The sequence below is a fragment of the Populus alba genome, chromosome 16, assembly GCF_005239225.2.
Source record: "Populus alba chromosome 16, ASM523922v2, whole genome shotgun sequence".
Classification (NCBI taxonomy): Eukaryota; Viridiplantae; Streptophyta; class Magnoliopsida; order Malpighiales; family Salicaceae; genus Populus; species Populus alba.
The window spans coordinates 8,722,132-8,791,323 of NC_133299.1; the positions used below are offsets into that span (position 1 = coordinate 8,722,132).

The 69,192-nt window shown below is 31.1% G+C and overlaps 4 protein-coding genes across 5 annotated transcripts in view; 2 read left to right on the forward strand and 2 right to left on the reverse strand.

Annotated features, from left to right (window-relative positions):
• The first annotated feature begins 32,659 nt into the window (after positions 1 to 32,659).
• On the forward strand, positions 32,660 to 33,163 carry LOC118045910 (protein S40-4). The gene has a single exon (XM_035054659.2). It carries the CDS (start codon positions 32,660 to 32,662, stop codon positions 33,161 to 33,163), a length of 504 nt encoding a protein of 167 aa, XP_034910550.1.
• Positions 33,164 to 47,659: 14,496 nt separating this feature from the next.
• On the forward strand, positions 47,660 to 51,442 carry LOC118045911 (uncharacterized). The gene is made up of 4 exons (XM_035054660.2): positions 47,660 to 48,020; positions 48,711 to 48,822; positions 50,506 to 50,565; positions 50,915 to 51,442. Exons 1-4 carry the CDS (start codon positions 47,896 to 47,898, stop codon positions 51,002 to 51,004), a joined length of 387 nt encoding a protein of 128 aa, XP_034910551.1. The 5' UTR covers positions 47,660 to 47,895; the 3' UTR covers positions 51,005 to 51,442.
• Positions 51,443 to 55,720: 4,278 nt separating this feature from the next.
• Positions 55,721 to 59,430, reverse strand: LOC118045912 (CASP-like protein 5A1). 2 transcript variants are annotated; one of them, XM_035054663.2, is made up of 3 exons: positions 58,838 to 59,430; positions 58,554 to 58,686; positions 55,721 to 56,060 (listed from the first exon to the last, which is right to left on the reverse strand). In XM_035054663.2, exons 1-3 carry the CDS (start codon positions 59,053 to 59,055, stop codon positions 55,959 to 55,961), a joined length of 453 nt encoding a protein of 150 aa, XP_034910554.1. In that variant the 5' UTR covers positions 59,056 to 59,430; the 3' UTR covers positions 55,721 to 55,958. The 2 variants fall into 2 exon arrangements, with proteins under 2 accessions (XP_034910554.1, XP_034910552.1); XM_035054661.2 differs by having other exon boundaries at positions 55,721 to 56,161; positions 58,838 to 59,417.
• A 9,363-nt stretch (positions 59,431 to 68,793) lies between these two features.
• Positions 68,794 to 69,192, reverse strand: part of LOC118045913 (auxin response factor 18) — a 3,947-nt gene continuing 3,548 nt past the window's right edge. The window contains exon 4 of the mRNA XM_035054664.2: positions 68,794 to 69,192. This exon is cut by the window's right edge and continues 15 nt beyond it. Within this exon, the coding sequence (XP_034910555.1) occupies positions 69,135 to 69,192 (58 nt within the window). The 3' untranslated portion in view covers positions 68,794 to 69,134.

Here is a 69,192-nt window from a genome sequence, read left to right on the forward strand (position 1 = left end):
AGGATAAAAGAAAGGTTAGATTTTTCACATTTCCTTGCCCTTTATTTTTTATTCTTTCTAATTATTAATAAAAAAAAATTATGTTCTCTCATTATCTAAATTGTTTGCACTACCAAATTATTAGTCCCTCATTTGTAAATTCATTATCTTCAATTTCTTGTATCTTCTATGTTTACATATGAAAATCAAACAATTCTTTTTTTTTTTTTTTAAGAGACAACGGCCCATAGCAAAAATGATAACCAAAGAGGGTAATTATGGATGTCCATTGATGGATAAACATTTTTTGGTATCATGAAAAATAAATTTTGATCTCAAACCCTTGTTTAGAAGGTCCAAAGATACGATGATAACCCATTTACAAATGGAAAGGACTTGCATCCATACTAAACATTCTTAAGTTAAATAGAACACCAGACCTGAATGATATGAGTTTAGCTTGTTTCCTGCCCCAACACCCTTGGGCGTGACTACAAGCCCTAGCACTCTTAGGCTTCGGCCTACATCGACCTTGGGCTTGACTGTTTGTCAAGCCTAATTGGATATGAGTTTGGCTTGCTACTAGACCCAACGCCCTTGGACTCGACTATATATCAAGATTAAGCGGAAATGGGCTTGGCAAGTTACCAGACCCACCGCCCTTGGGTTTGACACTATGCCAAGCCTAATTGAGAATGTGTTTGACATACTGCCAGACCCAACGCCTTTGGACCATGTTATGAGTCGAGCCCAAGCATTTATATGCTTGGCAAGTTGCTAGACCCAACGCCTTTGGACCATGTTATGGGTCGAGCCCAAGCATTTATAGGCATGGACCTGGCGTGCTACCAGACTCGACATCTTTGGACTTAGCTTTATACCGAGCTTAAGCGGACATGAGCCTAACGAACTGCCATGCCCACTGCCATTAGGCTTGGCATTGTGCCTAGCCAAAGAGGTTATAGGTTGGGTGAGCTACCAAACCCGACACCCTTGGGCTTGGCTGCGCACAGAGCCTAATTAGGCATGAATCTAGGGAACTACTAGATCCATAGTCCTTAGGCTTGGCTGTGCATAAAGTTCAATTAGGCATGGGTCTTGCGACCTTCTCGACCTATTGACTTAGGGCTTGGCTGCGTGTCAAGCTGAATTAGGTATAAGTCTAATGTATTGCTAGACCTATTGACGGTGGGCTTGACAGTATGCCTAACACAAAGGGATAAAAGCTTTGAGATTATTATAGGCCACATGTTGGGCCATAAGGCTCCATTTATTTATTCTTATGACTTATAACATTAAATGTTAATATCATGAATATTTATCTCCCTACACTGATAGATGTATAAAAAATATTTCAAGGGCCTACCATATTTTCATCTAATTAATATTGTGTGATTTATCACTTATTAATATTATCAAGATGGAATTACTTTCTAGGCCCTCTACTCTAGTAAAACAACAAGGATCAAGGGCTATAAATACCCTTGAACCACCCGGGTAAAGGGTTCATAATTTTTATTCTCTAGACATTAATGCTTTGAAATCCCCAAGCATTTATCATACAAAAAAAAAAAACACTCTTGTTCTTGAAATCTAAGGCTCATTCTCTCATTTATTGCCATCCCTTTCTTCAACATTATTGACTTTATTGTCTAAGGGTCCTTAAACCCCACTAAAAAGTATTGTTTTACAGGTGTTAGGCTTTCTATCTCCAATCATCCACTTCTTAAGCTCTAGAGAATTGAGTATTTATATGAACATATAATTACTCATTGTCTAGACACCAAAAAACCTTTTTACTAAGCATACTAGGTTTTGGAAAATCATCATTTGGTGCCTTTTGTGAGAATTGATAAAAAAAACTATCAAATTTTTTTTAGGTTTGGTTCATAACCTTCCTAAGCTAATCTGTGGTAGACAATCAAGATACATTTAGGATAAGACGTGTCACAGACCTCCCTATAATTGTTGGCAAATTTGATACATCAAAGCTTTAACAACTATTAATCAGGTCTAACTTCTTACTAAGACAGTATTGGCCACTCAAGGCCAAAATCAAACAACTTTGCAAGTCTTCACACACAAGGTAGCACCATTAGTCCTAACTTCTCAACTACTAGTTGCCTTTTTAGATACGAGACAATTACATTATTTAGAGGAGGTTATAGCAATATGAAATCTTTACAACTTTTTAAGCCTTGATTTTAGGGAAAATATGGTATTTTTTTTCCTTAATAATACCTTTCATATAAAATTTAAGTTCATTCCATTACATTTTATACATTTGAAATTCTAATGAAATTTAAGCAGAGTCTCCTTTGTTTGGGTTTCTTAATGGTTCTTCATTTTTTTTAGAATTACTATTCATTAAGCCAAAGGGATTATAGATTTCACAACACATCATCTCATACTCATTATTCATCTAAGTGGTAGGCTTAAATTATTAGCTACTAGATAGTATAAAAAAAACCTGCAACATACAATGTTTCTAAGAAATTTTCCATAAAAACATCCAATATAAATCAAAGCATAACCACTACAAGCAATATTAATTGACTTTCACTGTCATACATCAAACCATACATATTTTATTTATATACATACCAACATTCTCTTCTCAATTTCATGCTTAAATATCTCATCAATCTTTATAACCATTACTCTAGTCATTATCATTTTCTTTCTTTAATATAAATACTTTACATTGTTTGTCATTTCTATTATTGCGTTATTATCAACATCTTATCCATGAATGTGAACTACTATCAACAAACATGTCACATGTTCAATTTTTTTTGGCATTTGAAATATATTCCTCATACTTGAAAACACAATATGTACACATGGTCATCATAGACACATTCCTTTAAGCTTTCACAACAAACTATGGTATTTACTAGTTGTAGCTCCAACCCTTTTCCTTTTACTACCTTCTACATATATAGGATTTACCATACCATAATATACTCAATAATTTGGTTATTTATTACCTTACATGCATGCCTTTTCACCATATTGAAATCTATGCCCTGTCTTAATAGGATAATCACTGTAACCCTTCTTTTCTTAGCATTCAGGGTTGTCTTAAAGACCCATTATCATCCATTTTTGAACTACGATAGTTATTCCTTATTTTGATGTACTTGAACTATCATAATAGTCTATAATTCATAATGTATATCCTTGCCTTAACTGACCTAAACTCATACTTATTTTGTTATCATAATAGTCTTGGAATTCCTTCTATACAACTGCCTGAACAATTGTAATCAACCTATTTCCTACATAGTTATTTAGTACAGTATTTGTTTGTCCCACATCCTAATTAGACCTTCTGTATAATCTATATTTGTCTTTTCTTTAAATTTATTGTCAAAACTCGCCAACAATTACGTCATATTGGGTTGTTCAACTGCTCATATTAACAACCTGTTGGTTCATTAAAAAGCCACCCAACTTATTCTAAGTGGGCTATCATATATTCATCAATCATCATGAAAATGGCTTGTCAAAACTACCACCAAGTCCATTATAAATGAACCATCTAATAATCATTTATCACATCACATTAGGGCCATCAAATTAGCCACCATATATTTCCCCATTTTGTATCTAAACACTCTTTCAAACAACCCCAAGTTCAAGTCTGAATATGTTGCTGCAACATAATTCATTTAAGCCATAATTACCATTCACTCTTCATTTCAGACTATACTCAACCGCCATTTACACTCCATTTCAGCCTATACATGGCTACCTTTTACTTTTCCATTTTGCTTAATTTTGAAAGTTCACGCTTTTATGACTAGCTAATCATATAAATTCTCGATTTTGGTATCACAGATACCATTAGTCTCCACCTCTTATCAGAGTAATCATTATGCTAGTCAAAAGTAACCACTAGACTATTTAATTATATTGGTCATCAGTGACCACTAATATCAATAGTCCTTACCTCATGGCAGACTAATCAATTATGTCGGTCAATAATAACCACCAATGCCATCAATTCCCATCCCGTGGTAGACTAATAAATTATACCGATCATCAGTAACCGCTGATGCCATTAGTTCTAACCTCATGATAGACAAATAAATTGTACCAATATATCCCCAACATCACTTTTTTTCCCCTTTCCTGCTTGTTTTTTGGTTTTCCAATGAAAACAAACCATTGCCTTCCTAACCATCTAATTTGAATACCAATAAACCTTGCAACTTCAAATATCCTTTTTGACTACTAAGTGTAATATTGCACTTCAACTTTTTATTTCATTCTTCTCTTCATAACATATATCAATTTCACAATAATATGACAATAAGTAAATTAATTACTCTAGCTTAAAACACAACACATAAGATAATATAAAGCAAGCAAAGGGTCAATCCCATGAGGAAGGTCTAGTTTAGATTTTTATGTTATATGATATGCAATTTAGGGGGGGGTTTGGAAGTTATCTAGTCTAAAGAAAAAGAAAACAAAAAACTATCAAGCGAAGGTAAATAAAATTAAAAAATTATCGAGAGAGCAAACCTTGGTTTCAAGTAAACATTCACTTACGAAAATCAAAACTAATCATGGAAACGAAACGTCAATTTATACTCTGAATATTTATCTTTTGTTACATTGATTAGTTAACAGATCCGTTGTATAACTAATCATAACCATCAAATAACCACAATGTCCATACTAGTAATTTAATTCAATGACAGCCTTAAGAACTAGATGAGTTGAGTAATTTAGACAACATAATTGTTCGCAGTTCATGTTTGATTTGATCAATTGAATGTTCTCCCTAAGATTATTAATCTGGACCCGCCATAATTATTAATCTCAGTTGCTTCACAAGTTTATATACCATAACTCCAATTTTGATAGCAAACTTACAATAGATTGTTCACAATAATAATTTAGAGTCTGCTATAGCAATTAAAAGAAACAATCATAGAAAATAAGCATATGAGAACAAATATATTCATTCATCATATAAACTAAAAATAAAAGATGAAATAAATCTCACAGTTCTTGAAATCCAAAGGTTTCTGTGTCCTTGCAACCAAGAAAAAGAGTTTTGCTTTGCATGTCCAGTGAACAATTAATAAAAAAGAAGGAAGAAAACATGATTCTGATGGAGGGATGTGCGTTTTTCTTCTCTTTACTGGCCGTCCTCTCTTTTACTTTCTCTTTTTTCATTTTATATCCTAGGAAACCCTAATTCCTTTTCTACAAAATAATCATTTTCTAAGTAGACAATTTACATTTAAGCCTTTTAATTACTATTTTCCTAAAAAAAAAAGAGGAGAAATAGCCTTACATAAAATCTTTAAGCTTTGAATTTTGACTTAGAGGAGTTAAATTGCCAAAATAAAGACTTGGATGATGGTTTGGATGTTTTGAGAAGTACTTTGTACTTGTTTCTTCACAAAACTTGTTTGCTAGCAAAATTCATATGTCATCTTAGAAAAATAATATCTCTCTCATATGAGATCTTTTTTTTACTAAAATTTGGTTGGATGATAGGTCTTCGAGTAAGGAATCCAACAAAATTGAGTTTGTATAAATGGATTTCTGTAGCTCAATATATTCAAATCTGAATGGCCAAATGTCAACACTAGCAGAATGCGAGATTTGACTTTGAAGGCTGTGATTTTCATACTTTTTCTATTTTTATTTTTCTTGCCTTATATGTATAGAAAGGTATGGATGTTAGCTTTCTCATGCCACTAGAATCATTTCGTTTCAACATCTAGAGCTCAAGCTCTGCACAAAACATCGACTAGAGGTTAAATCTGCCAATTATCTTCAATTTACTTCTTTTTGAATCTTTCATCTAAAATTGCCTTCAAAACATAAAACAAAGAATATCAAGGCATTTTATGTATAAAACATAGCAAAAACACTAGTAAAATATGGGTAAAACTATCAAATACTATGGTTGCATCATAGCTCCTACCTTGAGCCCATGTATATGTTACTGCTACTCATTGTAGTTGTCCTATCCTTGCAACCTCCTCTATACGACCAGGGAATTATTATCAACAATGCAACCAATATCATAATTTCAGTTAAGTTCTTATTCAACTATTATTTTTAAACCAATAGCAATGAAAATACTTAAACTTCATTACACATACATATTTTGCATGTACATATTGTTATCAATTCAAATGTTAAAACCCTTAATCAAAAACAATTCCAAGCAATGATTAGAAATTGACTAATCCTGGTTGGTTTAGTCCACCTAACCCTGAACACTGTTTGATATTTTAATCATAAATAAAGTTTTAGAACTCAAGTTTTGGCGTGATTTGTCTATATGGAAATCTAATACATAAATATACAACCTTTATGAATAAAGCAAAATCTAAATTTTCCATTTATAAGCCCAAAACCATCCACTACAGTGACATACAAAATATATCTAATACGATGTCTGTTTAGATCTTTCCTTGGTCTTTAGCTCATATCTGAAGTTATATGATTCCAAATTAATCAAGACTAGTTTCATTACAAATCTAATATCAATATCTAAAAATCTCATGAAGAAAGCTACTCTAAATTCCATCATTTTCAAGTTCTAACTTCAACTAAAAGTTGGCTAATAAAACCATCAAAATATTAGCTACATGAAAGATAAGTTTGACAAACAAACTAGATGTTTGCATGCATCACAACATTATTCAAAGCTATCTTCTAACATGTTTTTTTCAAATAGTTTTTTAAGGCTTTCCTAACAATGAAGGTTGGTTACTCGGATAAAATTAACGAATTGTGTGACCTTTTTGAAGGTTTTGTAATGTCAAGGGTATGATTTGTGTATGTTTTTTGTTGCTCCCTTGGGCATCTTATTCAAGCTTAACTGGAGCACAATTCTACTCATGCTCATTAAAGTTTAACAAAGTTTAAGCTTGGATCGAAGTTTCTATTGCATCTACTCTTGACACAAAAATGTATAATATGCATTGATATGTGTTTGCAATATGGTCTCTAAAGGAGAAAAGTTTGGTTGAGAAATTATTGGACAAGGTCTTATAAATTGATTAGCATGCTTTTATGTCACCTTCTCCATTAAGTGGTCCAATTGTTCATTTTCCTTTTATTCTTGGATACCCGCCACGTGCCAAACATATCATTATAGAAACTATTGCCATTGGAACCATCCATCATGCATGTCATTGGTTAAAGGAGCATGAAGAAATAGAAATATTAAAATGAGATCGTATTAAATGGCTATTAATGTTTAAAATTTTCATTGGAGGTCACTTGCTCTTCTGCTTGATGTTGTTTAGAATTTGAGGCTAATGTTCTGCAAAGCAAATACCTGCATCTTGATGAATTGCCTATTGAAAATATTATCTGGGTGGATGAAGTTAATGATTTATGTGCTGCAACTAGCCATATCGAGGGATATAAAATTGTCGGCCTTGATTATGAATTAAACCTAATTAAGTAAAAGGCAGCAAACCAAACAAGGTAGTCACAGATTTGCACTTTGAAGAAAAAAAGGATTTTCAAAATTTATATATGTGATTTGCATGTTGGTTATTTTCTGATGGTTAGTTAATATTCACTTCTTAAAAACACCTCACTGTTGCTATGTAAAAATATTCCAGAGTATTTATTTTATAATGAAACAAGGTTTTTATGTTTTAGGTTTCTAGCGTGCAAATTTCTAGACCTACTAATGGGATTGTTAGTGTGATAAATTCCTAGAGATAATCGGTTCATATTTTAAGACTTTATTTATTTATTTTTATAATTTTTAATACAAAATATTAATATTATAGATCTTCATGTTTTTATAACCCTAAATTTATAAAAAAATATCTCAATAACCTAGTATAATTTTTATCTTATTAATATTATATAAAGAATATTTGTTTTTTATTAATATTCTGTAAGGGATATTAATCCCTCATTGATTCTATTAGGAGAAACTAACTCTTTAACCCCTTAAATCCAACAAAACAACAAGGCTTAGAGGTTATAGGTACCTCATTAACTACCTAGGTAAATGGTTAAGAATTTTTATTCTCTAGACACTAATACTTATAAGTCCGAGAGCATTTATCATATCAAAACAAGAACATTCTTATTCTTGGGGTTTAGATTCATGAAATATCCAACTATGAATTGAGTGTTTATACAGTAATGACAGTCACACCGTACCCTAACCATTCATTGTAAACCCCTATATTGCCTTCACTCAAAGTGGTCATTAGGCAGTTTATATATCTTTTTTAGACCAGGTAGAACTAGAACCTACCTTTAGGGTACGAAGTCCCTAGTAATTCATTTTGCATCGAGATAGATCTTATCAATAATCTTGAACTCTGCAGAACTTTTTGAGCTAAAACAACGAATTTCTTAAAAAGAGCCTCATATGATCAAACTATAGGTTTTTTTTTCCATCCATACCTGATGTGCATATACACATATTTACATCCACACTCATACGCCAATTCATTATAAATGACATACATACACACAACAGGTTAAAATATAGGTCTCTAAAGAGTCTACGACACTCAACTTCGAGTAAGAAACATGGAAGATGAAGAACGTGTTCACTATGATGCTTATTTTTAAGACGAGTTGGAGTCTCTAAAAGTTAGCATGACTCACCTTACTAGCTTACTCGAGCAAGAACTTAGAAATGCCTCTGGTGAAGGTATTTCCAACCAACCTGACATCTTTGTTTAGACCCCGACAACAACTCAGCCTAAAGAAAGAATAGATAAACATGGTTAAGAGCCCCAACAAAATCCAGCATATTAGTATGACTAGCCAATAAGAATAGAATGCAACAAAGGATCAAGTATGACTGTAGATAAGAACATGAATTTTGGTCTCATACACATCTTTAAAGACAAGTTGTAAGATATTAGTATGACTAGCCAACAAGAATAGGATGCAACAAAGGACCTAAATGGATTAAACCCATCAGTACACAAATTAAGATGTACATTCTATGGTTCTATTAAAAACTAAGGATGCATCCTATTAAACTGTTTCCTAACTTAACTACCGAAAGGGTGTAACATGACTCCATCCACCACATCATGTGAATGATGCCATGTCATATGCTCACTTGTCTTTATAGACATAAATAACCTTTGCAGCCTAAAAGTGAGTGGGAAGTATTTTAGTATTTTGTATGCAACTAGTGCTCTTCCTCTACTAGTATTGGGTTTATATCGAGCATGTCCATAGGTTTTACACTTGATTAAATTTACATCTTCATCATAGTATAACATACAAAAGTTTGGGCACATATCAATTATTTTATATCCTAAGCCAAAGGGTTTCATCATTAGTTTTATAGCATAAAAGTTTTCTTTTAGCCTATTCCTTTTAAGTAAAATGTTTTTTTGCATATTCAATGATGCTATCATAATTGGCCTCACTTAACCTATAATCTGACTTGATGGTAAATACTCATAAAATAATAGATAATTTATGTGATTTATACACCCATCCTATAATGGTTCATAAAAATATTTTAAATTTTTTTTTAAAAAAAACTAGTTGCCTTTATATTTGGCTCTTCATTGAAACATAAACCTTTACTTGAATAACCATGATTCATTTTCATTGTATTAATTACCATACTCTTATAATAATTGCTATTATCATTTATAACTTTATATATGTTGTTAGAACTAGATGCTGAGCCAATAATCTTTTTTAACATGGTCTTATAAGAAACAAAGGGTTTACTGTGTACAAACTAATACAATTATTTCTCTACAAACTTGTTTTTTAGAAGATGCATCATAACAACATCTAATTAGTGGAACTTTTTTTATTTTTACACATCACATATGAACATCTAATTTCATCTCCACTAATATTCTTCAAATTTAAAAATATAAAATTAATAAAATCATCAACCCCTTTACAATAGCCTTCCTTATACAACCTTTGTGGTGAGTTTCGACACATCTAAGAACAACCATTCATTGTTTAGGAAACCTATATAAAATATTAATAACAAAATTTATTAATAATGTAACCTTCAATTCAAAATTCAAATTTGGTAATTAAAAATGAATTCACAATCTAATAATTAATAATTATTTGTACAAAAATTCAATGTTGCATCAAAATATGAACTAAATAAATTAAATTAACAAGAAGTAATCTATAACCAACTAATTATCTATTGAATATTCAATTCAAACTTATTCAATCTAAAGTAATACAATTTAATTGTTATCAATTCCATTAAAAATTCCAAAATTTTCAACTTAATAATAAAATTGACAAGATACGATTGGTACCCATTAAATAACCTATCAATTCTTCCATTATAACAACCTCAGTTATAAAATCAAAATAAATTTCATCAAATTACGAACACATTTAATTTTTTTCAAATCATAAACAAACCCTACCATATAAATCATAGTTCAGTACAGTAAAGTTCTTTATGAAAAGGTTGTAAAACATTTAAATATACAAGAAAACTATAAATACAACACAAAAATATCAATAAATTCACCTTAAATATAAATGGGTAGGTTCACTTACTTGGTATAGGGAATATTTAGCAAAAAAATCAAATCATGGTAATGATGCTTACACTATTATGTGTTGGGGTGGCTAAAATTATGAGGATTTGGCCTAGTTTTGTGGAAAAGGAAGGGGAGGATGCTATTTTTATATGCAGTTAAAGAAAAAATAGAGGAAGAAGAAGGGGGAGTAGGGATGATATCAGTTATAATATTTTTAGATTTGTTGACAAAATCACCGACGAGAATTGGCAATGAAATATTTCCCTCAGTAAATCCATCAACAAATAATGACATGTCATGTTATCGATGAAATCACTGATAAAATATGTATTGGTTTTTAAATATTTTTTGTTAGAAATTCTATTAGTAATTACCAACAAATATTTTCTATTGTTTTTTTTATTGAACATTACTGGCATAATATTTTTTGTTGGTAATTCTGTTACTATTTATCAATTTTCTAATGGTGATACCTAGGTACCATTTAAACCATTGAATTCAATGAATTTGTCTTGGTTCCTTGCTTCTTCTTCAACACTTGGATGGGTAATAAGAGCTTTAATTAAGAGCCTCTTTTATTTATGCCTCAAACATTTGAAAAAGTCTTTCCAAGATTCGCAATTTGTTAATGATGTCTGCAACTTGCATTTGCTCCTCTACTTGGACGACTTTGTTACGCTTCTTATAAGCAATCATTTCAAGTTCATTGGATTGATCAACCATGAGCTTTTCTTCATTCATTTTGAACTTGAAAAATCATCCACAAGCATACTTTTTGGAACCAACCTCTTCGGTATTATATTTTTGATAGAGCACCTTCCAAATCTTCTTGTAAAAAGTAAACCCTAATGAAGATCATCAAAAAGATAATTTAGTTAATAATTACAACAATTATTATTATCCTTCTCCCACTTCTTAACTTTTATCTCATGTTAAGCTTACTCTTCTTCGTTCTTCGTTCTTCTTTTTGTTAGGGTTTTTCTAGTTAAGACATAGCTCGCATTCAATATAGTAAGATAAATTAAGGTCTTTTACCTCCATCTTTTGAACTTTTCTCCATTGACACGAAATGACTTATTAAGGTCACCCACTCCATCAAAGCTTTGCCCATTGATAACATTAGTATTCTTCATAGTGTTATCGTCTTAAATTGCTGGAGATTAGAAGGATATTGCCTGATGATATGGATAGAAAACACTAAGAAATAGCATAAACAAAATTATTTAGGTGATTGACTTGAGATATAACCAGGTTGCTTTCCTGAAATTATACTTGTTTTTTGCAAAAAAAAAAAAAAAAAAAAAAAAGCTCAAAAGAGTATTGCATGTCATTTTAGGGATACAACAAGCTTAATCACCTTGAAACTCTACAAAGAATATCACCACTCTTGCTTAAATGGAACAACAAAATAAAATTGTGTGATAAGACTTTAGTTTAGTACTTGAAGAAAACATATAAAGAAGCCGGAAACAACTTTTTTGTTGGAGGATGAAAATTTCACAGCTAGTAAGGCTCTGTTTGTTTGCTGGAAAATAGTTTCCTTTTAGAAAGTGAATTCCGGAGAAAGTGAATTCTCGGAAAGTGAATTCCGAGAAAGTATTTTCCGATGTTTGGTAGTGTAATGGAAAATGAGTTGGAAAACACTTTCCAGTGTTTGGTTATGTCATGGAAAATGAGCTGGAAAATAACTTATTAATATTTTATTTTTCTCAAGTTTATTAAAATAATGAAGAACAAATCTTACAAATTAAAAAGTTGAATGAGAATGAAATTGAAAAAAAAATATAATTTCATAAATTATCTCAAATAAAATAAATAATAATCAAAATAATAGAGATCAAATTTAAAAAATTAAAAAAAAAATGAAAGATGAAGAAATTAAAATAATAATAATCAACATTTCATAAATTATTTCAAATAAAATAAGTAACAATCAAAAGAATGAGGACCAAATTTGATAGATAAAAAATTTCAATAAAAATATGATAAGAAAAAAACAAATAGCAATTATAAAAATAAAGACCAAAGTTAATATAAAAATAAAATTTTAAGAGATGAAATTGAAAAATAAATATTCAAGACAAAATATATATAGCAATCAAAAGTTTGAGGATCAAATTTGATATAATCAACAAATAATGACATTTCTAAATTTTTCACAACTTCCGGAAAGTGTTTTCCCCCCAAATTTTTCAGGAAAACACTTTCCTGAAAACCAAGCCAAATTTTTCTTTTACTGGAAAATGTTTTCCATTGACCAACTTTTCTACTGGCAAACAAACATAAGAAAGTTTGAAAAGTGATTTCCCGGAAACCACTTTCCGGAAAACAAACACAGCTAAAGGGAAAACACTTTCCTGAAAACCAAGTCAAATTTTTCTTTGACTGAAATTGACTGGAAAGTATTTTCCGTTAATCGGAAAGTGTTTTCCGTTGACCAACTTTCCTAATGACAAACAAACACAAGAAAGTTTGGAAAATGGTTTCTCGAAAACTATTTTTCGGGAAACAAATACGGCCTAGATTTTATAATAGTTGTTGATGTTGCAGGTAGATGAGATACTTAAGTTTTAAACCATTACAAATTTAAAAACCATTTTAAAAGTTAAAGACTTTCTTTTTTAAAAAAAAAAAAATAAGGAAAGAAAACTGCTTATTATGCCTATAATTAATGTTTTGTAACTGTTAAAAGGCAATTAAAAAAAGTATATAGAGTTTAGTAATTGCATGCAATTAAAAATTTAATAATTACTTGCAATTAAAAAGAACCAATAGCTCATCACATCACTCAACTGCTATAAAGTTTTTTGGATTTTTATAAAGTTGTACTAACTGCTACCTTGTTTTCGATCCAACTAGCTAATTGACACAACCCTCAGCTGTCGAATTGTTGAGTCTAATCTCAAGGGATACTTTTTTCTTGTCCCAATCCTTCAAAAAATGCATTTTCGTGTGCATATCAATGGAATCAACAGCACAATTGCTCATCACATCGCTCGACTGGCTATTTCCTGAAGAGAGGATGTGTATAAAGGGAAGATGGCATCTTGTCTTTTGCTTTAACTGATGTAATCAGCAAAGTTATAATTTTTTATAAAATTATAAAGCATGCCTGCTATGACATTTCGAAAATTATGTAAAGACAAAAAATACGTGTGACTTTCATCGTTTGCTTATAATTTCACATCTAGTCTCGTCACACTTCATCATCAAAATAAACGAGCAATGGGTACCAATGGATATCCATATTTTTTTATATTTATATTTTATTTATTATGTATTAGATAAAAATATTTACATATCCATTGTCTTACTATTATTTATGATTCAATAAAAATAAAATAATTAATATATATATATATATATATATGTTGTGAAATATGTATTTATTATATTATATTAAAAAAATTAAATGCTTTATAAATATATTTATATAATATAAATATATATTTCAAGTTAGGTTTAACCAGGTTATAAATCAGATTTAAGAAAATTCATATCATATTCATTACCTTGTCTAAAAAAAACTCGTGTTTTTAATTCAAATCACGTAGGTATCAGTAAGTCCAAATTAAATTATTATTCCTGGATCAAATGTACTACGCAACTCACCTTATCACAAAAAAAAAAAAAAAAAAAAGGTAGAGTAGTCCCTTTGGGTCTAAAGCTTTTTCTTTCTTTTCTATTTCTCATTATGAGTCCTAACTCTTTCACAACCAAGGACATTTACTTTGAAGGAGTCAGTAAATATATCAAGGACATTTACACCAAGGATTGTAGCTAAACGGTGGTAAGAAGTTTTCTTATCTTTGTATTCTGGATTCAAGTCTCAGTATATATGCCTGTCACACCCGCGGTGCCTTACATGCTCACTGAGTTTGCAGGATGTTCAGTAAGCCGTGAGATTAATCGTGGTACGCGTAAACTGGCCTGGACACCAACGTAAAAAAAAAAAAAAAACAAACAATTAATCACACATATCTGAATGAGATTTAAAAGTTATATATTAAGAAATAAGCTGTAATTTTTTATTTTAAGATAATTATGCATAAAAAAGTTCAGCTTTTTTTAAAAAAACATAACTAAATTTTAATGAATTGTTTTTTTAAAAAAAAAAAAAAAATTAGGAGGGCCGAGATCCCTGTCATTTCCACCAATGTTCGCAACATAATTAAAATAAATAAATAAATTCAATCTGACTAATATCATGCATGAAATCTAACAGGTATATAAAATTAAAATGCATTTATGGTTCTAAGTTAGAAGAAAACTGGTAATGTTATTAGTAAAAGAATATTTTAGCTTTGGATCTGTGAGCCGTGACGGGGAGAGTCCCACCTAATTAATTGCATCCACTGCACATTTGTCAGATATTACATCTTTGTTAAATACAATAATGAAGAACAAGAAAGCCATTATGAGGCTATGTCACTTAATTTAACATTGCATGAGTGTCGTTGTCAACGTTAAGTGTTTTAGGTTGACCATACAAAAGAATAAGAAATTAAAGAGGAAAGAAGATTGATTCTACCAGTGCGGTTAGGCGCGAACGTGCGGCTGAGGAGGATTACAGGGAGCCTTCTTTAATTTAATGTGACAATTAAAAATATTCATAATTTAGTGATTGTTTTAATGGACAAAATATGAATATAGAAATAACGGTCATTCTCATATAAATCTTCTTTTTTATTAGTAGTTTCTTTATCATTATCAGGTGTCAAGGATAGAATATATTATAAATCAATATTTCTTAACATTATAATATCACATTTCAACTATATAAATGCACCCATTTATATTCAATATATTATATAAATAAAATTTAAGTTTGGATGTTAGGTGTGAATCTCACGCTCTAATTATTTAGGCTCCTTCCTAAAAAAGATGCCTATTTTGCCAGTTGGATTTATTATTTATGACTTACGATTTCGCAAATGCCAAGTCCTACAAGATTCACATATTAAATTTGCAACACACAAGCTGCAAATGTTATCCATGATTTGATTAAGAGACATATCTAAGAGAAATTTCTTCAACCATTAACTCCTTATAAAAAAAAAAATCTATAATTCAAATAACCAATTTTCCGGTCTCAAAACACAATTTACGTAAGCAGAATATAACATCTACATAATTCTCATAACATATAATAACATTTAACTATTTCTAATAATCACCATAGCTCATGGAAGGGTCTAAAGCGCTCGTTGACGAGACTAGAGCACCACCCAACTCGTTAACTTGAGGATGAGTTTGTAACATTCGTGTATGGGTGAGGAGGAACAATATCACCCTAGCTCATGGATGAACATGGAACACTTGTGGACGAGCCTAGGACACTCGTGGACAAACCACCATCAACAGACCACCATCACCAACACTTCTACAATAAGCAATCTCATCTTCCACCAATGTCACTTCAAGACGCTTAACCTCCCTAACCTCTTAAAGCCCACCATGACATAAACTGAATGTGGCAGTGGTCATAATATGTCTCATCTCATCAACGCTTCATAGATAGTCATTGTTGTTTTCTAAGCCTCATGTACCAAGTAATAAATCTATATAATAACATTAAAAATATTTAAAAATGTTGTATGTAAACTAATATTGCATATCAATTGATTTTGTCTCGTATATTGGAGAGTATAATGCATCAGATTACATGGATGCCATAGGAAACATAATAAGGTAGGTGTAATAAAATGACATGTAATGGTTCGATATCATCTTATATAGGAATCTGCATTAATCATCAGATGTTACTCCTAAAAAACACAATCTCTCCTAGCATCCCAAAGATCTAGGTAAGATGCATGAATCATTAGCCAACTCCCCTTATACTTACCCTAACAACTAATACTATACAAATCATCATCGATATCAATATAATCTGGCATATGCTGAGATAGTCCAGACAGTCCGCATTACCCTATTTAGGCAATGCATCTCAACAATGTCGAAGCAATGTAATGAGACATAAGCTAAACAAAGAGCAGATCCCTCATGGTATATAGGCAAAGTTGAAAGTATCAAGTCCTTTATATATGACATCCATATACCCTATCAGAACATTTAAAGGACTTATGTTAGATAACAAGTTGAAACTAAATAATTTGCATTCAAATAACAAAAAATACAATACATTTGTAACTCATACTTTATGTGCTTTTTATGGGTCTAACTCATCCTAGTAGAACTTATGGATATGAGTGGGATTTACTGTGAAATGTCTAACCCCACACCATCTTACATGACAAGCCACAAAGTTAGTACATTTTTTACATTCATTTTATATAAATAACATGTTGACTAGAATCAATTTTATTTTATTATTACCTAAAATCAATGGATACTGGCCTCTGAATGACAATGTCAATCATATTATTACCCCCAACTCTCTAGACATTCAATATGAATATGCTTCCATGAGCACAACTATATTAATTAACATTGACAGTTTTAAGTTAGTATTTAAAATGCCATTAATTTTAATAATAAAATTTTTTAAATAATTATACCTGGAGAAATAATAGACACTTCATAATTTATCTTCTCATTTTTAAACATACTTTATATAGTTGTTGATAAAGATATGCAAGCATAGCCCCCCAACTATAATTACAAATGGCTCATGAATCCTTGAGTAGTGTTAGAAAGAATAATGGTATTACATTATCAACAATACTTGTGAAAATAAGACGTCCAAACATATGTAATATGTATGGCCGAGTATACATAACTAATTGGTCCCCTATAGCATCTGTTATGAGAGTCTTAAAATTTAAATTCAACCATGTCAATTTGATGCAATTGCCCCCAAAAGCATTAGTTGGAGGCACCCATCTTAATATCTGATTACGTAAAACATCTATGTCAACCGACCCTCCGCATCCTATCATAAGGGCTCCATCTATTGGAAGACTAGTTAACATGGCAACATCCTGCAATGTGGGTGTCATCTCACCATTACATAATTGTATGATATGTGTGTCTTACATCCCCATCGTTCAACCAAAGCTACAATCAATATGTGATCAAGATATATGCCACACAATTGACTGACCTAGAAAAAAATAGTCTCAATACCATATAGGCAGACATACCCATGCAACTTTATCAATGTATGTTAACGAGGTGTTACATTATCACCGTTTTAAAAATGAAGCAATTTAGTTATTTAAACAATTAAAGTAGTTAAATTTTAACTATTTAAATTACATAATTAAAATAGTTATTAATATAGAGATTGACCTCTCTACTCTACATATCATTGAAACGATGTTGGTTCTGCATATATAAAATCAACTTATGATCAGGATATGCCTTAACAACTAGATGGCCATGTCTATAAACACTATTAGAAGTGGTAGAAACTCCTCTAGTCCGAACAATGCCTCTATCAAGGTCATATATAAACAAATTATTAGTCTTTGCAATACAATTAAACATCTATATAGTTGAATTAAAAATAATAAGTGAAGTTTACATAATTTGGAACAGATATAAACAATTAACATGCATTGTTTAGTTTTATTAATTTTTTTGTTATGACCTCTTTAACCGCATATGCCATATTTATTCAATGAGTGCCCCTCTCTAGCATTTATCTTATTTATGTAAATGAATGGTTTTCCTTCAAACCTTATCCATTTGTCATCTAGTTGGATATATATACATACACCAGTATTTACAAGCTAGAATAACTTATCAAATAAGGGTTGAAAATGAGGACTATATATATTTTTGTACAATAAGTTTGAGTAGAAATAAAAAAAAAATCACATATAGTTCACATTTTATAAAGTGCAACAAGCAATTGGATGTGAACATGGTCGATGATACATTTGTTATTTTCCTCAAATGAAAAGTTGCTTTATTGATATTAATCGTTTCCTACACTTGTCTTGAAACACCAACTGTTGGAGGTGTCTTAGAATGAAATAACATCATTCCAAGATCAAATAGACATACCACAATGTTAATCATTTGCCGCACTTCTCTAAAAAATTTATTACACCTAAAAAAAAATTATTTGCATTATAGCTAATACAAATAAGCCATAAATATTTTTTTAAAATATTATTAACAACCTCAAACAAATTTGTGGTTGTATTGCCATATAATTACCATTGTAATCATATGACATTGCCTATTTTTATTTTTATTTTAGATTCAACTTTAAGCCATGCTCTGATTGGGTAAAGTAGAATTGTTGAGAAAACTTGAAGAAAAAATCATGAGTTTCCTTGATGGGGGTTCAATTAAAATAGGTTCATTGATGGGGGAAGATTTGATTTAATTCATGCATGTGAGTTTCTAAATTGATGTTTGAGTATGTGTAGTTGAGTGAAATCATAAAGAAAACAAAAAAGGAACCCTAGGGTGATGATGGGATAGGTTCGGCCAAGTTTGATTGTAAGGGGTTTTTAACCAAATAGGAATGGTGGAAGGCTGAATTGTTTTGTGATGAATTTGCATGTTGTTAAAGTGTATATTAATGTATTAATATTAGTAAATTAGAAAGAAATTGGAAGGAAATCCAAGGATTGGAAAACTTGACAAGGTTCGATCATAAAGGGATGAAAGTAGGGAAATTGGTTTTCATATCATTTGTTGTTTCAAGTTATGTTAAAACTTTAATTCAAACCCATTAAAGCAATTTTAAAATGATGAAATTGGAATGAACGTGTTTAAAACATAAATCTTAATTAACAATCTCATTTTTGTTTCATGTATGCTATGAAGCAATCTACTAACATTTGGTTTACACTTATTAGTAAAAAAAAATATATAAGTGTAGAAAACTTAAATGAATAGGTTGGAAGAACTTTTCAAAAATTTAAAAAACCTTTCAGGGGCAACCAAACCCATGATAGATAACTTTTACTAGTTTGGAAGATTACAAGATGAGTATATTTAACTACAAATCCTTTGTACATATATTACCTTACTTATTAAGGTTTTGTTGTATACTACAATAGCCTACCATAACACCTTATGATCTTTAAACTATTATCATCCTAATTAGAACATCTAGTTGCTAACAGTTAGTATAAGAACTCTCCTTTAAGAGTTTGCAGACTCTACAACTCTTCAGTTAACAATTATTCTTAAGAATTTTGTTCACAATCCACTTGCGTGTCAATAATATATTTTCTAAAACTTTGTGTAACGCCTTAGTTGATTAAACACTCTTGCTCTACTACAAGTGCTTCTCTCATTCCTTTTATACATATCCATGTGATAAGAATAAGAACCTTTGATAAACAATATCTTCAAGTTTCCTAGTTTGTTATGTTTTTAACATATTGCTATCATGTTTCAAAAAAACATTTCTCTAACAATTATCTTTGGATAACTTGTAATTATCTTCTTTTTTATAAAACTTATTTGAACTTCCTATATAATTTATCCAAAAAAACTAGATAATTACAAAAATAATCACTTGACCAATTATTTATCTAATTTGGATAAACTAACAATCTAAACAAGTTCATCTTCATCAATACAAATAATTCTTATCTAATCAAAGCCAATCATTTCAACATTTACAATCACCTTTGGCAAATTTGTGATAAAACATAATAGCGATGAATTAACATGCAAGTAGTTCAAATAATTCAATCATAAACAGATACTTCACTAAAATATACCTGTAAATACAATGGAAACAATGTTATATAACATGAGAACAATTAATAATATTTATGTAACAATATCCTAATAGTCCCTAACATGTTGCATACTAATTATTCACAACATATTTAAAGAATACTTCATGTAATATGTTTCATACTAACAATTCATAATATGTTAAAAAACTATCAAGCATTAAATATTGTTATGCAACTACATGCATCAAGTTTAAAGTGCATCAAGTATTCAACATTGAGGTTCCTCTACTAAAACAAATGTCATAGTTATTACTTACTTGAACACTTAATACTCAATATTCAATATTCATTACTGATAAAAAAAAATAAGTAAAATCCTAGAACATAAAAGAATTTTGATGGCTAGCTGGCTAGCTTCCTCTCCCCTGCATGTATATTTGTCACCTTCTTGGTTTGTCACCAATCATATTCCTTATCTTCACCAACAACATACTGATGCACTTGTTCAACATCTGAGTCCAATGCAACAAGTTTGTCATTAACCTACATAGTATTTTATTACATATCTCTTTGTAATTTATCAGCCACATCAATCTTTTATCCTTACTTACTAGTAAAACTATTAAACTTGTTTGATAGTACTTACAATTGTTCTATTATAAAAAGGAGTAAGAGGATCGTTTGAGGGGTTTCAAGCTGAAAAGAGGTAAACTCTTTATAATATAACCTACTTTTACTGACCATGGCTTTAGATTTGATAATAGTTACAACTAAGATTTTTCCTTAAATATTGATTGTTAGCTCACGATCACGCAAGAGTAATTTTGCTATGATTGCTACCCTAGATATCAACCCATCAAAAGGTAGACTCATTTCCTTCTTAGTTGTAGCTTTTTGTATTGCATCAATAAAATGAGTGGCTAGGTCGATTGAAATATCAGTAGCAAAAGCATATATGAACTGAGCTTTCTCAACTATTAGCTTTATATGTGTTGTAATAGGATAAATGTTTGTTGGCACATCTTTTGCTAATAATCGATATGAAGATAACATAATTTTCATAAGCAATCTATGTGCTTTAGCAGACCATCTTGGCCCTTTAAGGCTAACAAATAGATCACTCGTCTAAGTTTTGAAATGACTTTTATTCTTTTACAAGGGAAACTAGGATATATGATTTCAAGTAGTTTATATAACTTGCTAATGATATTAGGAGACAACTTAAGGGTTTGACCTCTAATAGTAGAAGTAATAAAGTGATCATCAAGATGGAAAAGCTCACAGTTGGCATAGAACTCCTTAACTACTTTAACATATGGAGTAGGTGATCCTTCAATTAGTTTATCTCATTGTTTTTTTCTTAAAGATGTTTTTTATGAATGCAAATATAGGGTTAGAAACAAGAACTTCTCTTTCACCTATCACGCTCTTCTTAGAGAAATTGTTTTTGTAAACCATCTTTACACTAGAAAAATAAAGCGATTAGTTTTTCCAGACTATGTTGTATATCTAAGGAACTAGCCATTACTTTTCCCTTTTCGTCTGTCTTTTGAATCATAGAGAGCTAGATTGGAATCTTTTTAGGGGAAGAGGTTTTTTGTTCTTCCTTATTGGAAACAGTTGAAATAGGGGTTTCGGGATTCTTCTTAGCTTTACTTTATAACATCTTTTCAACAAGAAAATGCATTAGTTAATTTCATAACCAATAAATCAAAATAAATGTGTTCTATAAATATAGTGCACAAATGATTATAAGACACATTCTTTCTATAATCTTTTTCAAGAAATTTCATATCAATATAGGATATCCTTACTATTTTTACAAAAAAGTAGATGTTTTGTCTCATAAATTTCCTTTTTTATCAGAAGTTATCAAGTAAAGATGAAGAGATTTCTTGAAAAATAATGGGAGATGAGTGCTTTAAAACAAGAAATCAAGAGGGAGGGGGAGAATGAAAATGATGATTACATATTTTGATATTTAAAACCATTAATTTAACTCTGAAAAAAATGTTTTTTTCGCATGTTTTGGCTCATATTAAGCATCATAATATACACCTATAGTTTCTCTAATGATGACATAGTGTTATTAAGAAGATTGACATCTTAGACTAACCATTCCTTTTTTTATTTCACAATTCAATTATGCCACATCATTTTCACATGTTCTTCTCACTAATTTATCTAATTATACACATTGGCAGGGATATGGACCTACATAAACTAACTCAATTTTCTAGCCTAAAAATACTTATAATTCATAGTTTTGAAAGAGATACTTACCTCATTAATCAATCATTATTCATGAACACATATCTTTTTAGTTAATCAGAACAAGATGTGAGTGTGTGAGTGAAAAAGACAATAATTCTACTTTTCTTTATCTTTTTTTATTTGATCTAAGATATGCTAACAAGGTATAAGCATACATTGAAAGTCAAACTTTATGTTAAGGTCTAGACACAGAAGATTTTCACTCTTAACAAAAAATTTGATGAACTCTATCAATTTTTTTTTTAATCAAATGTAAGAAATATATAGATAAAAAATAGATCTAGAGAACCAGTAGGGTACAAAATATTTACAAAAAAACACAAGAAAGTGAATAGGTTCCCTTGAACAACCATAAATCTGAAAAGGGTATGTGTAAGAGAATAGGTTCCCATGCACAACCATACATCCAAAAAGATTCTAATAACAACAGATCTTACTTAACAATCACAGGGAATGGCCTCCCTGGAGAAATGTAGGCGAGCATATCTAACTAGAAAAAATGTAGATCGAAGTCGTGGAAGCAAAAACCTTAGGCCAAAGAACAATCTTCCAAAAAAAAGTAAGCCCTTAATGAAACAGGGACATCCAGCAACCATCATCATCAACAAGCTAAGCATAGCACCAAAAGAAAAACTAAATAGCAACAACCAACCGAACCCTTACTGAGAAGCAAAGGCATTAGCAACAACAACAAACTGAGCACCAAACCAAAAGAAAAACCCAAATAGCAGCAATCAACTAAACCAAAGCAAAAAATAGCAAACCATAAATGAATCAAACCAAATAGGCAGTGTATCTGCACCAATCAAAAGAATCTAGGGGGTGGCCCAATCATCTATAGATTTTATGGTTTTTTTCCAGCAGATGTACTAAGAGTAGCATCAGACAAGATAGGGGAAAATTCCTATAACATTAACCCTGTACGTTTAGGTGGAGAATGATCCTTGCTCTTACCAAAGGGAGAACCGAGCTACCTATTTCCAGAGAAATCAGACCCGGAGGAATCTGTAAGATTACAGGGTAAAACTGGTAGGTCAGATATGGAATCTTCATAAAGTTTTGCCTTTTTCCTCCTTTTATTAGCTTCCCAAGTTCCAGTTGCAACCCAGTGTAGAAGCCACCTGGGGGAGGGCATAGGACATGTTTCATATCAGCTATGGTCTCTGAAGGGCCAACAGAAGATACATGTGCTCATTTGGCTGGCGTAGGAGTAGGCAAGTCTTTAGTTCTAGCACTAAGGTTCAAGCAGGTAGAGCCAGAATGTTTAGGCTTGTAGCATTGTGGGTAGAGCTTTGGAAGGGATTCATAGACAACCCTATGGTTAATTGTTATGCCATTTGGCATGGAAATGTTAACAGAGGGTGGTAAATCTGCATATAAATCAACCTTTATCAAAACTCTAACAAACAAAACCCAAGACATGGAATTTGTTGGAGCATCACTATGGATGGGTTTGCTAATGATACTGCTAATCTTTGACAAGTAAACTTGTGACCAACATTCCAAATGAAGACTGGGAAATCGCACCTAGATCGATGTAGATGACAGGTTTGGTTTACAAAAAAAAAAAAAGGAGTCATAGGTTTTAAAACCAACAACTGACCTTAGACAGTGTATAGACCTCTGTTCAAGACATGCAACATATCCTCTTCTGTTGAAAATCAAAAGATTAACCAGCCCAAATCATAAAGATGCAAAGTGACATTAGATTTCCATACATGAGCCATAAATTTCCCAATCATGGTATATCTAGGAGGTTTACCAAAATAGTAACCAATCAAACATTGTTTCCAGATGTCCGTAAGTTCACCAAAATCCTCGGATAACAAAGAACAGGAGTAAAGGCTACTAGAGGATGGAACGTAATTAAGGTCAGGGCCTTTAGCTACAGGTAGCATAGAAACCTTAGAGTGATCATCATCAATAATGGACAAAGAGATACCTAGTAGGGGGAGGTCAGTGTCGTTGTCATAAGCAAAACGCTTTCAAAGCCACCAAAAGCCATCCCAGTAAAGGGAGGCGTGGCCGCCGTTGTGGCCCTTGACGACCCAGCACTTGTCAAATCCTCTGGGTTTCCATCAACCATGATATCTTGACATCTACCTAGTCCAACACAGGTGGCTAACACGACAATGGTTGTTGCTGGGGAGATTTGGATTTTAGGCAGCAAGGTCGTCGCTGTAGAATCTGGTGTCAATGAAGCAGAAGACGAAGAGTCAGGATAAACCAACCCAACAATTAGGACGTCTTGGGAAGATGGGGGGAATCACGTTGAAGAGATTGAGAGCAATGGTGTCTAGCAGAAGAGACTCGTGGTGTGAGGCGGGGACCTTCAAATTGGGCATTGCGAAGCATCATTAATTTCTTTTTAGGTTTCCCCATGATCCAGTCAAGAGAAACCCTCAATAATCAGACAATAGTTAAAGAAGAAGATGTTGCATAGTGGGAAAGGAACAATTAAACACTAGCAAACGCTAGTGAGCTTTCTTTCACTACAACCGGGAGTCTATCTCTCTAACCAACTGGACTAACTCTGTCATTTCTATTATATAATTGTTCGTCTATTTCCATAGTGAGCATTTGACTTTTTCTTTAAAGAATTAGAGAGTAGAATGGATCTATACTGAAGTATTTGTCTATTTCTATAATGATGTAAACACTTGACTTTTTCTTAAGAATATGTCAGGAGGAGTATCTTATCAGTTTGTGTACTAGGTTTAACTAGCTTTAGTCAATTCAAGGTTACTCCCTTTTAATTGTTAGCGTACTTATAATTAATTCAATTTAACTTTTCTAACAGTTAGTAAAACAACTAGAATTCCTTATAGTGCTTAAAATAATACATTTATTTAGTCTTATAAGAGAATAGCATTTTAAAAGTAAAGACCATATCAAAAAAGATTTTTCTTGATCCCAACAAAATGAAATTTGTGAGATTTAAACGTGTAGATTAGGTATAATTATAACATTTGCTTTCATGCTTCAGTATTAACAACCTATCACCTATGTAAAAAAAAAAAAACATATAAAAACATAAACAAAACTTTATACACATATTTTTTTTATTTATAGATTTTATGTCTTTTAAAAATTAGAGCATGTTACATATACTAGTAACTTTCCTAAGAAATTCAAATTTTAGACCATCTAAAGGTTTCATGAATAAGTCAGCCAATTAATGCTTGGTGTTCACATGTTCTAATAAAACAATCTTTGATTCAACCAAGTCTCTAATTAAGTGATGTCTTATATCTATATTATTGGTTCTTAAATGCTGCATAGGATTTTTGAAGATAATAGCATTGGAATTATCATAATAAATAATTATGGTATCTTGAAAGAACCATAATCCTCTAGCATCTTTTTCATCCAAAGAAGTTAAGTGTAGTGATTACTTGTTGCAATATACTTGGCTTCTGCAATGGATAATGAGATTGAATTTTGTTTCTTACTCATCCATGCTGCTAACTTGCCACCAATATAAAAACACCCTCCAATAGTGCTTTTTCTATCGTCAACATTAACTGCCTAGTTAGCTTATAAATAGCCAATTAAACTCAAGTTTTAATCTTTTGAATACCAAACAACATAGTTAGTTATAGATTTGTCTCTAGTCTAATCGTTAAAAGGAGTTTCAAGTTTGGTCCATCCATGCTCAACTAAGTTCCATACTTTTTCAGCTAATGATTTGAGGAAAGCTTTCATTCTTACCATCAAGTAGGTATACTTTTAACCATTGAATTGTGGTGGTGAAGTTAGTGTTGACATGTTCAATAGGAAAATATATATATCTCACTCTATAATAAGTGAACCCATCATTATACTACTTGACAATTCTATTTTTGTTCCTTGTATGTTAAGAAGCAATCTACTAACACTTGGCAAACATTGATCAGTAATCAAATAAATATAAGTGCGGAAAACTTAAATGAACAAGTTATTTGGTTATGAAGGGAAAATCTTCTGAATAACTTTTTAAAAGATTAAAAAAAAACTTATTGGGGTAGCCAAACCCCAGGTAGATAAATTTCACTAGTTTGGAAGATTGCATGAGGAGTATATTTGACCACAAATTCTGTATGCCTATACTACCTTGTGTAACTTCTTAGCTGGTTGGGCACTTTTGCTTTGTTGCAAGTACTGCTCTCATTCCTTTTATACATATCCATATGATAAGAATAATAATCTTTGATAAACAATATCTTTGAGTTTCCTAGTGTGTTATGTTTTTAATATATTGTTATCGTATTTCACAAAAACATTTATGTAATAGTTAATTTTGGATAACTTATCCAAACAAACTAGATAATTACAAAAATAATCATTTGATTGATTCTTTATCTAATTTAGATAAATTAACAATCTAAACAAATTTATCTTCATCAACTCAAATAATCATTCATTAATCAAAGCTAATCACTTCAATATTTACATTTATTTTTTTCCAATACTTCATAAAAAGAAAAAGAATGATGGGAATCATTGTACTAAGTGAAAGTATGCTTATAACCAAGGTTATATAATTATATAACTTGGGTAAAAAAGGTTGCATTAATGAAGTTATATATCTAATGAAAAACATGTATGTTAAGTATGGAAATTGGTTAGATTTGGTTACATCAATGAGAGATGATGTGGTTGAATGCTTTGTAATACATTATTGTGTGAATGAATGAATGCATCATAAGTAAATGGTAGATTTGAAACCTTTATAATGGTTATGACATTTGAAAAGTAATGGTGAACATTACATCTTATGAGTTGCTTTGTTATTAATTTATAAACATGAGTTAAATAGGATTGAAAAAAAGATCCCTAAATCATATTGATATGGTTATGATAGATTATAATCTTGTTGATACAGGGGAAGCTGCTAGAGTTGGATAACAAATTGGAGCTTTGGGACATACCCAGGCTCTAGAAAGATGTTCAACACCTTGACTCTCAGAAATTTTAAATATTATTTGAGTAGTTATTATTTTTTGTAGTATTGTTTTTAAATAATGAAATAATTATGTTGTGAAACGAACAAATTAATGAATATTAGGAAATGTAAAGTATGCATTAGTTGTGATACAAGATATTGGAAGGTAATAATTGTATGGGTGTTTATTGTGAAAAGTTAGAACATGATGATGAAGGTTGTAATTGAAGTGGTATAAATAAGCTATCTTAGTGGAAGTGGAAAAGGTATCGATTTATAGAATCAAAATGTATGCATACATGATGACTTGAAATTCTGCATTCCCAATATGGACAACATTAGATTTGGGGAGTGAAACTTCATATTTGGTAGTAAAAAATTATGCATTTCAATGTAGTATTGCATTTGGTTGTAAAAGTAGGTATATATAAAAAAGAATGGTTACGTAGAGTATTCAAAATAGATAATAAAAATATGCAATATCATGATTTATGTCTGGATTCAAGACGTGATAATTATATAAGTGTAAATACAATAAGATATTAGGTAAAGAATAGGGTGGGTAAGATGGGTTTCAGGTTAGGGTCACCCAAAGAATATGTAAGGTGTTATGATGAAGAGGATTTTGGTTGATTTGGAATAATATGTTGAGTATGTTACCAAAAACATGTAGTGAACTTAGTATAGGAGTTTTAAAAGTAAAGTTTGATTAGTATTTGTATGAGAACTAATGGCATCGGTGGTTACTAATGATTGACATTGTTTGAATAGTTTGTTACTGTATGGAGACAAATGGCATTAGTGATAATTGGTGACTATCATTATTTGATCTAATTAACCATAGAAGAAGAGGCTAAGGTTATCAAAACCCCTAATATATGGATGAACGGTGGATAGTAAAAGTGGAAATTGGCTAATAGATGATTGGTTAACCCAAAGGTAATGTGATGAAAGTCATTATGGGTAGTATACATGGAAGAAAAAACTATATAGTGACAACAACACATGATCTAAAAGCTAAGCAGATTTTTAAGAAAATAATACATGGAAAATTAAGGGCCATTATGATAGCTTAAGTATATTAAGGTAGGAAATTAATATGAAGGCCAAAAGTTAAAGGTATTGGACTATTGAGAGATTCTGGATGCATGAAAGTGAAAGGCTATATGTTAGGTTATGTTCTTAAGCAAAGTCACATGTTGCATGGAAATAGATGAGCATGATTAGAGTATGTGTAAGGTTTAGACCTTGTAGAATGTTAGTTAATTATATGAATCTATTTTAATTTGGTTGACAACATGAAACCAAGTAAGAATCTAAATAGAATCCTGATAATGAATTATTAAGTTATAATAGTCGTGGCCTATTAATGCGAGAGGTTGTATAAGTGGGGGAGCAATAGTTAATAGTAACAAGGGAAATTTCAGGTTCCAAAAAGGTGCTCTGCATTTTATACTGTAATAAGAATTTCATGAATTTTATGACTACAAATTGTATTTTGAATATTAATAGTATATAGCGCAAGAAAAGATGAGTTAGATGGATTTATAGGAATCCGAGATGGATGGATAAACTTGTTGATGTTTGTGACAAATAGATGAATCTATAGGCAATTAAATAGGGCAGTCAAGTTCATTAATATTCTTTGGAAGGGACAGTTAGAGTAAGAATATCGAGGATGGATCAATCAAGATTGAGTTGACTTTTAAGATATTGACTACATGATTAATTGTTAACTTTAAGATTCAATCAAGAAAAAAAAAAGGAATTACTTTGATTGAATATTATATGCCTTTTAATGTTATATTTACAAATATATACATTTTAACGTTTATTATTTGACTTCAAGTTCATTGCAAACTTGTCAAGAGTAGTAGCTTAGGGTTGTATTAATATTGTTTAGCCTTAAGTAATGGATTTTTTACATTGTACGATTGGTTATGTCAAATAATTTAGATTGTATGTAATCTAACTTGTTATTTTATGATATGTATCCTAAATAGTTCAATTTTGAATGTGTGTACTTAATTCGTGTGAAAACTTTTAATATGTATTATTATACATAAAATCTTTATAGCTTTATATAATATTGTTTTGGATTATCGGGAGGATTGACTGTCATAAGCTGATGATGATGACAACCATGTGGTTATCATGTTATGGTAAGAGAAAAGATCTATAATGATCGTATTAAGAATTGATAAATTGTTTTAGAAGTGTATAGGTGATTGTCGATAACTTGGGATGTCTAAGATGTATAGGGGACTATGCCTAAATTTTAATAGGAATTTTGGTGAAGGACCAATTGATTTTAAACATAAATATTATTTTTATAAGGGATATGGTTATATATATATATATATATATATATATATCACCCTACTTTTCAATGAACCATGACATGTTATGAAGTATTAACCTTATCTAAAAATAAGGGACGTTGCATATACACATCCTATGTAGTATATATTTCAAGGCAACAATTTTGAACATAGTGTTAAAGTTATCTATAAAGTGTTGTGAACAATATTGATGATATCCAATAGGTTTAAGGAAAATCCATACTATGGAATTCTTAATCCTCTCATGTCTATCTTATATAATACACAACCCATTGCGACCACCAATTATTTATCGATAAAGCAAATTTAAAAACTAACTCCAATTACTATTTGTCTCTTCTTTAATAATAGCAAAACACAGCAAATAAACTATATTATTCACATAATAAGGAACTCCAACCAATAACTTTGTCTTGTACTTACCATAAAGATAAGTGTCATCAATACTAATTAAAGGACAATAATATTGAAACATATCAATTGAATCACCAAATGCCTAAAATACTCTCCTAAATGTTGCTTTATTGCCATCAACGACTTTATAATCCCAAGTGATAATTGTTCATAGATTTAAATCTCTGATGGCTTATAGCATTCTAGGTAGGTTTTAAAAGGGCTCTTCATATGTAATAAAAAACCACTCTAATATTTTCAACTTAGCCACCCATGCCTTCTAATATGAGATATCATGCTCATAATCTCTTTTTATAATTGTCAACATTACCTCAATAATGAGATCCACGTCAATTTAACGATGGTGTTGCAAAAAAAAAAAAAAAGGTTCTGACATGTGTGTGGCCTTTTTTATTTTGAGATTCCTTATGAATTATACCTTTTGTGATATCTGTCATGTAAATACTATCTACAAACTAGTTCTTAAACACATTGCAATTGAACATAAGTTTTAGTTTAACAATAAACCTTATACTATCAATGATTAACTATAATAATACATTCAAACTTGTTCTAATTTTTTTTTCAACTTCCAATTCATCAACTGATAAGCTCGAATGCTTATGAATATTAGTCTAATCATTGCATCCATAATGGTCATCCTCAATTACAACCTCAAATTCAAGAGCAGAAAAAGCCATGTATTGATTAACAGGCTAAATTAGCTTAGCATCCCCATCTTCCTTATCTTCTACATCTTCATCATTAACCTCAACTCTATAAATATGATAGTCATCTTCATCTTCACTTGTTTCATATTCTTTATAGTAATATGAAGCATATATCATCAACTAAGGTTTGATATTAACAATTTCCAGTATTGACATTTGTCTTATTACATTCCACCAAACCTAAATGGACTAACTACTTGTGATATTCGTGTGGTTCTATAAGAGTTACTTGGAACCCATGTCAACTCCATATTATAAGAGTTTTCTCGTCTAAGTCTACTATTCAAATAGAGCTCTAGCATATTAGTCTTATTATTCCTCACAAACATAAACATTGAATTAATATTTCCATCATTATAAATGGTACACCGACATAACAAGCTTGATTAACCCTAGTTTGCAACATCCTTTAAATAATTTCAATTTTTATTTCAAATATATTTCAACCAAGTCGATCACATAATATTCTAGGTAACTTATTAAAAAAAAAAATCTATTGTTATCTTTAGGAACTCGTGGCTTCCTCTATTATAAGTAATATCATTATTGGTATTGACAATGATACCACCATAGAAACATAGTATTCCTAAATTACTAGATATTTTGTCAAAGAACACAAATCTATCTTTTTAATATCCCATGGTATCTATATCTAATTACCCAAAAACATTGATTATTTTATAAAATAACCAAATTATCAACTCCAACTATATCTAATTAACCTAATTACAAAAAAACCCTAACATTGTATGAAATCAAATTTATATACATTAGCATAAATTATATCAAATTAATAGAAAAAAATATATTAAATATATCTCTAAGTGTAGAACGTGAATGGTGATAGTGATCGAGGTGGTTGTTTTGACTAGAAATAGATTGACCCGTGATGGAGAGAGAATGGGCCATCTATCTCGTGTTGGAGTGAAGGGTGTTTTGATGATGTTTTAGGTTTGTTTTGTGGTGGAGAGAAAGGGAACGCTAAATACAGGGAGAGAAGAGAGGCAGGTAGGTATAAGAAAAGAAAATGAAAAATAAAAAAAGAAAATAAAATGAAAGAACTCTAGATTTTAATTTTATATAAAGTTATAGATGAAAAATTTATAATTTACGTGTGACATATATCATCTATAACTTGTTAAACTTTGCTATATCCCAAATATTTTTATTATTATGCTACTTTACCAAATTATTTTCCACTGCGATAAAAAAAACCCAAAAAACTTCAATTTCCGCTTTATTAAGACTATGATGGAAGTTGACCCCACAGAAACAGAAACCAAAGAAAAAAACCGTACATAACGTGTCAAGATAAGGACATTTTGATCTTTATTAAGACTGTGATGGGAAGTTTAACCCCACAGCTTGACTTCGCCAGAGACCGCCCGGAACCACCAATGAATTCAGATCAAGAGACCAGAGTGAGCTCATTGGCCCACGTGTCCTATTGGAAGGATATATTCTACCAGCATTAAAAAAATTATCCTACTTGTCATTTCGTGTAAATAGACAATAAAGGATTTAATTCATTAAAAAAACTTTCCAGCGTGCCACTCTCCTCCGTGTGGCTGTCCGTCCAATCGCTCTAAACACGCTTCCCAAACCGGACCAATTATTGTTTTTCAGTGACATTGTAGCCATTTCACGTACCAAAGAAACGAGCAGCTCATGGTAAGCACGTGAGGATGCTCTCATTCAAGCGTTTCTCACATGGCATCTTATGGTAACTTACATACATAAAGAGAGCTTATCCATTATAATTATAAAACTTACGACAACACTATCCAGAAATTGCAGGACGGTGTTGACGAAGAGAAAACTCATCTTCTCCAATCTAAGCCATTTCATTTCGAGCCCTTCTTTCTCTGGTTTATTATCAAACATGGCATCAAATAAGTTTTTCAATGCAAGAGCTAACTACATCTACCCTACTCTGGGGAGTGGTAATAATACAATCACAGCTCATGACACAGTTTTTGAGTTCGATGAGGATGATGTTTATAATTCTAACGTTGTTTCATCTTTGGAGAGCAAGAAAACGATACCAAGTTCACGTTCATCGAAGAAAGCTCCAAGGAAGATCGAAATGGCCAAGGACCGGGCCCCGGTGATATGTGCATCTTTGCCCGTGAACATACCCGATTGGTCCAAGATTTATAGCGATCATCAAAGGAAAGAGAATGAAAGTAGTATTTATCAGCTTGATGATGATTCTGACCATGATGATGATGATGATCAGGATGGTAGAGTGCCTCCACATGAATATTTAGCCAGGAGGAGAGGAGCCTCCTTTTCTGTTCATGAAGGGATCGGAAGGACCTTGAAAGGGAGGGACTTGCGCCAGGTGAGAAATGCAGTTTGGAAGAGAGTTGGATTTGAAGATTAGCAAAGACGATTCACTACAAGTACGAGTAAGAACAGTAGAATTAATTTCTGGGAATTTAGATATATGACATGGAGTAGTTGATGACTTTTTTTGTTCAAGTGGAACATTGTCCTTTGGTTATAAGTGTTTTGAGTGTAGTCAGAGGATAACTTTTTGCTTGTAGTTTCTTAGATTTTAGACTGCAAGAGAAAATCAGAAACCCTCTGGTTGTTCTGGTTCTAGACTCCCATCGTTTGTCTTTTTTTCCCATTAATTCTATCTGTACTCTCGTTTGCTGATAATAATGGTGTTATGGAAATTGAAGAAATTACAGGTGATATGGACTCCTAATTGGTTGGTGGGTGGGTGGTTGGCAGGAAAGCTACATCCTAGCTAAGACAATTCTTGAATTAAAATTCATCTTTTGATTAGAAATCCAGCATTAATTTCACTTGTTTTCAGTCTTGTTTATATCTTTTGCTTTGCGGAACGAAACAATTTGGTTTACCTTTCCTAAAATGTAAAGATCGTTGGATTACCTTTATTTGCGTGGGGCTCATGTAAAATTATACACGAATTTGAAGCACGACACTTGTATTCTCACGGCCCCTCCTGTATGACCTTTTCTTTTGCCTTTTTTCGGTCCTGTTTTGCTTGTTTGGCTTTGATGACATCCCCAACTTTCTTTCCAGCATATTATAGTGTTCATAAACAATGTCCTCAAAATCTCCAGAAAAAAGGAGATTGCGTGGATACTTTGGTATTGATTTTTACCTTAATCACTACCAATAAATTAATAAATACAAACAGAAACACTAATAAAAAAAATTACATTTGTATATTGCAATGATCTTTACCGACATAATTTTTCATCCCTATACCCATCAATAATTACCGACAAAAACATTTCGTCGATATATACTTAGGGAATAACAAAGGGTATTACATTAGAATTCAAAAAGGTAAATCATACGTTGATATGATATTTTTAATGATAGAATGATCGATAAAATTACTGACATAATAATTTCATTGATAATGTCGTCGGTGATATTTAATTTATGACTTAGCGATTGACCTTCCTCCCCCCTCCCCCATTTGTCCTTCTTCCCTGTGCATTTTTTTAATGCAACAAAACAACCCCTCCTAATCTCAACATGATTCATCCTCTCACAACAAATCTAGCTACCACAATGTTCAGTGTGTTAGCATCCGTATTCTGATTTAAATTTGGGATTTATGTTCGTTGGTATATTCCAAAAACTATGAGAATTGTATCCCTTCACCCTGACACTGTTTATGATGTTTATTACATACGAGTATATCGACACAATGTGTCTGTCAGTTTATTCCAAAGACTATGGGAACTGTTTACTGCTTAATGGCACTGTACACAGTGTTCATTACATGTAGGTATATGATAGAATGTGTCAATCAATATGTTTCAAAGACCATGGAAACGATGCCTTTTCACTCTAACACTATTCACGATGTTCATTATATACCAGTATACAGATGAAATGTGTCTATTAGTATATTTCAGAAACTATGGGAACTATTCACTTCTAATGACACTATTCATGATGTTCATTACATGAGGGTACACCAATGAAATGTGTCCACCAGTATATTCTAGAGATCATGAGAAATGTTCACTTCTTAATGTGGTGATAATTAATGATTGTTTAACTATTCACTTTTTTCCCAATGAAATCATTAACAAAATGAAAAGTCAATAGTAATATTTGAAAGGGCTTTTTTAAAATTTTTGTGCAAGTTGAAAATTTTCATTTGACTTTATAAACAAAATCATTGATTGAAATATTAAAAATATCAATAATCCTATCAGTAAAAACTAAAATAAAAGATCGAAATCATGACACTTCATCTACTTCTCTTTTCTTCTCTCACAAACACATTTCTCTCTCTCTTTCTCACCCGTGATCAAGCATTATCTTCTCTTCTTATCCTAAGGTATGTTGTCTTTCTTCATTTTTCTTCTTAATTTTTTTTGGGTTTATTAACAATGTCTTTTGTTTTTTTTTTTTTCTTTTTTTTTAATTAAGAGCCGAAATAAAGCATGCCATTAATGTAAGAATTTTTCATTTCTTTTTCTTCTTTTTCTGGTATTATTTTTGTTTTTTTTATCATTATTTTTGTTGAATTTTATGTCTTTAATAATTTTATGAATTAATAAATGACATGAATTTTATTTTTATTCAAATATTTTTTGCATTATTTTGTTGAATTTTAGTTACTTGTTTTTCAAATTTGTTGTTCAATTTCAATTAAATATGTATGATTAATATTAATTATTATTTTGTATTTATCCCATTTAGAATATTTTTTTGTAAATTTAGGATTAAAACTATTGTCACTTAGAAATAAATGTATTGAGTTTTAGTTGTTATTGTAATAATTTTTGCATTATTTTGTTGAATTTTAGTTGTTGTTTGTTTTTCAATTTTGTTATTCAAATTCAATTAAATGTGTAAGATTAATTTTAATTATTATTTTTAATTTTTGTAATTTAGAATAATTTGTTGTAAATTTATAATTAAAAATATTAGCATGTAGAAAATTAAAATTTTCTGCAAAATCGAATTATGCTAAATCGTAGACGAAATTGAATGAAATCAACTAGTTTATGACATATATGATGTGTATTTACAGGTTTAAAAATTTTAGTAGTCTCTCATGTAGGGGAGGTACTGCCAAATGTTTTTAAAAAATAGGAATCTTTTAAAAAATTTTATCCGTTAATTGTGTTGATGCATGGGGAAGAGTTTATTGCACATTGCAAGGACATGATATTGTTAGTTCTTCTAGTAGCAATGCTGATGATTATGAGTCATTTGGTGTCGACCAAGAACAAGCACCTGAGGCACAAGCATCGACTCACGACGCGAGCTCGTCAAGTGCGATGCCATAACATTGATGAGGTCCCTTTATAGCAGGATCTATATTCCTCAAGTACAAGATCCAGTGAAAGGATGACCTTTCAATATAAGTTTGTTTTACTCTCACAATGATTTGTTTAATAATTTTTTAAAAAATATTATAATTTAACAAATATAATTTCAGGTTTACAAACATTGAGGTTGTGAGAACAATAATATCGACCTTTAAATCATCGATAAAAATTTTATTATTTCAATAGAGCTAGGTTTACAAATATCCTAAATGAAAACTACAAGTTGATACATGGTTTTCAAGGTTCAAGGTTACTATTAGCTTAAACATTTATTTATGTTAATTTGGACCATTTATTGAAATTACTAAAATTTTCCTTTTATAAATTTTTACTTCAATGGAAAATTTGAATGAGAGAGAGCTCATAATAATGCTGCGATGAGGGTTGGAAGAATCACACTATAATGAGATAAGATTAAATTCAAGATAATTTTTTATTTCAAATATTAAAATTTTATTTTTCATTTACTAATAGATAATTAATTTGTACCATATAGGTTGTGTGATTTTTGGTACAAGGCGTAACACAAAGCCAAAACATATGTGAAAGAAAGAGAGCTTCTAGGTTGGAATGGCATGGCAGTTTGGAAGGATTTTAGATTGTCAGACATTTTAGAGGTTGTATGGGCAGGATACATTCAGCATGTGATATCCACATATTTCACTCGACAATTACAGTCTGGTACGGATAACCATAACTAGCATGTTCACTATTCTATTACCTCACACACCGGTTACTCTAATTTGTTTGTTTCGCATGTGAAGTGGATGGTAAGATTTTTTTTATTAGTTGTTTTATAAATATATTTTACTGATAATATTTTTTTTATTGCAGGCTATGGTTCTTGGACCCAAGCCAAGCCTGATAGAGATTTTTTTTGAAACGCATGTGTTGAGTGATGACTGCCAAAAAAGAGTGTAGAAGTTCGTTGATAGCTGAGCTCAGCACTTTGTGGTTTGTTGGTTTTCAATTATTATTTTTTCTTAAGTTATTATTTCCTTGAATTTGATGAATTTATTTTTTCTTTTCAGGATAAATATAATAGTTAGTTGCAGAAGAGATACGGGGACGATCCTTCGACCCATCCGAATATCGATCCAAATTTGTGGTTAAAGGTAGGATCATCCGGTGGACCCAATAGAAATCGGGTGTATGGACTCTTTAACACTATAGCTGAGAAATTATAGATGACCCATACCCATAGTACTTCGACCGTTAGATGCTCGTAATCGATTCTAAGCACTCGAACTCGGGAGGTCACGATGATATTAGACCAATGAGCACAAGATTGGATGATCCATCTTAATGATAAATATGAACCACTCATTGTTGATTATGAAGAACTCCATTGATTGGTAATAGAGTTGAGATCACTGATGGGTGGTTTATATGCACCCTCTAATTGACTCTATGGTCTTGGCGACGACCAACCTCTTCTAGCGCTGCCTCTATTTTAGATTTATTATATTTGAATGTATGAATGTTTAAATTTGTAATAAATATTTGATTTTTATACTAATTTATTTTATTTTAATTAATTTTCTACTTCTATTCAATATATTATTTTTTAAAAATATTTTTAAAATATTATTGACAGGGTTATCAACTTCAAAACTTCATTGGTTTATTTCCAGATAGTTGAAAAAACATTGCTGCAAATACTACTATTACTGATGAGGTTATCGACGGAACTAGACTGTCGATATATTCCAAAGAGTTGAAAAAAAAATTACTGCAAATACCATTATTATTGTTAACTCACAAACAAAATTACAAATGATATTTTGTTGGCGATATGTTATAATAAAACAAGTAAAAAAAAAATTTTGTTGATGCTTTTTGTTCGTCTATAAATTAATCGGTATATTTATTATTGACAAACTCACCGACAATTCATAAAGTACTGATGAGAGTTTTTTGGAATGACTCACCGACATTTCATAAATTATTGATGAGAGTTTTTTCGATGGACTGTTTTTATTCGTGAATCCACTGGTAACATAACCACTAACAAAATGCTAATGCAAATATTGATTGAAATTTTTATCATAAAAACTATTAAATATGATAGTAAATCACTTGTAAAGAAACATAGTATTTTTATTTGTTTTAGAGCTTTGAAAAAAAAAGGATTGACTTTTACTAGAAAGCTTGAAGTTTTGAGCGAAGCTCGTAAGGATTATGATACAAGGGTAAATTCTCATAGCCAATTACAACTTGTTTTACTGCGAGCAATGGTTAGTTTTGACTTCCTAAATTACCACATTTTTGTCATGGCAAAAACAGTGCTCTAAGCGAAGTCGGTCAATTCACCTATAATTATAAACTCTTCAAATTTAGAACATAAAATATGGCCATAAACTCAAAAATATGTAGGAATAAAAGAGAAAAGTAAAGGAGAGCGAAGAAGAGGTGAGGGCACCCTACCCAAACAATGAACCTAGTTGACATGCACAAGACAAGAGAGAAAGGGGTATCATTCAATAATATAATAATATTAGCATTTTTTCATGAGAAATATAATAATAATAATAATAAATAATAATAATAATACTCATAGTTAACCAAATACAGTGCGATTTGATCTTCCAGTGTTTAACATAAAATCATAAAACAAGCGGCGCTAATTGATTTCTGTGCCCTTTGTGGTTGCGTGTGGGAACATTATTGAACATTGTCTGCTAAGCTGAAATTATGGAGATTTTCTTCCAATGCTAAACACAAAATTAAAGTCCCATCACGTTTTAAGTACATGAACTTCGATTCATGATGATAATTACCATCCAACTTCTAGAATCCATATGCAAGTGGGCAACAGTAAATAAAATGTTCACGGGTTGAAATTCCTGTTATTATAGTAATATTATAATAACTGATTTAAAATATTTTTTATTTAGAAATATATTAAAATAAAATTTTTTTATTTTTAAAAAATTATTGTTGATATTAATACATTAAAATAATTTGAAAATAAAAAAACATATTTTAAAAAACACAATTTACATGGCCTTAATAAAGACACGATAGGCATATTCTTCCCATACACACCAGAATATTTATTATAAGGTGTGGTCACGTCACCTATAAGTTGGAAATTAAAAAAATATGCTTCCATCATTGATCGATCATTCATGGGGACTCTCAATTCCAAACAAGCCGTTATGTACAATAAAATAAACTAAAGGAAAATCATATTCCCCTGTTATTTTATTATGGCGCTAGTTCAATGCCGCCATGGATGTAAATACTGCTTTTGTTTTTCTCCCTGAAAAAAAAAAAATTCAGTCCCTATAGTTTTAAGTGTTTCCTTTTTAGTCCCTCTTTTTTGTTGGTTTCACATTTCAATACTACACTTAATTTTTTTTATGTTTCAATCCCTAAACTTTGAAAGGGGAAAGAGAGCCACTTGAAAATGAGACAGGAAAAATTCAAGTTTGTCACATTTCGACTATAAAAAAGATCGATCTTGGTGTCACTGAATTCCTCTCAATAAGAGAAATACCAATAAAGTGTTTTTGAGCTTCCATGTTGCTAGAAAAAAAATAGATCAAAGTTAGGAGAGAATTTATATTTTTTATTTGATTTTGTGCTTTCTGATTGAATTTAATGTCTTTTGAGATCACGAATTTAACCAAAAAAAACCCTACCTAACTTTCCATCCACCTCTCCGGTCGTCAAAAATTGGACCAACAAATGAAATATCATGTTGTAGTCTAAGTTTTTTTTTTCTTAAAAAAAATAAAAGAACTAATGAAGTGTCATCCACTCTTAAGTATAAAAAATATTGAAGTTAGGCAAGCGGACCTAGCAAGTTCATGCACATTAAACCTTCTTTTATTGGCCTAGGTGCATGAGCCCAATCTTTTTGACCTAGGCACCTGAGCTCTTTCTATGGTTTTGTTTTTTTAATTTTTTAAAAAGTTTTTGGTAGAATTACATTACAAAAATACTTAACATCATATTTTAATTATCATTTAATTTTTCCATATCTCTTAAATAATATTGTAGGTTTTTTTACGTGAATGTTATATACCTGATTTTCATAAACAAATACGGGATTCTCATGAATATATCTTCATTGTTTTTTTTAATAATTATTTAACATGATTTTATTACTTTAATTTATTTTTTCATGCAATCACATACAAGAATAATGACATATTATTTTAATTTTTTTTATTAAAACTTTCTTTTAAGATCATGATGGGTTAAAATATTTTTTTATGTTTTAAAAAAATGGTTTCATTAAAGAGTGTATTAAAAAGGAAATGGAGTTTAAATTTGAGAAATATATTTATTTCTATTTAATTTAAATTATTAAAAATTAAAAAAAAACTTTTATTTTAATTGTCACTTCTTTTTATTAAAAAAAATTGTTATTAAAAAATTATTCCATTATTTTAAGAAGATTTGAGCTTTTTTTATAATGATATTATTGATTATTTTATGAATAATTATGAATTAGACTTATATAAAGAATTTTTCAAATAATGTGTTCATTAATATTAAATAAGAATAAAATATTTATTTCTTAATTGTTTTGATATAAATTTTAAAATCTATTATTCTTATAAATTTTTAATATAGTTGTGGAGAGATGATTGATTTATTTTTTTTTTGTAATTGAAACTTGTTTCCATGATCATAATAAGTTTTTCTCTTTTAAAAAAAAACAATGCTTCTCATATAAAAAAATATTTTCGTTATAAAAAAAGGAATGTGTTATTAGGATAGTTAGGTTTTTTTTTAATACACACACACTTTTCTTTTGCTATTTAGATCAATTTGTTATAGTTTTTTCCAAATTTTCTCAATTGCTTTTTATTTATTGAATTATGCTACTATGAAAACAAAATCATTTTGCTGTAAAAAAAACATTTGATGGTATAAATAAATTTATCCTTTATAATTTTATATATTGTCTTTGTTGTGAATGTATATTATTATTAGCATATGATTAAATAAAAAAATATTTAAAAAACAACATTATTAAACTTGGTCAAACCCATGACCTAGGTCACAAGTTGGACAAGTTAACTCAATTTTACTTGAGTCAAACCGAAAAATCATCACTTTAGTATTTTTATATCAAAAAAAAAATTATAAATCAACATCATTCTTTGAATTTCTTTTAAAAAAGTCCAATCATACTTTAACGAGGTTGACTGAGGCAAAAGTTCACTATTTATGTCGACTTGCTCACATCAGGTCAAATCCCACATTATTTACTTTGAAACCTAGTTTGGTCTAAAGGTTAGGCTAGGAGATAGTTGACTTGAGTAACTAGACTAGGTTTAATAACATTATTGAATAGTAATATGGACAGGGGGTGGACAACTAACTAGTTTAAACTAAATAATAGAATTGTTTTTATAGGTTAGATTATAGCTTTTTCTATTTAATATACATATATTATTAGTTTTATATATTAAAAGTAAGTTATTTTGGATTGACGATCGTTTATTTCTTGTAAAAGATTTTTACAAATAAAAAGTATTTTATATGCAAATATTTTTTTAATGGTGGTGATGATGGTAAGATGATGGTGGTGATGGTTGTGAGGTAATATTGCTTGTGAGGTGGTCATGGTGATGGTGAAAGAAGAGATGGTGTTTATGGTTAGATGATAGTGGTGGTGGAAGATGTGGTGGTGAGGTGGTTATTGTAAGGTGATTGTAATGATGGTGAAAGAAGAGATGGTGGTGGAGAAGGAGATGGTGGAGGTGGTGAGATATAGGTAGGGGTTGAAATAATTTGTGTCGCAAGGAAAAAAACAAGGCATCAAGCCCATTTTATGTTACATTTGACAAGGTTTTTTTTTTTTTTCTAGAGTTATTACATTAAGACAACTTTCTTATTGTGCAAACAATACAATTTGTTTTATTATAGTGTCTCTCACAAACATTGTGGGTTGCTATAGTGTTTTACTCTAAAAAATCAATTTAATCTTTGAATTTTTCATTTTTTACAATTCGGTGCTAAACTTCATTGTCCTTTCATTTCGATCCCTGAGAACTAAAGATAAGAGATGAAGTCAGTGTTGTTGTGTTGTGCACAACATCAAATTTCGAGTTTTTCTCCTAGATCAAGGAGGGGTTTCGAAAGTATTATAAAATAATCATAAAAATATGATTAATAAGGTTCAGAAGTCGTCATCTAATATTATGGTCATCAGAAAACCTAATGGTCTACTAGATTTTAGGTAAGGGGATTAGTTGCGTATGGAAAAAACACATCACCCCTAGTGCAATTTACCTATGATAAGCTACATTGTTGGTTAATTGTTTTTTTTTTCTAAGATCATGTTTCTATTTGTTGGTTTATCTAAGATTCAAGAGAAGTCCTCATTAGTAAGGAGATTTCTATCTTATTAGGTCAAAACCTAATCATTTAAAGCCCAAAACAATTATGTAAAATACATATCATAAAAATTAAATAAATAGATTGATTTTTGTGGTATTTTTAAAATTTTGGCCAAATCCTAATTGATAATTACAAATTAGTTTTGATACTCATTAACTGATTTTTCTTGAATTTTTCAAAGTATGATAAAAATATAATTTTTTTTTTGTATAAATTATGCATGAAAAATTTTAGAACTTGGATGTATGCACACAAATAAAAACACATTTTTGTATTTTTCAAAACAAGGAATTTTTTAATTTTTTTTGTATTTTTTCTGAAATTTATAAAAAAAAACATGAATATTTAATATCAGGTCAATATCTTACATTGTAAGTTTACTGTTCAAATATTAAATAAAATAGTTGAAAAACAAGCGAGGGATGCATAAATAAATTTAAAATGGTCCCTAAATTGTTTCAAAAAATTTTAGAGATTATTTAAGGTCTGTATGGCAAAAGCCAAAAAAAAAAAAAACAAACATTGTTGAAAAATCAGTAGCATGTGTTTGTCAAACACGACCTTAACTAAAAATTAGAGACTTTAAAAATATATTGAGGTCATATTTGAAAAACATGCCTTAAGGATAAAATATGATGTTTTTTTCCTTTAGGAATTTTAAGTCAACCAAACGTTGCTTTACGTAAATGGACTCAACCTAATTATGTGGGTTGGGCTTTTTGACATAAAGGCTCAAATCCACAAACACAACCCAAAACCAAAAATAAATAAATAAATAAAGATCAAAATGGATTTTTAATGGTATATGTGGATGATAATGAGACTAGAAGAGATCATTTGTGGTTTCTTGATTCCAGGTATAGTAACCACGTGTGGCAATAGAGAGTTATTCTCACAGTTTGACAAGTGAAGCTGGGCAATAATACAAGTCTCAATGTACAAGGGAAATGCAATATTTGAATAGAGATAAATGGAATCATACAGGTGATTATTGATGTTTTCTTTGTGCCATATTTGAAGAACAATTTAATAAGCATTGGTCAAATGCTATAAAAGGGTCTTACAGTGCTCATACATGTAACAGAATGTTTGTTGTGCTTGGTCATTGTCCATTAAAAGAAGAAGCTTGTTTCTCCTCCGTGACCGTAGATCAAACTCACCTTTGGCATTGTCGCTATGGTCATCTCAATTGGAATGGACCCAAGGTGATCCAACAAAAGAATCTGGTGGATGGACTGCCTTTATTGAAAGCTCTATCAAAGATATGTGAAGACTGCTTAATAGAAAAACAACATCGTGATCCTTTTTCAAAGGAAAGCACATGCCTGAAGTTCTTCAGCTCATTCATGCAGACATATATGGGCCCATAAATCTAATCTCAAATAGTAAAAAAAGGTATATCATTACCTTTATTGATGACTTTAGCAGAAAAACTTGGGTTTATTTCTTGTTTGAAAAATCAGAAGCATTTGCTATTTTTTAATCCTACAAAGCTAGAGTTGAGAAAGAAACTTGTACATTTATAAAGAGTTTTTGAACTGATTGTGGGGGAGAGTTTACATCACAAGAATTCACACACTTTTGTGATAAGAATGGCATTTAAATACAATTAACAACTGCATATACACCTTAATAAAATGGGGTTGCGGAGCAAAAGAATCGTACTATTATAAATATGGTGCGTAGCATGCTATCAGAGAAGCAAATTCCAAAGAAGTTTTGGCCTGAAGTAGTAAACTGGATAGTGCATATCTTGAACAAATGCCCAATACTTGTTGTGAGAAACAAGACACCAGAAGAGGTCTGAAGTGGATTCAACTCATCAGTAAATCACTTTCGGATTTTTAGATGCATTTCCCATGTTCATGTACTTGATAACAAGAGAGTAAAGCTGGATGCCAAAAATCTAAAATGCATACTACTTAGGGTAAGCAAAGAATCCAAAGCCTACATATTATTTGATCTTATTTCTTAAAAAATAATTATCAATCGTGATGTGATTTTTCAAGAAGACCAAAAATGAAATTGGGATGATAGTCATAATGAAGATGATTTGGAATGGAAGGAAGATGATGATGAGGGTACAAATGCTAGCCCTACCAATCTTGAAGAGGAAACTAATACAAACAACACTCATGTTGCATCTACCATCACTCCTACAATTAATCCTACCACCATCACTCCTGCAATTAATCATGTCAGTGAACTTGACACTATAAGGTCTGTTCATAATGACACACCTAATAGGGGAGAGTTTTCTAGTGATGGTAAAGGAAAAATTCAAAGACAACCAACATGGATACAGGACTATGTAAGTGACTAGGGTCTCTTTGATGAAGAAAATGTCAATTTGGCTCATCTAGCCTTATTCTCTGGCCAGGATCCTTTGATATACGAGGATGCAGTGCAGAATAGCAAATGCGATAGGTCATGGATGCTGAAATCAATGTTACTATGAAGAATGATACTTGGGAACTCACTGAATTGTCATTTAGAGTAAAGATCATTGGTGTTAAATGGATTTTCAAAATGAAACTTAATGAACATGAGGAAGTGGACAAATACAAGGCTCGAATCATTGTGAAAGGGTATCGTCAACAATATGGAGTGGACTATGCTGAGGTGTTTGCACCAGTGGCTCGTTTATATACTATTCATGCAGTCATCTCACTTGCTGCTTAGAACAGCTGGATGATTTATCAACTAGATGTCAAATCTGTATTTTTATATGGAGAGCTAGATGAAGAAATCTTCATAGATCAACCTCCAGGTTATGAACAAGAATCTAAGGTATATTGACTAAATAAGGCTCTATATAGGCTTAAACAAGCTCCTTGTGCATGGTATAATCGAATATAGACCTATTTTGTTCACGAAGGTTTTGTGAAGTGTCCCTATGAGCACACTATGTTCATCACAGCTGGAGAGGGTAAATTCTTGATTGTGTGCCTTTATGTTGATGATATTATATTCACTGGTATTGATGAGATTTATATTTGTGCACTTTAAGAAATCCATGATGGTTAAATTTGACATGATCGATCTGGGTAAGATGAGATATATTATAGGAATTGAAGTTTTGCAAAGGGTGGATGGTATATTCATTAATCAGCGGAAATATGCTTAGGAGGTATTGGAGAGATTCAATATGAAACAATGGAATCCAGTGCACAATCCAATTGTTCTTGGATTTAAACTGACTAAGGATGAAAATGAAGTAAGGATCGATGGGACAATCTATAAACAAATCGTGGGAACCCTTATGTACCTAACTGCCACTCGTCTTGATCTGATGTTTGTAGTAAGTTTAATTAACGGGTACATGGAACAACCTACTAAGACTCATTTACAAGCAGCAAAAAGACTGTTAAGATATATAAAGGGTACAGTCAGCTTTGGATTGTTGTACAAGAAAGGAGGAACTAAGGAACTGGTTGGGTACATAGATAGTGACTACGCTGGTGATTAGAATGATATAAATAGCACCTCTAGTTATGTTTTTGTTCTGAGTGATAGTGTAGTGTCTTGGTCCTCAAAGAAACAACCAATAGTTACTTTCTCAACTACTGAAGCAGAGTTTATTGTTGCTGCATCTAGTGCTTGGCAAGCAGTATAGTTGAGGAGGATCTTGGAGCATCTTAATCATTGTCATAACAAACCAACCATGATTCACTGTGATAATATCTCAGTTATTAAACTGTCAAAGAATTCAGTCATGCATGGTCCTAGCGCACATATTAATGTGCGTTTTAACTTTCTTCGAAATCTCATCAAAGATAAAGTTGTTGAATTGGTGCGGTGTTCCACTTAGGAACAAATCACAGACATTCTGACAAAGCCACAAAAGCTCGAGATGTTTGTGAAGATGCGTGGTCTTATGGTTGTTTGTGAATATCCAGAGATAAACTGAATATTAATACATTCAGTTTAAGGGAGGCTGATAAAGTTGTTAAGATCCTCTAGATTAATATGGTTTGGGTTTCATTGTTTTTAGGATGCAAGTGTTTTGAAGTCATGCATAATAATCCCTAGTCTTAAAGGGCAAGTGATTCTCTATTATCTTTCAGTTATATACCACAATTGTAGGACTGTAAAACCGTGGGTTGTTATTTCTCTTCTATCTTAATGAAAGGCTATTTAATAGCCATGGTAGCTTTTGAATAAAATAAAGTTTTCTTCTTCATCTGTGTGTTATAGTGCATTCTTGCTTCTGCAAAGTTCCTAGTCAAATATAGTTGATTTAACAACTAGATCAATAGTACTAGAAACCACATTTAGTTTAGTGATGAGCTTTTTGATCCAAACAATCTTTTTAACCCCCTCAAACATAGAGATATACTCAAATTTAGTTATGGAATCTACTTGGAACTTTTCAAACTCACTACAACACCATTTTAAGTAAAAATATATTCATGTTGATATTTCCTATCATCAATAATTAATTAAAAATTAGCATTTGAATAACCATAAATTATTAGTTCATCTCCTTCATAGACCATAAAAATATTTTTAATTATTCTTAAGTACTTAAGATTGCTTTTAGCTCTTTTTTAGTGATCCTTACCTGGACTAGGTTAGTATCTACTTGTTATACTTAAAGTATAATATACATATGGTTTACTATATGACATTGCATATATGATCGATCTTATAGCCAAAACTTATTAAATCATGTCCTACTTGGATAGATGAATCCCATGTCAAATATGCAAGTATAATCTCTTGGATTCTTCCATGATAAACCATTTCATCATCTTGTCCATATAAATGGATTATAACAATTCAAACAACCTTTTAAATATATCTCTATATATCTTTATTTCTAGTATATTTGCTTCCCTTTTATTTTTCATGAAAAAAATTTCTTAAATAACCAATTTTTTATTGATTATAGTAAATATATGATGTTTCTTATCAATAATATGACATACATACACAACACATAAAAAAAAAAAATGTATTTCCACTAACCTTATTATAAGTACAAAGTTCATTATATATTTTTTTATAAAATCAAATTGTTTAATTATTTCATCAAAACATATATTCTAACTCTCGAAGCAAAATGACAAAAACCTATAGCAAAATGGAAAAATCCATAAAGAAAAAGTTTGTATGAGGACAAACCCATAAAAAAAAAAAAAAAAAATAGGAGTAAAGGGACAAAATTTGACATTAACCCGATTGGAAAATGCGAAGACCGCAAGTAGACGCAACGTGAGAGAATCCCAACCCGCCAAGCTTATGTAAAGTAAAGGCCACAGTGGCAAGGGAAGGAGGTGAGGTTTGTTTTGTTCTATGTTCGGTTTTGCTGGTGGAGAGAGAGAGGGGGGGGGGGCAAGCAAAGCAATTGAGAGAGAAGAACAAATTCAAACCCCGGTCCTTTTGCAAACTTTGTACTGAGTAGTGACAAAGAATGGGAGGTGAAAGGAAGAGGATATTGGTGGGTCTTATGGTGGCAATGCTTTTGGGAATTGCAGTGTACTTCAGGCTTTGGACAATTGACTATGCTATCTCCTCTGATGACACTGAGTTGATAAGGTTTCTTTCTTATGTTTTAATAACCAAAATGCATGCTTTTGTTGTTGGTAGGTATGGTTTTTGAAAGAAAATTAGTGGGTCTTCTTCCATTTCGTAATGTATACAGTGTTTTTGAGAATCCAATGATGTTACCTTACACAAATTGTTTTCCATTCGCAAATAGCTTTCCGTTGCGTTTACGAATTTCAATCCCATTAACGTGATTATGCTATAATTAGAGATTCAGTTAAGTAGATCCATTGTATGATTATGTTATGTTGAGATAAGTAATCCTGTTACTAATTATGCTTCTGTGAGTCCACATTGCATCGCACACCCTATTTTATATACAACCTGAGTTAAATAATGACGCAATTGAGATTCGATCTGAACTCAGTCCATGTAATGAAAGAGCATCAGGTTCACCAGCCTATAAGCTATATTTTACAATGTTTGCTTCTTTTCTAGTGCAGGTTAAAACCTAATTTTGTTCAAATCAAAGTCGACATTGATTCTGAAAGCAAGCTGAATAAATTTCTGTATTCGTTTCCCCAGTTGAACAATCAAATGTCTTCGATATTACATCCGTTATATAATGTTGATTGGAGTAATTCTTTATGCTTTGGCACTTGCCATTTAGCGGAAAGCACTTGTTTTACTATCATCCAACTTCTTAACCCCATGGTGTTTCTACACATTGGAAATTTGTAGAAGACAGTTTGATCTTGCCAATAGGGAAGCATTGGATGAATCTGCAGAGTGGAGGATGAAATATGATGAAGAGGTAGAGAGATCTGCCAAGTGTGATAAGCAATTGATAGAGGTGTGCATACATCTCTTTCTTTTAATCTGTTTGTTATTCTTGGTGGTATTACACACTTCAAGTCTTCAACTCTACCTTGTTGGGAATGCCAGTTTTGCTGCTACAAGGGATATGTATTTTTATATTCTGCCCTACTCAAATAATCCAAGTCCTTCAGTCCTTTTGCACTGATACTTACCATTTTGCTGCCTTTAACCATGGGAAGGGGAAAAAAACTTCCAATTTTAATAAATCTTGTAAATGCATTTTGGTGCTGCTAAAATGTTAACAATGTTTTCTGATTCTTGAATCTGCCTCCTGCTTGATAGTTGGACTCCTTAATCATTCTCACCTTGAATTTAGTCAATTCTTGAGTTTTGAACTGTACCTTCCAGTAGATTTTCTGATGTTAAAAGGTCTTATGTTTTGAGTTGGCAAGAACATGTATGTCTTTTAATTGCTAATTTTGCAATGCCATGATTTTTCAATTGGAAATCAAGTCGATAAGATTATATATGAAGACTGAGGAGGCCAGTGTGATTTGAAAAGAAGTGATATATGGAAGATCTAATATACACACAGCACAATTTTTTTTTATTTTTTATGATATGAGCTAATGAACAAACAGCATTTAAAAATTTGTGCTCTTGGATGAGCTTTTGTGTAACAGCTGTACATCTGGGTTTGAATGCTATCTTTGAACATTTCTGCACACGAAATGGACAATGCATTTTTCTAACTAGATGATTTAGCCAATCTAATTATGTAATTACTCCTGCACTTTCTACAAATGTTGGAGTATATCTTAAGAATAACTCTGAGGAAAATATCCTCATTAGAATTTCATTATCTTTGAATGTTATCTATATTTCTGCTGGCAAATGCCTGGTTTCAACATTGCTATGTATGTGGTGTGCATGTCATTAAGAGGAAATGTCCTTTCTAAACCTTTGTGTGGATAGGCACCCCAATTGTCAGCTCATAGAATTGTCAATACTAAGCAATTGACTTGCCCAATGACTAATTATTTACTTTTACTTAATGGCTAAGTAGTGACAGAATCTCCCTAGTATCACTAGTCTTTGAACATTTTTCATTTCTACTTTATGTATCAAAACTCGAGGATGTTATAAATCTTCAGTTTATCCTTGTTCCAACTTCCAACGTCATTCTTTCTTTCTTCTAGCCTTTGTTTGCAAGTATATTGCTGTTTTCTCTCCATACTATGCCCGAAGTTGTTTTCAAACCCCCCCCCCCCAACGATTTCCATATTTATTGGAATAAATTATTATCCATTACCCTATACTCATTATTATCATTATAGACGGTGATGGTCAGTGGTGATCTGCAACCACCAATTGACAACTATTGGTTTCATGACCACTGCCAGTCACTTGTGATCAGTAGTCACTGTCAACAACCATTAATTAGTTAGCAATGAGCTCCTATTGGTACTGCTGATTGCTTTTTTAGAAATAAATGTGGAAAGCGTGTTAACAGACATGTTGCCATTTCTTGAGAAATGAAAGCTAAAATGGAAAGAAAAAAAAAAAAAAAAAAAAGAGTTTAAACAGTAACAGAACAAACTGGAAGTGATAATTCAAACGGGATCAAGATTATTTTGTCAATTTTTCTCTTGAAGTATATAAGATCTAAAATCTCAGCCTGTTGCATCTTAAATGTTTCTTGCATCTTGTGGCACAGATAAAGCAGAAAGTGGAAGATGCTGCAAGTATTAATCAACAATTGGTAATGCTACAGAAGGTGATATTCATATTGCTGCTTAGTGTCTAATATTTTCGATTGTTTCTTCTGATATTCATATTTTTTTGGCTGAAAAATTATTTTATACGTTTTCTGGAATTGCTCTTTCAATAATAAAGGAACTCCAGAAGTAAAAGTAGCTTGGTCGTGGTTTTTGCCTGACATAGTTTTGCTTGAATACAAAATGTAATGTAACTAAAAAGCCACCATGTTCATATTTTTATTTTGTTTCTGGATTATTGACCCTATTGATTAAGGAAGACCTTGAAATTCTATTGTTTTTTGCTATCAGTTGGAGTTCATTGAAGTTTTTATTTGTGTTTTTTCTGACACTTTCTCACATTACCAGGAAAACATGGCCCTGGTTGGAAGGATGGAAGTCTTAAAAAGAGAGCTGGAGGCTACAAAGTTAAAGTGTCGCTCAAAAATAGACAGGTGACTTGACCTGAATCCCGACTTGCCATCATATGCAAAGTAAGTGCCTCTAATTTGTTTAAAGGAGAACTCAAATCCTGTGAGATTGCAGTTTCTGACGAGTCCAACAAAGGGAAAGGATATTTTGAATGCGTTTCAGTGTTTCTACCCATAACCATGTACATTGCATACAAGATATCCGCGTTGTAGTTAAGAGAATGTTGAAGGAATTGTGGTAGTCAGAATATATTTCATGTTTTTCTCCCCGCCCATTTTATAGACTTCACAGGGATTTATTACCTTTTGCTGCTCCATTCTCAATAATGTAAATTAACTCGTGGAAGAAATCCACATCTGTAGATTTTCTTGAGTCCAGAGGGAGCTCGTTTTTTTCCTAGGAAGAATTGGTCTTGCATGTTACAAGTGCTTCATATTGGAATATACTTGTTCTCCTTGTGTTCAACCAATGGCAATTTGGCTTGTTAGAAGTCATGAAGGCATAAGATGAATTTCTTGATGGACTGTCCTGGCCATAGAGTGATGAGAGAGACTGAGACAATGGCCGCTTTGTGTTAGGTTGTAATAAGGTCGAGTTGATAGCATCATGGCTAACAAAACATGGTCTGTTTACGAGGGTGTTTGGGAGTGTGGTTGTTGTTGCTTTTCAAAGTGCTTTTCACTTAGAAAAGCATGCCAATAATATTTTTTTATTTTTTAAAAATCATTTTTGAGATCAGCACATCAAAATAATTTGAAAACATCAAAAACATATTACTTCCAAGCTAAAACAAAAAAAAAAATTTCAAATTTTATGAAAAGTGCTTTTCAAACGCAATCCCAAACATCTGATCAACTTCAAGCTGAACTTGATGTTAATGCTGAGCTGGCAAACGAAAAGAAATGAAAAAATTAAAGGGTAGAAATTTTAGCATGGTCAGCTATTTTTCTGGAAAATGCTCAAACTTCGCTAAATACTATTTTAACAATAACTTCAGTTTTCAACATAATTTTCAATTAAATACATTACATCTTAACACTCTCGAATCTCTTAAAAAAAAAATCAAATTGAATCCGAAAGCCTTCCCAAGGCCTTTATTTTTTTTATATTAAGATTGATTTTTTTATGGTCACGATATTGTGTTTCAATTTTTTTTCTCTTCTCACCCTTTTCTGGCAACATTTTGCCACCCTCTGTTCATCAATAGATTGAATTGTGAATAAAAAGTTATAGTAGAGGATCAAAAAGTAAAATCTCTAAAGCAATAGGGATCAAATATGCTAGAATTAAAATTTTATGGACCAAATTGAAGTTTTATGTGCTATTTTAAACAATGAAAATGGTAAAAAAAGGCTTTATTTAAAAAAAAAAAAAAAAAAAAAAAAAAAACCATCCCTTTCTAGTTTTGAAGTACTAAAAACTAAAATCAAAAGTCAATTGGAATTTCTAGCCTCTTTAATGCCATGTATTTTTTTTTTTAATCTATAATAAAGACAAACATATGTCTAGGAGATCAAATTTACTAGTGGGGCTGTGTTTAAAATTTTTCTTAGATATGTTGGGGAGATAAAAGCATCTATCAACAATACACGAAGAATTATCTATACCTGGGAGATAAGATTTGCTATTGAGATTGCTAGGTTGTTAAAAATGTTTTTTTAATATGATGTGAAAAATGTAATGTAAACTTAGATAATAAAATCGTAAATAAAATTTTTTAACTAATTATATATTAATAATTTCAGCTAATAAATTAAATTACATTAAAATCTAATAAAAAGAGCAAAAAACCATTATAATCAATGAGTAATCTAAATAAAATGAGAAAAGTAGATATTATGAATCAAGAATTAATGACATAGAAAAATAAAATCTCTCATAACAAAACTTTTAATACATGAAAAATTACTAAATGGTAGGAAGTATACAAAACCTGGTGACAATTTGGTTGTTTAAATAACAACAAGTTCTAATGGAGTACTTTTGGGTTGCAAGCTAATTAGCATAAACTAGTAATTAGCTAACATAAGTCCAATAATAAAATAAACCCCTAAGTAATGTTTAATGCACCAGAAAAAACCAAATTAAAAATAATTATTCAACATTAAATAAATAAATAGATAATAAAAACAAAATCTTAATGCTAAAATTCTTCCATATAATCTAAATATTTTCATACATTCTTGGTGAATTTTAGTCTCGACTTCAAATATGTCGCTCTCTCTTGTCGAAATGAATTACTAGACCTACCATATATGGTTAAAAAACTTGAGATGTTTGGTTTCAAGTCCAAGTTGAATTGCAACAACATTCCACTTGTAGCTCTAGATATGTCTAAAATAGTACACGAAGGTCTAGTTTATCAGATTTGACAAGATTTATTTAATAACTTCGACTATATGAAATAATATGTTTTCAAATTTCATTTGACCTGAAAATTTACCACAATATAGTTTCATATGTATAGTATTTCCCTGTAAAATTGATCTGATGTACAATTTGAGAGATATGTCTGATCTTGTAAAATTAATCAGCAGACATTTTAATATTAAATTTAAACTTGACTTGATTCATATTATAAATTTAGTAAACTCATAAAATTAGATCAAGTATATCTTATTTACTGATTTTGCACAATCAAGTCTAATTTTTACTGGTTTTTAAGTTTTTATTTTGATTTTGAATATTAAATAAATATTAGACTCGTAAAATCATATAATTTTACCAATCAACTTATTATTTTGACAGTAATGATATGGTGTTTTAAGTTCTACCAATGAAGCTCTGTATATCAAATATTGTTTGACCTGACCTGTAATATGCTATACAAAAGATGTGTTGCCTTCAACCAAACAAGACTTTTTTTTTCTTGAAAATCTTAAAATCCATGGGATGTTTCGCTGGAGACGAGGGAGATGGTGAATACGAGGTGGTTGTAGTGGCGGCGTTAGAGAAAGAAGCTAAGGGTGAAGCACGATTAATTGTTAGGAGAAACAAAACTTTGCTGCTTAGAATTTGTCTGTTCCTTGTCTCATCATGTTTTCCTCGGAATCCCAAGATTTCACATGAAATTGTAACTGATGATTGAATAGATTACCAAGTTTATAAATCTCTATTTAAGATAGAGAGATTGGTATGCTTAAGTGTCAACTTTAATTCTATGTTTTTATAAAAAAAAATTTATTTAACAGACAACAACTATAAAAATTAAGAGACTTAACTTATTATTTATAGAAAAATCTAAAAAATTCTATAAATTAATAAAATATCAATTTATCCTTTTAATAATATTCATATTTAATTAAAAATAATTTTAGAAATTAATTCAATCAAATCCTTACTTGATTTTTCTAGCTCTAGATATATAATCTTTTATATTAATTATATTCTAGTCATTAATTTCTAAAATGTATTTTAATCAAGTCATACTTCATTAAATCATCTCAGTTTAATTTATGACTAATAATTTTTAATGTATATGACCCTTTAGGTTTATAATATGTTGATCTAAATATAAATTATAATTCTAATTAAATAAAATTAAATAATTTAATTTAATATCAATTAAATAATTAATTATTTTATAATTAAAGATCAGGTACATCATTTAGCAACATGTCATGATCTCCTAAATATTATAAAAGTTATTAATGGTTTTATCTAATATTTCAATGACCGAATTCTCAGTATGATTAATATCCTTTCATCAATAATATTTTGATTTTATATTAAAGCATGTAGTATGTCTGTCATTTTAAATCATGTTTATTCTCTATATAATAATCATTGATTATTTGAATAAAATTTAAGACTATTTTCAAATCTCATTCCACCTTGGCTAATGATTTCTCAATCAATACTATTTAAGAAAAAATGAAACATTTTTTTTAATTCACTTAGGGTAATAAATCATCTCCTAGTCACTCAAATACCTTTAAATAATTCATATTATACCCAATGTCCGTCCTTTCATTACCTCGATTAAAATAATATAAAACAAGATTAAAGCATAACATTCTCTATATAAGATGACTTAATGATCTCTAAGTCTAAGGATCACTTAGACAATCGTTACATTAACCTTTCCATAGACATAGATGATCTCTCCATATGAAATTCTCATGCGAGTCAGTTTAATGTACATGTTTTATAACAAGCACCTATATATTAATTCTATATATCCTTTATATCTCAGTTTATGAGAACAATTTCTTTCTTTCATAAAAGAAATAACATAATATGTATTGATCTTTACAACTCTAATAAATATTCAACATTTAAGAGAGCATCAACTAAAAATATTTTAGGAACAATACAAATACAATGAGAATCTCATAATTATAACAACTTTATAATTTTCTTTGCAAAATATTTTTATATCATGGACTTTATCTTTACTCTAAATTCATTAATTTAATATTATATCAATATTAAAAATAAATTATGCCTTTATTAATAATAAATATATATTTATATGAATATAATAATATCAAGTACAACCTACGGATTAACTATAAATCATATTGTACTAACAATTCTAACATAGCATCAATTGCCATCAACCTCTCTTTGACATACTGATTGATCACACAAAAACATTTGGGTTTTGTCTAATTAAATGACCTGAACTTCTGGTTTCATCATCAGAGAAACTAAAACAAGCATTTGTGTTGTTTAAAGAACTATTCAGATGAGTGAGGATTATGTAAGTTATTTCTGAATTTCTGAGAGACAGTACAACGGTAATCACGTACTCAAGCTGTGTTGTAAAATTTGCAAGACAGAATTCATGAATATTGTCAGAAATTTCCAGCTAATATATTTCTTACAATATAAGAATTATGTTGTAATGTTTGAAAAATTGAAACCACCTCGAGCAGCTATAGGAAAATTTATCCATGTACAAGTTGGAATCGAAATCTCTGGAGCATCATACAAGAAGAAGAGTGCAACAGAAGAACTCTGTTACTCTAGACTCTACTTACAAATTTCTTATTGGGAAGCCAGGGACCAGAAGTTCAAGAGAAAGGACGGCATCATGGCAAAACAGCTGATATAAGCCATAGCAGTAGCAGTTTGAAATCTAGCACAGTGGTTCATAGAACATTTATCAAGATCATTGTCAATGAGAACTGTGATGCCAGCAGATGCACATGCAGCAGCAAACGTAAGGGTGGATATGATCTGCACTCGAAGGAAACCCATTTTCATGAAGTGAGTGGCAGATGGATGTGAAGCAAGCACTTGTGAGCAAACTAGATGCAAGTAACTAATTTTTCAATCCTGAGAAGAGATGATGCATTGATGATCCGGAAAGCAAAATCAATATTGATTAAATCATCTCAGTTCATATTCAAACAAGGTACACAATTTACAAAAGTTCAGAGTAGAAACAATTAGGAAAATAACTTTACCATTCCTTATATTTCGATCTGATTCTTAAATAAGTTACTGAACTTCCCATTTCAGTTTTAATTCCTCCAATTGTACCCTTCTCTTCTACAGATCCTGTCACATCTTTTTGACAGAAATTCTTCTTTGGCCTTTCCCCTTATTTCTCTTCAATATCATAATTTATATTTTTATTATTCCATCATCAACATATTTATCATCAATGACACTATTGATTCACACAAACACATGTGAATATTATCAAGACATGCATCGACAGACTTGTTTGAATTAGAGACTACCACTGATGCTGTTTAGCCAAAACAAAACAGATGACTGAAGCGCTCAGGGAGAAATTTAAAAAGAGTCAGAGGTGATACCATATCACCACCTCTATCTAATACAATGATTGTAGGAATCATAAGAGCTTGCGTTTCTTAATATAAATAAAATATAGAACACTTTGAGGAGTATTCAAACCATTGTTGTTACAAAAAGCACTATCTAGACACTCCACATCCCAAAGACTACTACACTAAATGAATTAAATCTCAAAACTCAAGCAATCCGCAGGCATCTTTGAGTGTTTCTTGTGAAGAGAAAATCCAAATACATATATATATATATATATATATATATATATATATATATATATTATATATATATATATATTAAGAAAACACTTGGAACTCAGATGCTAGAATTTTGTGTGGTGGATAGTGATTATGGTATTTGGTAGACTCACATGTTGGTTGCTTGGAAAGATGGATTCTGGGAACCAAGATTGTTGGCTGTGTATATTAAGGAGGATGGGAGAGGCATTTTCATCAACAAAAAGAACAGTTTCATTAAGCTTAACAAAACACAAACATAAACAGCCCTTTGTAGACATATATGTGAGAACTTCACAAGTAAAATCCAAAGTTCAGATGATAACAGTATGCACCTCAAACATCTTTCCCCAAAATGATCTAGCTAGGGGGTCCTTTCCTTAAAATAGAAAAAACAAGACTGTATTATCTCTCTCAAGTCTCAAGAAATCATAAACAGCCAAAAGGTCACACAAGATTGACTATGAACTGCAAATAAGTCTCGTAGAATGAGCCTGCCAATTTATGCTCAGAGTTTCAAGAGTAAGTGTGACTGATGAGAACAATTAAGCAATAATTATAGTCGAGAATCACACAAGATTGACTATGACTAACTACTCCTTTTCTCCCCTTTGCTTGAAATACAACTCAACTTCGATGAATCAATTAAGCAATAATTATAGTCGAAGGAATTTCATACCTTGGTAATCATAAGATATGATCAAAACATACATAATTTGGATTGTATGAAATCACTGTGCCAAGGTTAAGCCATCATTCAGTCGGAGGAAATTATACACATAGCTTAACTAAGAACTGATAGATATATAGAGGCTAGAGATTAGTATTATATCCGGTTAACAAAATAGCTGTTGGAAACCAAACCAACATTAAACTGGTTTATCCTGGAAATGTCACCATATCAAGACACAACCCCAGATGCTCATTTAAAATGTGTTCATCTCATCATCAACTTCAGAGTAATCCCACAATGATCATCCATTAGCATCAATCACAAGATGTAATTTATTAGTTTATTCGTAATCAATTAAGCAATAATTATAGTTGAGAATCACACAAGATTGACTATGACTAACTACTCCTTTTCTTCCCTTTGCTTGAAATACAACTTGACTTCGATTAATCAATTAAGCAATAATTATAGTTGAAGGAATTTCATGCCTTGGTAATCATAAGATATGATCAAACATACATAATTTGAATTGTATGAAACCACTGTGCCAAGGTTAAGCCATCATTCAGTTGGAGGAAATTATACACATAGCTTACCTAAGAACCGATAGATATACAGAGGCTTGAGATTAGTATTATATCTGGTTAAACAAAATAACTGTTGGAAACCAAACCAACATTAAACTGGTTTATCCTACAAATGTCACCATATCAAGACAAAACCCCAGATGCTCATTTAAAATGTGTTCATCTCATCATCAACTTCAGAGTAATCCCACAATGATCATCCATTAGCATCAATCACAAGACGCAATTTATTAGTTTATTCACATAACATACATAAAGAGGTAATGCAAACTTATATTGTGCTGTTTAATTCATAAAGAAAAATCTTATCTTACCCCATCTCCAACGGTAAACAGACGAAAAATGATTTGTTTTCGCAAGCTCCGTCTCACCAAAAGGGCATAAATATCAACAACAGCCATGGACAGACTCCATAGGATTTGCACACTGACAGCACCAACAAGGTAACTGATGCAGCAAAATATTCATGTCAAATTAACTCTACATTTCGCTTATTTCAAGCAATTTCACTCAATTTTAGATGTAGGAAATCAATTCTGCCCGTTATTCTATAAAAACTGAAGAAAAGGATAAAAGGGTACTTTTCAAAAAAGATTACCGAAAGGCAGTGACAGAACGGAAATCAGAGGTGGTGGCCATGACACAGATAGAAACAAGACCAAACACGAACTGGGTTAGTCTCAGAGAGAGGCTACCACGGGTTCCAGGCATCCCTTGAACGTCCTTCATTCTCACTCTGATCAACGCATTCTGTGGGCCATCTGTCAATGGTGGGGCCTCCACTGGATGCACCGTTGGCCTGCTCACACTACTCATCTTATTTCTTTTACAAACAATCACTCGATCATTTCTTTATATACACCATGACTTTTTTTAGAAAAAAAACCGAAATTGGGTTCAATTGTTTGTTAAAAGAAGATTTTAATCTCTTGTGTTTTCGAAAAAACAAAAAGATATTTTGATTGAGTGGGTAAAGAGAGTGGGAGTGATGAGTTTTTGGGAGTTTTCTTTTCTTTTGATGGGGAGGAGACTGGAAAGACTTGCTTTGTCTGTCGATTGCCCGTTCTCAAGCCAATGACCAGCTGCTGTTTTGAGGTTACCTTTGCATCTGGACCGTTAATGATAATGATAATAAGATTACGTGGACTGACTTTGACGGTTAATCGTCGAGGCGAGCCTCGTGCTGGAAGGGAGACGACAGGATGACCTTTTCTGTTACATTAAGAAAAACAACAAAAACTTGCACTCACCGTTATAACTCATTCCTAGTCGGATGGTTCATGCCTTCACAACGGTTGGGTTTGCTAAAAACTCTATTTTTTTTTTTTTTTTGCAAAAATGACCTTCTTCGGGTTATTTTGAATCAAAGTATGAATAATTCGCTGCCAAAACAACTAAAATACCTACAAAATAATTTTGTTATGGAATCTGGGGACTATATGAAGTCTCAGTTAGTTTAGATTAGAGATTGAAGCCTTATTAAATTGTTTTTTAATTGTCATTCATGTGTTGCGTCGTGGTAATGATTCTTCTGAAATTTATGGTATGGTATGGGAAAATAAACAGAACAAGAAATTCCTATTATTTATAGGTGGAAAAAAATAATAAGAGTCTCGACCTAATATTTTGATCATTATGAACCCTAACGAGTCTCATAAATCGAGCACGAGGACTGATTGCGTAAAGAAAATATATTAGTAACCATAATACATATTATCTAAAGTAAGTTGTATTGTTTAATTATCGGATATAAACTAAGGTATTGTCGTGTTTCTAATTGTTAGTCTGTCTAAAGTTTAAAAAAAAAATTCTCAATAAGAAGACCCTTATCTTATTAAATAAAAACCTAATCATTATAATGTTAAATAAAAAAAGAACTACCTTTTTATTTAATATCAAGAATACGTCTTACATATAAGTTCATAACTTTAGATACTAAAAGAAAATAAATATTTTTTTTGGTATTTTTAAAATATAGGGCTAGTTCTCATGGTTTTAATAAACTGGTTATTAAAACTCAAGATGCATGTTAATACATACTCTCTTTTTTTGAAATTTTTTGTATGAAAATACGATATGAATTTTTTATATTTTTGTGAGATTTGGCTAAGTGCATGAAAATAAGACATTTGTTTTGTTGTTTTTTTATATATATTTTTGCAATATTTCAGAGAAAACCAAGTATTTTAATATCGGATCTCTATTTTTACAGTGTAAAAACACAAACCAATATTAAGCAAATTTGATGGAAAAATTACAATTTTTTTGTAAGGATTTTTTGGATTTTGGATTTTTTTTATTTAATAAAATATATTGGGATGAGCCCGACCTAATTTTATAGGCTGAGACCACTTTGGTTGGGTCAAGGTTGACCCAACAGATCCTCTTTTTTCAAGGGGACTGGGCTAGACCTGGCCCGACTATTTTGGTTTGGGCTAACATTGGTCCGACCCTAGAACAATGGAGAAGAAAGGGTAAAGTGGTTGGGCGGCCACTGAGCAGCTGCCTCAAGGCTACCCATAGGGCTTGTCCCCTTTGTTTTTCATCATGGTGGTATGCCATGAGAGGGGTATAGGTTGTATCAAGTTTTTTGGGTATTTAGGGGAGAGAGAGAGAGAGGTTGCTACAAAGTAGAGGAAGAAAACCTTATTCTCGTGCCTACAGCGTGTCCTAGAGAAGAAGATGGCAAACAGTGCCATCAAAACACAACTGTTTTGAGCTTCTTTTTTTATAACAAGTGAATGAAACAATGTTATTTTTGTACAAAACATGTCATTTTATTTTTTAAAAATAGTGCCAAAAAATCTTTGTTTTCAAATTAATTCTCAATTTTTATTTGTTTAATTAAGTCCTTAGCTGATATTTTGATTTTAAGAATCAATTCAATTGCATCCCTATCAAATTTAAATGTCAGTCTTGAAGTTGACCATCCTTTTCACTTTGATCCTCGGTTTTAATTTTTTTTATTTTTCAAAGTATGATAAAAATATAATTTTTATTTATTATTTTTTAAATAAAATATGCATAAAAAGTTTTAGAATTTGACCATATGCACACAAATAAAAATGTATTTTGTGTATTTCTTAAATAAAGATATTTTTTATTTTTAAAAAATCTTGAAGAAAAGTAAATATTTTTAGTACTAATTTAGTATCTTATAGTGTAGGTTTTAGAGTCCAAATATTAAATGAAATTGATGAAAAACATGCTAGGGACCACACAAAAAATATCTTTTTCTCTTTGATAAATTCTAATCTTGCCAAACATGGTCTTAAGCTCATGAAGGTTCAACCTAGTCACATGAACCGGGCTACCAGCCTAGCCTAAAACCGGTGTAAAAACATATGGGCCTTTACTCTGAAGAAAGTCGTGGCCTTGGTGGAAAAGCAACGGGCTATGGGAAGATTCAGCCCACTCATTTTGATAAAAAGCCCTGGGGAGCCTAAACCATAAACAGAAGGCCAATGAAGGATCTATTTCTAGGAGATCAAACTAATTAAAAAAAAAAAAACCCAGCATCCTTCATATTCTCCAGTAACAAAGGCATCTTTCCCTCCAACAAAAATTAATCTCAGGCATCATTCTTAACAAAATCTTTGCGTAAAAAAAGAACACTAACGTTAACCAACAAGACCAGAGAAAAGGATGCAACCTTGGTCTTCATAGAACAACACAAAAGGCATGTATATTCACTATTCCACTCTTTCAAAGATCATTAACAGAGGAAGGAACTTCACTGCTTGATGTTTTTTAGAAAGCTGTTCTGTTTTAGTCTACTGTCTCCACACATGCCATTGTATCAACACAGTATATGACTCGTTAAAACCTTCAACGTTATCATGTGATTGCAGTGACCAATGTACCAGCGAATCTTCCTCCCATAGCTCGCATCTTTATTTTTAACAAAACAGAGAAAAACATATAAAGATATGTATAAGATTTGGAATGCAAAGAAAGGAGGGAACGCTTTTATACCTATCATGACCTGTTGCCTCGACAGAAATCAAATACTGGTGGAAAGAAAATAAGATTCGCAAACGTCTCAGGATCTCTCATCTTCGATGGCTTAATGATTTTTGATGACTTTTCACCTTCAGAGTATATGAAATACCCCTCTGCTCTAGACCTTTTACAGCCAACGTCATATCAATCCCTTTTCTTTTTAAATCTGGCAAGAGCAAGCACTGGGTTTATAGAGTTCTTAGAAGAGTTTCTAGCCGTCGACCTACCACCATTTCATCTCCTCCCTTCATGCAATCATATAAAGTACAAGGGCAACAGTCAGTGATGGTCGGTCGGGGTGTGATGTTAGCTCCTTGTAGTAGCACGTTCGATGCTGTAAAAGGGTTGTTATTTGCCTGGGTACGAATGCAGAGGACAAGGTGTGAGGGTTACGCTTTTGTCTTGTGTAGGGGAGGGATGAGGGAGGTTTAAATGAATAAAAAGGGCTGCCATTTTTGTTGTTTCCGGGGGAAGGTTGACGACGCTGTATTAGAAAACGGCGCCATTCCTCTTCTGTGTGTTTTTTTTTACACAAAACGACATTGTATTAGAAAAAACGTGGTGTTTTATTTAAATCGAAACGACATTTGAAATTCTGCGATTAGCCCCCTTGATTGAGTATAATTTCCAGGATTTTTCTCAATTTCGCCCTTCAAAATTTTTTATTGAACCCCTAGTTTCTATTGCTTATTACACTGTGATCGTTCTGAATTCCTTCAAATTAATTCTTAACTCACCCCTAAACTTTGATTTGTTTGCAATTTCATTCGATTAAATTTGTAAGAATTAAATTTGGTTTTAAAATTAAAATCTTGTTAATTAAACTCAAATTAGATGTTTAAACTTAATTTTTCACCAATTAAGTCTTTAATAAAATTAATTTGACTCATTAAAATCCTAGTTAATTTGTTTAATTATGGTCTAAATTAAACTTAATTAAATCTTTAATTAGGCTTCTGATTAGATTAAATCAACCTATCAAAATCTAATTAAGTTCTCAATCTTAATTTTTATGCAAATTTATCTTAAGATTCACTTAAGTTAACCTTAAATTTGCATTGTCTTTCACATTTAGATCCTTCAAATGTGAAATTGAGTTTCCAATATTGTCAGAGATCCAGTTTGATTTTCCCTTCTCTAATTTATTCATATAAGTCCCACTTCAAATTGTTTCTTCCAACCAAGTTACTTTTCCTCCTACATTTTTTTTTATTCTTCAACTTTCTTTTTGTATTATCATTATTATTATTTTAAAAAAGAAAATTATAATTTTGGGAACCTAAATTTGGGTTATAACATTTGTTCTCTCTTTACAATACTTACGACAGAATGTTTCATAAGAGACTTTAAATAGTAAGTTTGTAAAGAAAAAAAAAGACGTGAAAATTTTTTAAAGTTAGGATAAAAAATCTTCAAAGGGAATTTGTGGATTTACCAAATCAAAAAGTGGTTAATCCTTCTTAAAGTGATGAGTTATCCAAATATATCTCAAAGAATGACATATCTAACAAAAATTAGAAAACAAAGGCTCAAAAAGCACACTTGAAAATAATACACTCTCAAAAAGATGATGAGCTCAAAGACGCACTCTAAATGATGATAATGCTAGAAGCACTATCTAAAAGAGATAAGAGCTAAACAATATATTATTTGGAAAGTGAAGGTTCAAAAGCGCGCTTAGAAGGCGATAGTACCAAAAGCACTATCTAAATAAGATAGAGGCTAAACAACTCACTGTCTAGAGATGAAGGACTCAAAGGGGCATTCAAAAGACGATAGTGTCAAAAACACTATTTAAAAGAGATTGGAGCTAAAAAATGTATTATCTAGAAGGTAAGGATTTAAGGGTGCACTCTAAAAGGTGATAATGCCAAATGTACTATCTAAGAGAGATAGGGATTAAACAACGCGATATATAAAAGACAAAGGCTCAAAGACATACTCTAAAAGATGATAGTACTAAAAGCATTAACTAAAAGAGATAAGGGATAAACAACATACTATCTAGAAGGTGAGGGATCAAAGGCTCACTTATAAAATGATAGTGCCAAAAGCACTACTTAAAAACGACATGGGCTAAAAAACACGCTATCTGAAAGGCAGGGGCTTAAGGCGCAATTAGATGATGATAGTGCCAAAAATACTATCTAAAAGAGATAGGAGCTAAACAACGTACTGTCTGGAAGACAAGGGTTCAAAAGCGTACTCAAAAGGTGATAATGCAAAAAACACCGTATAAAAGAAATAGGGGCTAAACAACGTACTATCTAAGATAGATGGCTTAAAGCACACTCTAAAAGGTGATAGTGCTAAAGACATTATCTAAGGTTTGGGCATTAGGGTTAATAGTTGAGCTATAATTTAAGGTTTTGTAAGCTGAAATTTTCAATAAACATGAATTTATATAATAAACTTGTATTTTGTGTGAAACAACATGTTTTCGTTGCTATGACAAAAAAAAATAATTCGACATCATGATTTGGCTTGCCAAGTCTAGCTATTTTTTTTTTAATTAATGATTTTTTATATTTTTTTGTGGTTCTCTCTTTTATTTTGTTTAGAGAACCTACTTTATAAAATGACAATTATTTTTTAGTTATGCTTTTATTTGAAGAGTTATTTTTATTCAACTATAATTTTATTTTTTCTTTTGTATGGATGAACTTTATTTTTAAAAATAAAAAATATATTTTTAGATTTGATATCTTATAATTTTCTATTATAAATAAAAAATAAATTTTAATAAACAAATTTAGCAAGTAAAGATCCCATCTTTCGAGATTAAATATCTTAATCTATACATGTCTTTGATTTTTCAAGTTCTATTTTTAAGTATCGTTTATGACTTTTTTATTATTTATTTGCACAAATAGTTCTTGATTTATTTGATTATATATATATATATATATATTAATATATATATATATTAAACTTATAAAAATACTCTGGATAAACTTATAAAAAAATAAAAATATATAACTCATGGTGGAGCGTAGGTAACATAATTAGTAAACAACCATTCAAATTATTTTAGATAATATTTCTAATATATTGTAGTCTTGCGTAATGTTTTTTCTCTTTTATTTTATTTGATCAATTTAAATTATACCTTATCTTTCAAAATTAAATATCTAGATCTACATATCTTTTGATTTTTCAACTTTTATTTTTAGATACTGTTAATAACTTTTTTTTATATATTTATTTGCACATATAATTGTTTGATTTATTTGAATGTATTAAAAAAAACCATTAAAAAAAAGACCCTATATATATGACTCAGGATGTATTGAGGTCACGTAAGCCCTTGAATGATATAGTTGCCCCAAGCCCATGCACCCCATGCACCCGTGCCCTTTTGCCGTGACTTGGATCCTTCAAGCCTCCCTTTTATGTTTATTAATTTATGTTTTATAACCGACAGTTTGCGGACTCAGTTCTTAAGCCGAGTAAAGCTTTGGGGGAAATACCGCTACTGCCCCCCACGCTTGTAGTGCCTTTATGAATATCTTTTAGCTAGGTAGAAACCATGCCACATATGGTGGGAAACGGGTGCAGAAAACTAAGGTAATTAAGATCAATAAAACAATGCTTTCGGTCCGGTTCCCTTTCCTCTTCCTTTGTGCTTTGACCAGTTGTGCATGCTTGACTAAACTAAGGCTAATACTAGACATCCACCCACTAATTAAATTGTCCACATAAAACCAAAAACTAGCAATTACCAAATATATAATTAATATATAATTTTGCTACGTACCAAAATGAGCAGCTGGCGTAATGCCTTGTCAACATGCTCACAACTTTAACCTAGATCAACTTCTCATAGCAACATGAAGATCAGTAGCTCGTAGACCAGATTGATTTACGTCCGAAAGCCAACAAAAAAAAAAAAAAAAAGATAGTGTGAGTGTGTGGCTAGCTAGCTAGCTAGAGCTATAGCTTCTTGTTTCGATCTTGATTTGATGCAAATCTTACCATATATATTGATTTTGGATTATTTGTTGATTTTATTTTTTATATGGTCATTGGTTAATTAATTAGAACAAATTATTTATTATGTTTTATAAGCCGATTGTTGTTTTCTTACTTTGCAAGGTTTTCTATAATGTTATAATTTCCGAGCCAACAAACCTTACTCGTTAAATTATGAGATTAGAATAGAATTTTATCAAGAAAATTATTTTAATTTAAAATTTAAATTATTAGATGCAAAATTTCAAAATATAATTTATATTATTCTTTTTAACAAGTTTAACTGGCATGCCATCATTATTGTTTTCTAATTATAAGATTAAGATTTAATTTAGTTTTCTTAGTTCTTCAATACAAAGGATGAGAGATTGATGTTGGTAGAAACAAACACCTAAATTAATAAATAAATAATAAAAAAAACACGGAAAGAAACGAAGAAACAAAAGAGATACGTTCATGAGACGGTATCGAAAATTCACACGATCCGTCTAAGGATGATGTCACCGAGAGTGGCTTGTGTTCCGGATTTTGTTGTTGTCGTTGACGATAGATTCAAATTACGGTCCTTGCTTTTCACCACCTTAATTAACAACCCCAGCTATAATTACGTGCACCTATTAAACTACGCATTTTGGACTTTCAGGCTGTTGAATATTGCAAGTAAGAGAGTGCCCTGACATTGATGGCTTCTTGCCTTCTTCCACTAAAATGTTTTCGACATGACTCCTGAGCATATCGGAAGAATTACGTCTTGTAAATGTTTAATATTGTAATTAATAAGGATATTTACAGCTAATTGAATCGAATATATATATATATATATTATATATATATATATATGAATTTTTCCATCATATTAATCAAAAAAATAAAAGATTTTTTTAGCTCCGATTATATTGAGATTTGAGATTTTAACTCAGAAAATTTTTGGATTTTTTAATTCATTGGAAGAGTTTGAGGTGGAATTTAGGAATGGTTGGACTTGGGTTTTTTAGAAATTCATGGAACACAAACCGAGCGCAAAATAAAACTAGTTGGTTTCAGTTTGATTAAATTAAATGGTGTTTCTACGTTAAATTTGGTTTGACCATGGTCAATCCAAGATTAATAAAGTTAATCCAAGTTTAAAAATAAAATATGTTAGGTTCGGTTTAACTAGAGTTAAAACAAACTTGAAAAGATTAAATCTAATTTATAAGCTTACGGAAACTTGTATTATGTATTTTGTTTTCCTTAAAACTCGTATTATTAGTACTCTAATACAGTAAAATGGAACTAATAAATTTTTGTCATAGAAAAAAAGGGGGGGGGATTTCCTAAGAATTTCATCTTTTAATTTGTTATCAGCTCTATCTGAGTGTGGGAATCCAAGAATTAGAGAGAAAACAGATGAAGATTATATATAAGAGTTCCACAAAAATGAAAAAAATAAAAAATAACAAAAGATATCCGAACTAAAAAAACCGATGGATTGGGCTTGGAATCCTCGGCATAACAGCCTTCTCATTGAAACGCGGCAGCACACGCGATGCTCTATGCTTGGTGACGTTGCCCACACGTGAGTCCATGGAGTATTAATTGACCTTTTGAATATGGTAATAATAGGAGTAATAGTAGGGGCCTACTCGCGTGGTCCCTTTCACTCCCACGTGTGGTGGATTAGGTTATAGACTTTTAAGGGAATGAAGTAAATGTTTTATTATTATTATTATTATTTTATTTTTCCAGCTACTTGTTTTGTGCGTCTGTTGCTCGTAGAAGGACAGCAATTTGACTTCCTTGGGAGACATTTATGTATGTTCTAGAATCCCAATGCTAATAATAATTATTAATGTCTAACACGTAATATTTACCTAATTCAATGTTCCAAACCCCCACCTGCGCTAAGTGCGCTTATGCAATATTAATATTGTTTTCCCCTTTTTGTGTTTTCTAAGACAAGAGGTTACTGCTACGAATCAACGGTATCTTCTCTTCTCGCAACTTACCTTACTGTTTCAATGTCATGTTGCAGTTGCCATCAGTGTTTGGGTTGGAAAGTATTTTTAAAAATATTTTGAAATAATTTAAACTAAAATAATTTAAAAACATTAAAAGAAATTAATTTAAAATGTTTTTAAAAACAAGAAAACAAATGGCGGTGGCTTGAGAGCGAGAGGATGCCATCATGAAACTGTGGAACATATCTCTGAAACATGAACCCGTGTTTGTTATTAAGGTGTGATTAGACACTTAACAACCTGCTTTTATTTCGAGTCATGTACGCAACGAAGGTGATTTTCTAAGGTGGCTTTTGTTCCATCCATCCCCTTCATGATTTGCTTCAAGGAACAACCTCTTGCTTCTTTTTCTCAGTTTCTTGCTGGCATTAAATTTGAGGAGCAGTCTGAATCCCCAGCCAAACTATGCTTCCTGGTCAAAGGGAACACTCAGAATACTTTCATTTGTTTTTTTGGTGATTATATTTACTTTATAGCCATTGCTCAACTGTCAAAGACTCTGTGTACAAGGACAGGAGCTCCAAACTTGCTGTCAAAAGATTGATTTGGCATTGCATCATATGCCCGATATAGGACAACGTTTTCAGAAGGCATAATTCATTCCACCCAAAAACACCTTTGTTACAAGGACCATGTCCTTTTAAAGACTTGGATTCATAGCACTAGAAGGCCAAGAAAAAAAGAAAAACAAGAAATACTGAATTCGACCATGACAAATTGGGAATGAAGGCAAGTTTTGAGATCTACATTTTCCTTGTTCAGAAGGAAGAGAAACAAGAATCTAGGAAACTTCAACTGAGAAATCCAAAAATTAGATCAGAACACCCCCTCCCAGAACTTGAAGGGCACAAGGTGGCACAGGAGCCAAGGAGCACAATCAGCCAGCTGTACAATTTGAAACCAAAGGGTTTATTCCTTCCTCTACATTCCTCCTACATTATCACTGCCTGAATCTGTCACAATTGTCAGCCTCCTTGCT

What these genes read in the sequence shown, in the direction of transcription:
- LOC118045911 (XM_035054660.2), top strand. Translation starts at nt 47,896, where the DNA reads ATGGGAGGTGAAAGGAAGAGGATATTGGTGGGTCTTATGGTGGCAATG. An exon ending in GTGATAAGCAATTGATAGAG is followed by an intron (nt 48,823 to 50,505) that starts GTGTGCATACAT and finishes CTTGTGGCACAG; the next exon opens with ATAAAGCAGAAAGTGGAAGA. An exon ending in AATTGGTAATGCTACAGAAG is followed by an intron (nt 50,566 to 50,914) that starts GTGATATTCATA and finishes TCACATTACCAG; the next exon opens with GAAAACATGGCCCTGGTTGG.
- LOC118045910 (XM_035054659.2), top strand. Translation starts at nt 32,660, where the DNA reads ATGGCATCAAATAAGTTTTTCAATGCAAGAGCTAACTACATCTACCCT.
- LOC118045912 (XM_035054661.2), bottom strand. Translation starts at nt 59,055, where the DNA reads ATGAGTAGTGTGAGCAGGCCAACGGTGCATCCAGTGGAGGCCCCACCA. An exon ending in CGTTCTGTCACTGCCTTTCG is followed by an intron (nt 58,687 to 58,837) that starts GTAATCTTTTTT and finishes TTGCTGCATCAG; the next exon opens with TTACCTTGTTGGTGCTGTCA. An exon ending in TGTTTACCGTTGGAGATGGG is followed by an intron (nt 56,162 to 58,553) that starts GTAAGATAAGAT and finishes CTTCGAGTGCAG; the next exon opens with ATCATATCCACCCTTACGTT.